The following is a 71,371-nucleotide window of genomic DNA, read 5'->3' as shown; positions in this document are numbered from 1 at the left end:
GAGGGACAGGGAAGGTAACTGCCTACCACAGTCTTCCTGACTGGAAAGCCTCTTGGCCTGTGAGGCTGTCTGTTGCAGTGTGTTCCAAAAACATAGAATATGTCCCCATCCCTCCCAGTTCTGTCCTGCCTAGGTTCTTTGGGGACCCAGGGTGAGGACGGCAATGGCAGGATGAGCCACGGCCCCAGGGTGTCCTGGGGAAGCTTGCCTTCTCTGCTCTTTCTTCTCTTGTGTTCGGGAGAAATCACATTTTACCTATGAACAGGGCCCAGGGAGGGTGTGATTTCGTTCTCAGGCTTCTCCAACCCCAAGGACCCTCTGGGCCAGCAGCCTAACCCTGCGTGGCAGGACATGAGTGGCATCCTGCTCACGCAGCCCTAGTCCAGGCAGCTCAGCCTGTTGGGGCCACTCGACACCCGGACTGTGAGGGGCCAGGGTGCTGGGGGTGGCGGGGCTGCTTTCCACGCTGACTTGGAGCCTCAGGAACCGTCCCTGTGCTCTTGGCCGGCGCCTGTGGGGTCAGAAAAGGCTGCTTTGTCCAGCCCTGGGAGGCTCCCGCTGCCTGGGACTGCTCTCGGATGAGACGAGTGGTCATTCACGTCGAGTGTCCGGGGAAGCCACGGGGTGGGTGGCCATGTTGTGATTAAAAATGTGAACAATTGCCAAAGGGCTGCGTTGTACTCAAATGGACTCAAATAAAGAGCTGAAGACGGCTCGAGGGTGGGGCAGGGAGGGGTGGGCGGCAGTGCTGGGCTGGCCCTGGGGGGATCCATGGGCTTCTAATGGCCTTTGTTCCTCTGGGCTGTTCATTGTGGGGGGAGGGGTTGTGCCCTCTGCAGGGGCAGCACCAGCACTCCTGGACCTCGACGCTGGGGGCGTGAGCCTCAGTGGGCTCTGGTGAGCCAGACAGACACGATCCACCTCCCGACTTCAGGCTCCCGTGGCCTTTTGTGTTTGCAGTTCCACCCTGACCTTGCCTTCGCTGAGGGTCTCGCGCACACACCCAAATGCTCCAGCAAATGTCACAGTGGTCAGTGCCAGTCAGGACCTGTGAGCCCAGCAGGTTGCCTCAGTGAGCAGAAGGCTCTCCCTGGGCCGTCTGACCAGGCCTAAGCTTCCCTTGCTGTCTCTGAGGCAGCTGTATTTGGGATTTACTGGGGCTCTTGCCATTATGCCCCCCAATTCTCTTTCCCTCTTGGTCAGTGCCCTGGAACCAGGCCCTAAGGGAGTCCAAGGACCATTCCCAAGGGGTCCTTCCCTGGTCCTTGGTGCCTGGGGTTCCAGGACCCACCTGCCATGGAGACCTCTGAGGGGAGGGCGCACAGGCTCTCTCCTTGCCTTTCTTTCTCCCCTTCTGCACACTTTGTTTGGAGCCTCTTGGTTGTCTTTGAGAGTCCAGCAGTGTCTGGTGAGGCACTTCCTGTACCCCCCTCCCCGCTCAGGTGCCCTTAGCTCAGCTCTCGTCTCCAGAGCTGCTCCCTGGCTGCCGTCACCCCTGCAGGTGTCAGGCACTCCACTGAGGTCTCAGCAGGGCTCAGTGTAAGTGCCCCTCAGGAGTGCTCGCATTTCCAGGGCTTGCGAGGGTTCTCGCACAGACCCTGGGCCTCGGGGTTGTATCAGTGGGCCCAGTGGCCATCCAGGGGCTCTGGTCCTAGCCCTAGTGGTGGGCAGTACCTCTGACCCCTAGTGGATGTAAAGATTTGGAGGATTCTGGTGACATCACACCCACCCTCTGAAGCCTGTGGGGCCGAGGACCAGTGATGCCTGGCAGGAGCCCCAGGAGCCTACGTGGCTTCCTTCTGATGCCTTTCTCAGGGCTCTTCTGGGAGCCCTTTCCACCTTCAGGACCTGTGGCGGCATTTGTCCCCAGCCCAGGAAACACACCCTATTCCCCCACAGAGCACAGTGGGGCCTGCCAGCCCATTTTCCAATCCAGCTTGTGACACATGCGTCCGAGGGGACTCCAGCCCACCTGAGGGGGTTGGTGCTGTGCCTTTAGAGGGAGAGGTTAAGGACAAGAGCTCAAGCGAGTCCCTGCATTTAGACGGCAGAGCCACTGCCGGGAGCAGCTGCAGTGGAGGCCCGGCAGCCTCCTCAGGAACTCAGCAGGCGTGGCTCCCCATCCAGGCCCACAGGCGTCTGATCCGTGAGGGTCCTCTTCTCTTTAAAAGGGGGAATTCTCCCACGGGCGTTTCTGCATAACCTTAGTTACACCAGAAGGTTCTGGAGTTAAGACTGTGGGATGTCTCACCAGAGCCAGTCACCCCTACCTAGTTATTTGGCAAAGAATGTTCCCCTTTTGTTGGTGGCGGATCTAGGCAGCCCTAGTTGCAGAATGTTCCTCCGAAGAGGGGGTCCCTGACCACTGGTGCTCAGGTGTCTTCTTTCTACTGCACACTGTGGGCCCAGACTGCTCAGGGGTGGGAGGCAGGGTCGTGTCCCCCTCAAGGGTGAGGGCTGCATTTCCAGCAGTTTGGCAGAGGTGGGGGCCCAAGTGGCTGCCTGCTGTGGGCATCCTCTTGGGAAGGGGCTGTGGGCCACAGGGCCTTTCTCTGTGAGCCCTCCCATGGGAGTCTGAGGGCAGCACCCAGAGCAGGCTGGCAGGCAGGGGACACTGCTGGGCAGGAGAGGCTGGTGGGGTCAAGCCTTTCCCAGGGGGTCCCAGGGAGGCTGTTGGTGCTGCCGCTCTGAAGCAGGTGTTCCCTGAGGAAAGGAGCCACGGGAGTCTTGCACAGGCAGTGGACACTGCTGGGCAGGAGAGGGCAGTGGGGGTCTGAGGCAGGGTGGGTGGTCCTGGGTGAGCTCTGGAACCCTGCAGCAGGTCCCAGCCCCACGCATCCTGCTGCCCGCACGCTGCCCACTCTGCGTGCTGTCTCTGGCTGCCCACCCCACTGTCAGTGCTGCTTGTCTGCAGGCTGTCACTCAGCAAGGCTCAGTCGTTTTGGTGCATCCAGCACCCACTGGGGGAGGGCAGCGTGTCAGCCAGCTGGGTAGTGCCCAGCATGCCCCAGACAGTGGCACCAGAGGATGCAGGGTAGGTAGGAGAGAGCCACAGGCTGTGAGGGGCCTTGGGAGCTGAAGGGCAGCTGGTTACCAGAGGCAACATGGTCAGCCCCACTGGCCAGGTCAGATCTCAGGAAGCGCCAGCAGTTACGGCGTAGACTGGGGACAGGACAAGGGAGCTGACAGGGCATTAGGAATGAGTTGCTGAGCATGTGCTTGGAGGAGCTCAAGAGTGAAGGTGATTCACACCTGAGAAAGCAGACACACACCCATCTTTCCATTCAGGGCACAACCACCTCCTGTCCGGGAAGGGGAACAAGAGAGCACACAGTTGCCGTTGTGGCTGTCTTTAAAACCACACCTGCCCCGGCTCACGGGCACGTGGCCCTGCTCACAGACTCCTGGCCCTGCTCACAGATACACTTTGCCTTGTTCACAGACATACCTGGCCCTACTCACAGGGACTCCTGTCTCTACTCACAGACACACCTGCTCCAGCTCACAGTCACCTGGCCCCATTGCAGGCATGTCATTAACATACATTTTCATTCCTCCTGGTTGGAGCAGTGTGTGCTGATGTCATGTGGCAATTGTGACTGCCACCTGTTGGGGTGTGTCCTAGGTTTTGCCTCAGGCTGTCAAGCCTTAAGCAGGTTTCCAGGAAGAGTCATTCTGAAATGCAGCCCAGTTTGTTCTGGAAGCAGGGCCCTGTCATGGCCCAGGGTTGGAGCATCTATAGCCTGTGAGGGGAGGGAGGATGGGCCCACCCCACTGGTGGGATAGTCCCTGGACACTTGAGGGGCAAGTGTCCCCAAGTTTGGATGAGGCCACCTGACCAGTGGCTTTTGTTTGACAATTTCTGGGCACCTGCCCTGCATCTCCAGCCACTGTAGTCTGTAATTCCCACTTTTGACTGCCCTGCCCTCTCCCAGCCCTCGTTTGAAAATGCAAGTCCAGGATCACAGTCCGTCTCCACAGCCAGTGTGAGTGCTTCACCAGTTTTCTCCCGACCCTCCAGGGCAGTGCCTGCCCTGCCTCAGGCAGGACCTGGCGGAGGCTAATGGCTCACATGGAACCGGATGTGCTCCCTCCACTCACCTGCTCCCCCTGCCTTCCCTGGTCCTGTTTGACACTGTGGGAGCCCAGAGCTGGTGAGGGCCTTGGCCCAGGCAGGGCGAGGGACACAGTTCTCATTCTCTTGCCCAAGGACCCCCGAGGCCAGCAGAAGGGTCTTAAGGGAGCCCAGCTCCCGGCTAGGAAGGCAGGTGCCAGCTCCCCGTCTGCCTGCCTCCCTGCCTCTCCATGCATTCCTCCTCCTCCTCCCTCTGTACCCTCCCCCGCAAGCATATACACATCTCAGAGTCAGGGGTCTTTCTAGGGAAGCAGATGGGAGAGGGTCAGGAGACAGACTAGGTTTTCACACGGAGTCAGAGGCCCTGGATCGTGACATGAATCAGAACTTTGCTCACTGGGGCTTTTCTGAGCTGCTGAAAATCCTTACACTGAGGGAGCAGGGACTGACTGCTGGGCATCCAGGCTGGAGTGACACCTGATCGTGCCTGATCAGTCTCCACTCCTCCCATATGCTAACCTGTGCCCTGTGTGGGGAATCTTGGCCAGCAAGGGATCGGCTCTCCTGGGGATGCAGGGCATACACCTGAGGGCACAGGGCACACACCTGGAGAAGCAGAGCACACACCTGGGGGGTGTAGAGGGCACGATTTACTGTGGAAACACAGTACATGTCTAAGAATACAGGCCACACCTCAGAGAATGCTGCATTTGGTGGGTTGGCATTTTGACTTCCTGGCATGCTCTTCCTCTAAGTGACTATTTCTTGTCATGGTGGAAAGAGGCTGGCACTGGTGGGCATAGGTATGGAAGGCCACCCTGGGGGCCCCACTGCACCCCCAGAAACCACGAGAGCAGGGAACCACAGCCTCCATTGGGGGAGAGAAGCCCGGTGGGTCAGAGGCTGGGGCTGGCCCTGGGAGGGAGGCCCCACGTGCCGGCTGTCATTGTTGTGCAGAGGGCCTCTCTGGGCACCTCTGCTGGAGCCCTCAGCCTCTGTTAAATTGAATGTATTGTTATTATATCCTCATGGGACTAGCACATGGATTTATTGGAGCAATTCAAACAACAGAAGCACGTGACGCCTCCCCTCAGCCCCAGCTGCCCGCAGTGTTCCTGGCAGTGCCGACCCATCTCTCTCATTCCCATTGTCTGTCTTCCCAGAGTGAGGTGCGTGATTTCTGCTATTCCATGTCCTTCTTCTCGCCACAATGAACAGTCATCTTAGAGATCTTCCTCTATGCGCACATGGGATCTAATCTGTTATTTTTGTTAAAAATATTTTATTATGATAATGCATGTTCATAGTAAAATAAAGTGGAAACCGGAACAGAGAGCTGTGTTCTGGGTCTTGTGGCTGCGTCACCTGTGCAGCTTCAAGGTCACAGACTGGTTGGCAAGGGCGGTGGGGCGGGGAGGGGATGCCCTGCTTCACCCACCTCGCACCTGGGTCATTACTCCAGGGCGCTTCTCTCTGCCATCACCTCGAACATCTCTGAGAACAGACTCTAAGTGAAAACCCATGAACACACCCAGAAGCCGCCCTGACACGGTGCTGACAGGAGAGGCCTGCCACTCCAGCCCACAGCTCCGGAAGGAAACGTTCAAGGTTGAAGCTACCAGCTGCCTGCTGGAGAGAGACCCCGGGCCAGCCGCCCCAGGGCTGAGTTTAGAGGGCTTCTGCTTGCAGGTCTCCTGTTCATCTTCCTGGACTCTTCCCGGCGTCCATGGCCCTGTCCGTCTGCTCTTCCCGAACTTTCTCCTTGGGTTCCCCTTCCAGGGCTGCCTGCGGACTCCGGGCCTCCTGCACCCTCTCCAAGGTTAGCTGAAGATTCCTGATCTACAACCTGCTTGAAAAGTGTGGCGGACCCACTGAGCTCATCTGCCTGCCCCCATCTTCAGCTCCTCGCCCCTCGGGGCCATGGTGTGTGTATAGAAGTCCTTGTTGGAAGGGTTTTTCATGACATTTAAAGCATGGTCCCTTTTCTCCTGGGGCCCAGGACAGCAGACAGAGACCAAATCAGCCTGACCGAATTTTCTCTGCTCTTTCCCCTTCCACCCACTCACCAACATGGGGGGTTTTCAGTCCCGTGGGATTCAGGGCAGCATGGGTGGAGATGCTGCATGCAGAGTAGCCCACATGCCAGTGCCTTTGTGTGGCTCTAGGCTCCCCTCATGCTTCCCCTCCAACCTGTCTAAATCGACACTAACTGCCATCTCACCCGCCTTAATTCCTCTCTGGTGCACCTCTTATTGCCGAAGCCATCCCATTTCCCTGTTTGTTTACTTGGTTTTTGCCTGTGTCCACTTGGAAGGTAAAGCCCACGACAACAGAACTTTTTCACGTCTTATTCAGTCCTTTACTTGGCTGTGGGGGCAGACCTCCCGGCAGCAAGGCTTGCTGTGGTTCCCCCAGAGTGCTCGTCAGCCCGACACTGAGAGGGGAGGAGCCCCACTTTGCTATAAAATAGTGCTTCTAGGAAATCTGCAAAACACAGCAAAGCACGAGAAGGATGACCCGTAGTTCCGACACCCTGGACAGCCCTCCCTGATAGCACTCAGGCGTTTTCCTCTCACAAGATGATGTTTCCTGGGCCGTGGAACCTGCACTGCGTTGGAAGCATCATAAGAGGTTTCCTTCTTCTTGACCAGGTTGAACAGACATGCACATTCTCCAAAATCGGCTCATGCTTCTAGTAATTTCTTAGCCGCTTTTCCTTCCTGGGCACTGAGGGCTGAAGAGATGCCATGTAAACACACTCAGCCGATCCTGGAACAAGATCCTGTTTCAGACAAAGAAATGGTGTCAGCAATAAACCTGAAAGCGATTCTGCCGACACCTGACTCCTCTTCGCCTTGGTGCTGGGTCCCTTGGAGAGAGAGCGCGCCCTGCCCCACACCTGCACCCTGCAGGAAGCCAGACCTGTGGAATCAATGCTCATTCTCACCCGGAGCCGGCTGTGCCCTGCCGCTGGGCGTCCAGGATGTCCCGTAGAAGCAGGTGTACCTTTTGCACAATCACAGAGGACAAGGACAGGGTGGGACCATGGCCCGTGAGGCCCTGAGAATGTTCAGTCCAATGATCGAGGGCATTTGACTTTTACTTGTTGGGAATTTGTAGGATCTTGGGTTCAGCAGGGCCATCAGGATCCCCCGTGATGCCAGGTCGCCCATTTTCCTCTGTGTAACCAGCATTGAGAGCGCAGATTTGAAGGGGATTTTCAGTACCCAGCAGAGTTGTGAGCAAGCTCAGTATTCATGGCACAGACTGTCACCTGGATTTCACGTTGTGTGCCAGGGGGTCCTGAGTTCTGTCCCCTCGTTGGGCCTCTGGCGGTGTCTGTTCTCAGCAAAGCAGAGACAGAGGTGAGCTCTAGGGCTGCACTGCTCTGGGAAGCTGCTTCTGAGGGACCCATGGGGGTCTGACCCTGGGGCTGTGCATCTCAGGGTCTCACCCTGGCCACCAGCAGAGAGGCAGGGGGAAGCTGTGTGGCTACAGACGTGGGGGAGGTGTTGGTGTTCTGTGCTCCTGAAACCTGACAGAGGCAGCACAGGCTCCTGGCTTCTGGGCCCCCAGGGACCCAGACCAACTCTGGGGATCAGGCACCTCACAGGGGCAGAGACTCACAGGCAGGCCGGGGCAGGCTCCCTGAGCTCGCCACATGGGGTCCCCAGTGGCGACCTCCCTCCAATGCATGTTGCGCCCTACCCTGCACCTGGGGCACAGCTGCAGTGAGCCCTCGGGTTCCTGGGCAGATGCCCCAGGGTCTCCCTCTCCCACTGGATCAAGGGCAGCAGGCTCAGCCCCGATGTGAGGATAACAGCTGATTCTGGATACCCTCCTCCCCAGGGATGGCATCATTCCCTGGACCCCTGGAGAAGTGTCTTCCTGGGGAGCCACCCAGCAGGTGTGGCCCAGGGAGGAGACTGTGCTGGATGAGTGACAGGGAGATGATAAGGCCCTGAGCCTGCAGGTGGCTGGGCTGGGTACACCACCCGTGGCCCCGCCATTGCTCATGGCTTTGACTACTTGGGTGGAGCCCTTAATCTACCAATAGCTGGCAGGGTGCTGGTGTGTGAGGGGCAGTGCCAAGTGCTGTGTGCAGCAGCGAGACAAATGCTCACCATCCTGCTGAGGCCATCTGGGCTAAGGTTCTACCCTCTCATGTCTGGGCTGGGCTCTGAGGGGCCCCAGGGGCCCTGTCACATCCTGGGTGCCTGCCAGCCTCCTGTCCTGTGAGCAGGCAGCTGGAAGGGCCGTGGGCAGCAGCCCTACAGAAACAGAATAACCCCCTTCTTCTCCCTTTCCTCTGCCAGAAACATGGCTGACAGCAAGGCCAAGCCTGCCAAGGCCGCCAACAAGACACCCCCCAAGTCCCCAGGGGACCCTGCAAAGGACAAGGCAGCTAAGAGGCTGTCACTGGAGTCAGAAGGTGCCAACGAGGGAGCAGCTGCCACGGCCCCAGAGCTTAGTGCCCTGGAGGAGGCCTTCCGGCGGTTTGCAGTACACGGGGACACCAGGGCCACTGGGAAGGAGATGCATGGCAAGAACTGGTCGAAATTGTGCAAGGACTGCCAGGTGATCGACGGGAAGAACGTGACCGTCACTGACGTGGACATTGTGTTCAGCAAAATCAAGTAAGTGCACAGGGGCTCTCTTGCCACAGAGTTGGCTTCCCGGAGGCCTGTGGTCAGCCAGGCCTCATGTCCAGGGTCCACTGGTGGGTTTGTGTTTTAAGGGGCTGTGAGATGGTGTGATGCTTCGAGATCCTTCCCTTCCTAGAATCGAATGACCAGGAATTGGAACCAGAATAGGCTGCCTTGGGGTGAGCAGGGAGTGGGGTGGGGCGGGGGATATACTGCCCTGCCCTCGGGAGTGTGGGGGGTCCCAGTGGCAGAATTCCTGGCCCACTGTGGGCTGAGTGTGACAGGCGGCACTGTGAAGCCTGTCCCTGAGGTGTGACCTGTGTCTGATCTGCCCCTGCCTGCTGCCCCTTTGCTTTGGGGAATGGTCACATGAAGACAACTGTGGAGGACACAGTTAGCACCTGTATCTTCACCTGTGACTTGGTGACCTTGGACGGTGCGCTCCTGTGCTCCCTGTGGGCGTGTGCACCCACACGTGTCTGCTCCTTGCACCTATGAAGACATGCTGCCGTGACTGTGGATGCATCCGTGAGCACATGCTCCTGCACATGGCCTTCCTCCTGGACTCTGGGAGCATGCCCAGGAGTGGTGACACGTACCCCTTCCCATTCAGCTGGGCATCTCTAAAGTGTGAGGACATTCTCCTGGCCTCCTCAACCCACAGCCACACATGAAATCCCCCAAGGCCACCAAATGTCCAGTCATCTCTGTCCAGGTCATGCTTGTTGCTGGGAGATGGCTTTATTTTGGCTCATTTCTGGACCATGTCCATTGTGGTCAATATGACCCCATAGTTGTGTGATACTGTGACCTTGCCATCTTTCATCTCAGGTGTCCCCGTGTCCTTTCTGTCAATGGCTTGGCTCCTCCCTCCATCTACCCGTCCTCCAAGCACAGAGGCAGTGTAGTTTTTTTCTTTGTGCCCCTAGAGCCTGGGCTTCATGTCACCGCTTTGCTTGTGGAAACAGTGTGGTGTGCCTCATCATAGTGTTGTCTTCCTGACTCCCCAGCTGGTCACACCATCCTGCCAGCCACCCACGGTGGACTGCTCTCCGGAGGTCGGCTCACTCCCACCCAGCGGGAGGTGGTCTGGCTGGGACAGGGTGGAGGTGGCCCCACAAGTGGTCCCTGGGGGTTGATCATCTGGACCTAGTCATGGGGCACAGGAGGCAGGCACTCGCCAGGTGGGAGGGACTCAGCCTTTCCAGTCTCACCTGAAGAGGTGGAACTGTTTCAGATTTATGACAGGCTGGAGCCCCATGACACAAGAGCACAGAACGCAGGCTCCTGGTAGACTCTGTCTCCTGTGCACTCATGCCTCCTCGAGGCCCCGGGTTAGAGTGGGATGTGGGGACAGGAGCTGAAGGAGGAGGTGGATGCAGATGAGGAGGAGCAGGAAGCAGGGTGCAGGTGAGGAGCAGGTGGGCACCAGTGGGGAGGAGGAAGAGGGAGTGGGCACAGGTGAGGAGGAGGAGCAGGAGTTGGAGTGGGGACTGGGACCAGGCCCAGTATGGTCCCTTCGATCCATTCCCTGGGCAGGTCCTCCAGGCCTTTAGAGCTGGCCTTTGTAACCCATGTGTGTCCAGGAAAGACAGAGAGTAGACACAGGAGCAAAGGTGCCCCAAGAGCCATGATTGTTGGGGAAGTGTTGCAGAAGGGCTGGGGGAGGCCAGATCCATGGTGTGTCCAGAGGCAGGTGGCCACACCCTCGGCACTGGCCCTGCGTGCAAAGTGTTGGCAGGTGGGAGCAATTTGTTTCCTTCCTCCTGGTTCCTTCCACAGTAAGTTGCCTTTAAGCTACTGCATGCAGGCATGCACAGCCATGGGTACACAGGAGCCCACAGCCCACACACAGCTACACAAACATGCCTACACACATGTATGCACATGTGCACAAACTCACCACACATGCACACATGCATGTGCACACAGCCTCGCAGTGGGGGACGTGGCAAGTGTGGTGGTGACTCATTCAGGACAGGTACCCTGGACAGGCCCGGAGACCCTGCATACAGGAGGCACGTGCCCCCTGGGGCCCACATGGCGGGTGCTGGCATCACAGGAGTGGGTACCAGAAAGGACCCCACTTGCTCCTCATGCCTGTCCTGGGAGGAAGGACATCAGCTGCTCAGACCTTTAGAGGCCCCAGCTCCCAGGTATTGGTGGGGTCCTCACCGCAGAGCCCAGGGGGCCCCCAGTGTCTCTGCCCCGGCTCACTGTAGGGAATGTGGAATGGGGGAACAGCTAGCTGCGGCTGCAGCCCAGTGAGGGGCTGTGGTCACTACACAGTGAAGACCAGCCTGCGGTGGCTGCAGGGGCCCCTTGCTTGGGTGGTTTGCTGGACACCACAGGGTGACAGTAGGAGGGATCCACACCCATGTCCCTGTGATGGGCCAGGTGGACAGTGCCCTGCGCAGGGTTGTAGGTCCTGCGGGACGGGCGTGGAACCTCAAAGTTGCTGAGTCGGTGGAGAAGAGCAGCGATTTCTGTTTGGGGGCGGTTGCCAGGGCTCCAGGCGGTGACGCCAGCCAGGGTATCTGCAGCCTTTGTTTAGATCCTGTCGCCATGGCAGTGCCTGTTTGTTTTGATGTTACTATGTGTTAAATTTTAAACAAATTTCTTGCAGCTCTATACCAACTCTTGACTGAAGACTATTGTTACCTAGACAAAGACTCCAGCATCCTCCTCGCCCCAAAGGACAGACAATAGACAGTCTGGAATATTAATTAATCAGGACTTCGTGTGCACAAGCAGGAGTGTCACCCAGATAGACCATTTAGGGGGCTGTGGACAGCAATGTCCCCCTGCCTGCATGTGTCTGCATGTGCGGGTCAGGCACTGAGCCCTGCCCTGCAGGGGAGAGGCCTGATAAAGGGGGCAGAGGAGGGCAGGGGTCGCTGTTGCAGCCTCTCGTGACCCACCACACACCTGTCTTGTGGGTGCTGCGAGCTCTCAGAGAAAACAGCCTGTCTTGTGACACCGGTGCAGGGAGACAGCTCGGCAGCCCTCATGTCGGGCCGCTGCGTCCCAGGTTAGGAGGGAGCAGATGGGTGGGGCTTCCTGTCACAGAAGACCTGGAACGCTGCTCTGTTCTTGCCACACATGCTCTGGTCACAGCCAGGACATGTGGGAATTGTCTGAAGCAGGGGTGCTGGAGCCAGGGGGGTGAGCTGCAGAAGCCCAGCACAGAAGCACGGGCCTGGAGCCCAGATGCCGTCCCGTGTCTGGCTGGCACCCCGAGCAGGCTGAGCCTGTAGTAGGAAACCCAGCAGAGGGCAGTGGTGGGGTGGGGGTGCCGTGGAGGGGCTGGGGGAGTGGGCAGAGCTCTGAGTGGGATGTGACGCCTGAGAAACACCACGCGTGTCACAGTGGGCGGCTGGGGCTGGTGGCAGTGTCTGCTCAGGGCCCCGAGGCTCCCCCAGCCCCACTTTGCTCCTGGGCCTGAGGGCTGACACTCACTCACTCCTTGGAGGAGAAGGCAGCCTGTGTTCCCTGAGCTGGGCCTTTCCTGACTTCAGCCCCTTCCTCCAGGGTGATAGTGAGGTTGGGGCATGAGAGAGAGCAAGAGAGAAAGGTACACCCACTCCCTGTCCTTTCTGCTTCACGTTGAGGGTCTTCCAGAGTCCGGGTGGCCATGGTGGGGAGCGCGTCTCTGTGGGGCCTTGTGATCACCAGTGGCAGTGCACCTAGGGGCCTCCGCCCCTCCCGGGCACCCCCAGCCCCATGTCTGTGCCATCCCAGCCCTGCACTGGGCAAACACAAAGTTAGAGTCAGGAAGAGTGTCAAGGGCAGCTTTTTTCTACTTCGGGGAAGTAACTGCATGTACGTGGGTGGGGTGGGGAGGAGTCACAGCTGCCCCTTCAGGCAGGTCATGGCCATCAGCAACCAGACCTGTGACTGAGTGGCTGTCAGCAAGTGTCATCCATTGCAGCCAGGTCTGCACTGCTGGCTCTGTGCTCACTGGGGCCCCGGTAGGCAGAGCTGTTCAGTGGAGTGGGTGCCCTGGGTAGGGGTGACAGTGAGTGTCTCCCAGGAGAGCCCTCTGCAAGCACAGCAAGAAACCGTCCAGGCAGGACTCCCCCAGAGGTGTGTCCCCACCAGACATGCTCCTTCAGGAGCCCCCCACATCCCCACTGACCCAGGGGATGATGGGAATGTCACCAAGGCTCCTAGTTCTCTAACCCTCATCAGTGCTTTCTAGATAGGTCACTGGGTCCCAGCTGCTGGTGGTCAGGGGAGCCTGGGAGAACTAGCACTTTCCCTGACACTCCTTCTTCTCCCCACAATCACCCCTGCCCACTCTCCTAGCCAGTGGGTCCAGTAGGCGGGGAGCCACCTCTCAGCAACAGGGTTCCGGGAATATGTAGTTTTCTCTGATTCACAAAGGTGCTGGCAAGGACGGGACTGGGAGTGGGGGGCGTAGGTCACAGTGGCCCATCCTAGGAGCCTTCGTGGTATTGGCCCTGAAGGCACACAGGTCTGGGTATGTCCTTGGAAGGCTAGGCTGGCCTCTGGTGTCCTTGGGTGACCTTCAGGAGCAGCTGGCCCAGCTGCCTCCCTGGCTGCCCTAACTTGGGCCTTGGAAGCCCAGGGGACGCAGGGGCCTTGTGTGAACAGTGACCCCGTCACTGCTGGGCTGGCCTTCCAGCAGAACAACGGCCTTCTGATCAGGGCACTGGTGGGGATGGGGTGGGGGACCTTGGTGTGGGGACACCGCCGTTGTGCGCACTCGAGAACAGGCTCAGTCTGTGTGGAGAGCAGCGTAATGCGATCATGTCTCCAGGGAAGGGCTGGCATTGTTACTCTAGAATTCGCCAGGGACTCTCTCTGCAGCAGGGAACCGGGTCCCCTGGGGAGACCCATCCATTGGTCACAATGGGGACACTGGGGGACACCTGGCTGGGCCAGGTGGAGTGGGCAAATCAGGACCCTAGGCCTGGGTGTGTCTACCCCAATCCAACTGTGCCCTTTGACAGGGGCCCCTGCGGGCCATCTCCCCACCCGTGGCCTGAGTGACTCACACTGGTGGTGCCTGGCGCCGCAGGGCCCAGAGAGGGCTGCATGTTCTGGTGGCCGCCGCTGGGCCGGCCATCAGGCCTGGTGTCCACACACCAGCCAGGGCAGGCAGTGAATAGGAGACAGGAGCGCCTGTGACAGCCCAGGACAAACAGGCCTCCTCTGGGGCCTGGAGGTTACCCACCCAGTAGGGTCGAGAGAAAAAAAGAGGCTGTGTTTACAACATTCCTGGCACCCCAGACTGAGGGCAACTGCCTAGAAAGGCCTCAGTGCCCGAAGACCCCGTGCGTTTGTGAGTGTCCCTCAGAGCCTCGAGGGACAGAAGCCACCACCAAACACTGGGTGTAATGAAGCCCTGGTCCAACGTATTACCCAGCCCCTGCCCTGTGGCCGTCAGCACAAATGCCTTTGGAACAGATGGCTCTGGACATGTCTGGAGGACCCTGCTCCCCACCTTCTTCCGAATGGCCTCCCAGAGGGCTGAGGTTGGGCACCCCAACTTCAGTTAAGGAGAGCTTTAATCAGCTCTCTCCTGCCTGGGACATGTCAGTCAGCATGTCCTGTGTCTTCGGGTGCATGTGCAACGTGTGAGGGAATCCCGTGCCTGCTGCGGATGTTCCTGGGTTTTGGCGACAACAAGCAGAACTGCGAGTAGAGCGGCAGGAGTTGTGAGCTCGAGTTTTCATTTCCCTTGAGTGAGAACCTAAATGTGGGGTCTCAGGGTCATGCTGTAGGTGTGGCCTTTAAGAAAACGCCCAGCTGCCTTCCACAGTGGACGCCACATTGTATCCCCACCGGCTGTGTCTGAGCCCCAGTGGTCCTGCGTCTGCCCAGCACTGGGGATGTCGTCTCGTTCGTCTGGCCACCCGGGCGGTCCTGTGGGAGGGCGGCGTCTCCCCGGGAACTGACAGCAGGCAGTCTCTCCACACGCTCAGCTGCCACCCACAGGTCTGCGGCAGTGTCTGCCTCAGATAGTCTTTCCAGGTCTTCACGTTGGATTTCTTCTTGTTGTTGTTTTAGTTCTTCACACACAGCGTTTCCAATACAGTCCTTTGTCAGACGTGTCTTGTGAGTCTTCTCTCCCAGTCTGTTGCTTGTCTTTGCATTATAGTGTTTTTCTGAAGAAAAGGGTTTAATAAATTTTAAAGTCCAAATCTTTTTTTTTAATGGGCTGTTTTCCGGTATCATTTCTAAGATGTCTTCGTCTAAGCGAAGGTCATAAATATTTTCCCTTAGGTTCTTTCAGAAGTTTTATGGTTTTATAATAAACTCAGGACTGGTCCACTTTGAGTTAACTATGGCGCAGACCGAAACCACCACTCCACCCGTGGGTGTCCGGTCGTCCCAGCCTGATCTGTTGCAAAGCGATCCTCGCTCCACTGAACAGCCTTTTGTTGAAAAGAGTTTTGTCATTTTGACCTGGGGAAGATCCGGTGAAAGTGGCAAAAATGTTTTTAGTTAAAATCACAAAGGCTGAAGAGCCAGGTGAGAGCCTGTTGGGACTGCCCGACGGACCTCCCTGGGGAACCCCGTGCTGTTACAAGACGCATCTGGGTGAAGCCCCCGCTCTGCCCTGTGGCCCACCGTCTGCTCCCCTGGCCGGGCACTGGTCTGGCCCCAGCAGCTTTTGGGCAGGGGGCCGCAGGGGTCCCAGGTGGCGGGCCTGGCGTGCAGGCTCTGGGCCCACCTCATCGGGTGTCCTGGGGAGGGGCCTCCCTCTTGTCCCTGTGTGGCAACCCCGAAACAGACCGCTTCTGGTGGCCCCAGAACCTCTTCCTCCTGGTTCAGATCTGATGGGCTTCTCACCCTAACTTTTCTTTCAAAGTCTTTCCCTGATGGGAGGCCACACACACATCCCATTTAGAACCAGACAACGGCTTTGTTTTAATGTCCAGTTGTTCGTAAAGGATGTGCTTCCTTTAAGCTTTTTTCCACGATTTATATTTGCTGCTGTTGCCGATGGTGACTGACTGTTGGGTGTAAACACTGCAGGGGAGGGGTGTGCTCTGTGTTTTAATGTCGGACTTGCCTTCTGGTGTGGGAGAGGCGGGGCGAGGTCTGCAGGCAAGGCTGGGGCCCCCAATGTCAGCAGGTTCCCAGGTAGTGCTGAGGTCCCCTGGCAGTGCTGGGGTCCCCAATGTCAGCCGGTGCCTGGGTCCCAGCCCAGCGAGGAGAGTGCCAGAGCCCTGAGTCCTTTCTCCCTGCAGAGGGAAGTCCTGCCGGACCATCACATTCGAGCAGTTCAAGGAGGCACTGGAGGAGCTCTCCAAGAAGAGATTCAAGGATAAGAGCAGCGAGGAGGCCATCCAAGAGGTGCACAGGCTCATCGAGGGCAAGTCCCCCATTATCTCGGGGGTGACGGTGAGTACAGAGGGTAGGCCAGCCCCTTGGGAAGCAGGGCCAAGCTCTAGGGAACTGATGGCAGTGGCCTAAAGATGGGGTGGGAGCCTTCATTCCCTGGGTGTGGGCTGACCCAGGCTACTTCTCCAGACTGAGAGCCCAACGTGGATTCCAGGAGCCTTTAGCATCCCCTATACATGGGCTTGGCCCCTTTGGTTGAAATCCCCCCTCTCCAGCTCCCCTTGCCACGCCATTCTTTCTCCTGTGGTTCAGCTGCAATTAACCCCTCACCCTGCTCTCTTGTAGAAAGCCATCTCCTCGCCCACCGTGTCTCGGCTCACAGACACAACCAAGTTCACAGGTTCCCACAAGGAGCGCTTCGACCCATCTGGCAGGGGCAAGGGCAAAGCCGGCCGTGTGGACCTGGTGGATGAGTCGGGCTACGTACCAGGCTACAAGCACGCGGGCACCTACGACCAGAAGGTGCAGGGGGGCAAGTAGCCAGTCCCCGGGGACAGGGCCTTCCTCTGTTTCTGGCCCCACATCACCTCACACTTCTTTACATTCCTGGGCTCACTGGGGCAGAACTCAAGACGCTGGGGTGGGGTGGCTGTGGGTAACTCCCAGGCCTCTCTCCTGCCTGGGGCCCCCAGCGTGCTCCTCTCCTACCCCAGGTGTGGCCCCTGAACTCACTGACCTTTGTCTAATGCACCTGCCTCGGCACATGTTGGATGGTCATTTCCAAAGTGTCTCCAGGACCAGATCACACAGGCCACCTGATTTGCAGGCGAAAGGAGTGTTTTAAAGGAGCAGGTGGCCCAGACCCTGTCAGAGGTGGTGCTAACCTCCTGACTGGCAGACCCTCCCAGGAGCCACGCGGGGAACACGCACTAACGCACTAACCAGCATCACCAGCGAGATGAGGCAAACCTCAAACAGGACCTAGCAGCATCTGCGAGGGCTCCATGCAGGTGTGCGACACACAAGTGCACGCTTGCATGTGTACACACACTCATGCACACACATACACACTCATGTACTCACGGGCACACATGCTCATGCACACCCATCTGCTCACGCACACACTTACACACGCCTATGGACTACGTCTGTGCTAAGGGCAGTCATGTAAGTGAAGGCTGGTGAATAAAAGAAAGTGAGCCGGGAAAGGAATGGTCCTCGGTAGGCCAAAGGAAAGTGATTTGAAGTGTGAAGTTACATGTTCTTAAAATGGAAACCAAGGATGGGTCATTTTATTTTGCTTTTTAAAGGAAAGAAGAAAAAGCGACTATGTTTATTTTCAGAACAGGGTAAGGAAGATTCAGAATATCCTGTTTCTGTGGCCTCACTCCTCTGTCCCTGCATCTCCTGGTTGCAAGACCCTGTTGGCCCCAAGGCCCCCCTGCAGGCAAGTGTGTGACAGGCCCCTTCTGCCTGTCCCCCTGAAATCAGGGCCTCGAGGCTGAAGGTCGACATGGCTACTTCCTCTCTGCTCACAGTGCAGCATAAATCTCTGCAGCTCTAGCCTCTGAAGTCAGTTCCCACATTTCTGGGCTCTCCCAACCCCAGAGTGTAGGAAACCTCACGACAAAAACCAGGCCAGGGAGGGTCCCACCCAAGGCCCATAGCATTTGCTTTCACAGCAGCCACAAGGTGACACTCCATTTGCATAGACACAGCCATAGCATGGTCTGTGACCTGGAGGGCCATGTGGTCCTAGAGCTGGTCCGTGGAAAAGCACATGACAGCCTGAGGAAAATGCCTCCTGGAACCAAGCTGCCACAGCCACTGTTTGCTCTGCAGTCCTTTCCTGGACACATGGCCTGGCCTAGCACAGACAGTTGAAACGTGGACCAGCACTGCTGTGGCACACTTGCTGGTCACCGCTGGGGCCAGGGAGGGCCCCCCACCACTGGCTGAGGGCCAGCGCTCCCAGCTGACACTGCCCCTCTGAAGCGACTGTGTCTCTACCAGGCCCCTCGCACACCGACCTCCCCTCACCACCCAGGGCAACCTCAATCCACAGATGGAGGTGACCTCTGCAGGCAGTCTCTTTCTGGGGTTCTGGGGGCTCACAGCATGTGGCATTAGAACATTGGAGACAAGGGAGCGCAGGCTCTGTCATTTTTAGGGCTAATCTCACCATTGTCTGGAAAGTTTCTAACTTAGGAATCCTAAGCTGCCAAGCTAGGCCACTTCAAGGGGAAACTGAGGACCAAGGACTGGGGCAAATGCCGACAGGATGCCAGACCCCCACCCCGTGCCTCCTTCTCCTCCACCAGGCTGGACCTTTGTGTGAAACCCAAAGGCAAGAGCAACCTGTGGGAAACACATCAGAAGACAACTGGACAAGTAAAGTGCTTCTTGACAAGCCAATCACAGCCCTAGTTCCAGCGCCCGTGGGGTTTTCACCAGTGCCACAGAACAGGGTTTCTCCCCGGACCTGGAGGCACTGCCGCGGAGCAATGCCCGCCACCAGGGCCTGTGGGTCCTTCAGTCTGAGGCTGCTTTTCTCCTGTTCATTGAAGAGCCCAGTCCCCACTATCCCAGACACTGGAATCCAGCAGAAGGTCAGCTACTACAGCACGCTGTAGTACAGCGTACATGCTGGCGAGGGCCAAGGAACAGGGTCCCCATGCTACAACCCACAGAGAAATGTCACCTGGGCCTGCCGTGGATGTGAGCCCTTCTCAGCCCCTCCTTGCCCGCTGGACCCTGGAGAGAGGTGCCCGACACCAGGACATGGTCTCCTATCCCACAGATTATCTTCAGGCAAGAACAGCCACCACACAAAGATTCCAACCCCAGTAGAGGGCATGACTGCCAGGAGCATGCTGGGAAAGTGGGGTCTAAGCAAAAGAAACAGGAGGAGTGCCCTGCCACGGCCCCCACAGTCAGCAGCTTCCTCCCATGGCGCCCACCCCTGAACTGGAGCTCCCCCATCTACCCACGAGGCAGGCCCCGGCCTGCGGAGCACCGATACCACCCACCTCAGGCTGGTGGAGGTGAGCTACTTGACAAGAAGAAAAAGGTGGAGCTACTTGTCCACTTCTGAGGAAAATTTCAAAATGCTCTGCTAGTCCTGATAGCAGGAGCTTCTCTTTGGGTTTTATGAATGAAATCAAATGCACATAGCTGCTCTCCCTTGGTGGCCCTCCCCGTCCCAGTCCAGCCGAGCTCATGGGAGACCGCCATGCCCTGGGCCCCACTCCCTCACACGCCAGGTTCAGGAGCCTGGTCCTGCTGGCCACAGAGGTTTTGCGGTGTCCCTGCATCCCCTGCCCATCCCCCAGCTTTGTCAGACATACACACAGGCCAGGACTCACCTCTGTCCACTCAAAGTATAGCTCTGAAGCTCCCCCTCCCCTTTCTGTCAGGGAGAAGGGGTAAAATTAAGTCATGAGGACTTAGGAGTCGCCATTCTGTCCATTTAAAATCATCTGGTGAATGCTTCATTGCATCTCTGTGTAGCCTCTGAACATCCATGAGCCTGGCCTCCAACTTCACTGCACAAAACACACACACATGCATGTCTGTCCCTTCATCGGGTGCTGAACATTGCGAACACGTAGGCAGAGTGTGTGTCTGTGCTGCATGTTTGTGTGCAACGCCTGTCAGCTCCTACTAACCATGGTTAAGTACAAATTAGACGTCTATCTGTGAACAAAAGAAACTGCACAGCAGGTGCCCCAGGAGGCAGGATGCGTTCTGAAGGGGACAGTGCTGATGGTGTCTGAACACCAGCAGGGAACAGTAGAAGGCGTGCGCTTGAAGATACCGATCATACCAGAACACTTATTTATTTCTATTTAATGCATCTAGGCAGTGGTCAGGAACAGAGTTAACTACCAAAATTGAAGTTCAAAATTACGTAAGTTTAAAGTATTATAGCAAGATATATATTTATACTGGAGTATTTTTACACCTTTAATATTCTTGGGCTTGAGTTCTGAGACAGATGAAAATTGGAGCAGGTGCCTCTGCAGGAGCACAGGCATTCCGCTGGCACCGCTAGCTGCCCATATGTGCTCTTGGCCTCCAAGTCCCAGTGGACGAGGTCCAGGAAGGCCACGTGGCCACCTGACCCTCTCAGTGGACAAAGCAACCTCGACAGCAGGCAGAGGCTCACCTTCCTGACACCCTGAGCCAGTACAATCGCCTGTTTCTGTGAATCAAGTTGTAATGGCACAGGCCACGCCCTGCTTATGTGCTGTCCCTGGCTGCTCTTGCAGCGACACTGGCTGTGGGGAGCTGACAGACCCCATGGCCCATGAAGCCTAAAATATTCACCATGTGGCCCTTGATGGGAGCTCTCGAGGGCCCACCTGGGACCATTTCGTCCTGGGTACTCATATACAAGCTGGCTACTTCCCTGTCCTGCAGCATACGCCACGCTGGGACACCCTGTTGTCACCTGTTCATAGTACAGGTTGGCAATTTAGTTGTACTGTGAAATTACCAATAGGCTAGAATGTTCATAAAACAATGACCCTGAGTAGTTTCCTTTCACTGATTTACCACTAAACGCTTTGTGCATCTGGTGGCTCAGGGGCCTGGCCTTCGTCAATGGGCACGTGGGGCGCGTGGCCAGCGTGGTGGTGTGCCAGACGGTGGTCGCTGTGCTGGAGATGCTTCGGTTAACTCTCTCTCCTCCTTTAGACTTTGAAAACGCAAACCAAGCCAAACAAAGGAAACCCACACAACTTAAAAAGAAACTTGAAAGGGATCATATACTACTAGTTTGTACTAAGTTTTTTCAGGAAAGGGAAATAAATTTATATATACATGCAATATATTTTTACACTGTCTCATTCATGTTAGAGAGTACTGAGTGTATCACTTTATCAGGGTGATGGGTACAGTGATGTCAATGTCATGGGTGTTCTGACTCGGAAAGTCTAAACTGCACTCAGTAGGGACGTCCGTGAGGCTGGGGGGCCTGCTCTCCCTCCGGTGGAGTGTGAGGCTCAGAGTCACCTGTCAGGTCATTGTCAAGGCCTGGCCTGTAAACCTTTAGTGAAACAGCTCATGTCTGTCTGCACATCGCTCCTCATGTGTTCGCTGTTATTAACATTGTGTGTCAAAAGTGATAAATAAAGTGTTAAACCGTGGATCTCTGGAGAGTGAGTACACTGTCTGGACCAGCAGTCACATGGGCAGGGCCGTGGGGGGAGTGCAGCACCACAGCTCCCGGGGCGGGGAGCCCCCAGCCCCCTCCTGAGAGCCTTCGCTTTTTCACTTAGACCAGCAGCCACTGAGGCTGGGTCCAGTTCTAGTGCAGCCCCGTCGGGGTCTAGGTCCAGGGGGACAAGACACAAACTACATTACGAACAACACAGCAACCCCAGCAGGGACGTTGTCATCAAATGATGGCCAATCTGAAACACTAGTCCAGAGAATAGTTTTCAAAAGTAAAATAGAGGCATTTTTAGACTGTCCCAAGGAAACTCCCACCAGTGGACAAGAACAGGAATTCTTAATGCGGAAGGAGAGTGATTGCAGAGGGCATGTCTGAGCTGTGAGGAAAGAAAGTGGAGCAATGAATAGTAAATAACTACCAATAACATAGGTAGCACAGGGTACACAGCGAGTATAAGTACTTTGTGTGGGTTAACAATACTTTGTTAAAATGACTGAAAAGCATCACGCGTGAGCCGGAGGGGTGTAGGGGAAGTTATGAGCTCATGGCTGCTGTATGGTACCAGAGGGACGAAAGGGCTGATTAAGCAAACATTAACATGTAGCAACAATACACCAGAAACAGTGCACAGCTTCCAACCTCGGAGAGGTGAAATGCTAAATGACAAAAAATCTAAAACAGCACCAGAGGCCAGTGAAAAAATGACAGAAGAAGTTGAGCAGCACAAAATGATACAGCGGACTTCAACTAAAATACATCAATTCTGTTGGTAAAGCAAGAGAAAGAAACACAGAATGGAAACATTGATAAAATAATATTTTTAAGCCAAATACATCATTAATTTCAGCATGGCTAAAAATAGAAAGGGAAAAGCAGAAAATGAAAAGAAAGAAGGAAATGAAGAACAAGGCTGGTTCTTTGACAGGACCAGTCAACTTGACAAACATCTGCTGGATTAATGAAGAGACTAAGTTCAAAAACCAGTGAGAGGGATGACCGAGGGCAGCGGAGTCGGGCCCGAGAAGCAGGTGCTGAGCAGTCAGCCTGTTACTGGGAGGGCGCAGGAGAAGGGAGCCCTCCAGGCCACGAGGCAGACTTGAGAAAGTCTTGCCAGCCCAGCAGGGTCTCTAGAGATGGTCTGTTGGGGACAGTACCTGCAGCAGGAGGGCCTGGCCCCAGTGCCCCATCTGCTGGGTCACAGGCTTGGGCCCACAGATGAAAGCTCGGGCAGAGCCTGAGGCCACAAGCAGCAGGTGGTCGTCTCTTACACGTACAGCAAGGTCTTACTTGCAGGGCCACAACTGCCCCTGCATTTCCACCATAGGGACACAACTTCAAATGCTGAAGCTATTAAAATGCTATTAAAAGACTGAGTGTTATGGCAAAAATTTTGAAAATTAAGCAACTGAGCAAATTCCTAGAGATGCTAATTTATGAAAACTAACTCAAGAAGAAATGGAAAGGCTGCACAGTCCTATGATTTAAGGTAAGAAACTACCAACCACAGTGGAAAACTCCCCAAATCTCAGGGGCTGCTCACAACAAAAGTTATTTCTCACTCCCAAGAAGTCCAACTGCGGTCAAGCAGAGGACTGCTTGTCCTTCTAATCAACAGAAGAGAAACAGGCTTCCTGATCTCATGACACAGCTAGCAAGGTCACCGAGGGACGGGAGTGGCCCACCACGCAACTACTTCATGCTTACTCTGGGCCACATACTGTCCTAGGACTTTATTTGTAATAAATCACTTAACCTCGCAACTTATAGGCAGCCAACAGTACTGCCCCATTTTACAAATGGGGAAATGGAGGAACAGAGGATTTACATAACTGCCCAAAGTGAGACATTGAGTAGTGTATGTGGAAATACAATCCTGAATAAAACATTAACAAACCAAATACAACTATATATCCATAAAGGAAAACCCATCATGACTAAACTGTGCTTATCTCGAAATTTAGGGTGATTTGTACATTAGCAGATTATTACAATTAACTATATTAACAAAAAAGGAGAAAAATCATATGGTTACCTCAGTAAAAGTTGCAGAAAGGTATCTGATAAAATTCATCTATTCATGATGAAAAATTCTTAGCAAATCCATAATAGGAAGGAACCTCTTTAACCTGATAAAGGCCGTCTACAAAGAAGACCTATCAAAGTTTAGTGATGAAATGGTGAAAGCTGACCTTTCACTTATTACTTTAGAACGAGACAAAGGAGCCCACTCTATTACCATGTCTAATCAGTATTGCACTAGAAATACTAGTCAGCACAGAAAGCTAATAGAAAACAAAAAGGAAAACGCAGAGTAAAAACCCAGAGTAAAGGAATGGAAAAGAAAACTAGAAAACCTGTTACTCATAGGAAACATGACTACGCATCTAGAAAAGCTAAAATAACTACAGGTAAATTATTAAAATTAAGAGTTTAACAAGATTGCTGGGTACAAAATATACAAAACTCAACTGTATTTCCATTTAATAGCAACAAGTAATTAGAAGAAGAAATCCATGCGAATTTTAAAAATATCTTTTAGAAATGTCATCACAAAATAAGAGGCACTGAGGAATAAATATAACAAATGACTCATAAAACCCCTATAGAGAAAATGATAAAACTATGATCAACTCAATATTACCTGTATGACAATTCTTTCCAGACCAAACAATGGAATCTCAAACAAGATCCCAACTTAACCAGCTAATTCTAAAATTTATAAAATGCAAAGGGCCAAAAACTGCCCTAACATCTTGTACTTCAGACAGAAGGTCAGACCATGCACACTGTGGGTGTGCCCAGCAGTGGATGGGGAAGCCCGTGGGGAGACCAGAGGCTCAGAGAAACACACCATTTCTGCCCAAGAAGGCTTGTCAGTGACGATGCTGGGTAATTGGACATGAGAACAGTGAAACTGTGTCTTTAACCTTCACAACATGCACAAAAATCAGTTCCAGGTAGACAAAACTATGAAGTCTTTTGGAAGGTAACACAGCAGGACAAACAGAGAACGACTTCTAAAAATTAGTAACTAAAATTATTGAAGCATAATAAAAAATACTGATAAATTGGACCATATCAAAGATTAAAGTTTCTCTTCATCAAAAGACACCATTATGAACTGAAAAGCCACAAACAAGCTATTAGCAAATGTAAACTGCAAAGCATAACTATCCAGAATTATAAGTAATTCCTGCAGATCAATAGTAAACAGACTATCCAATAGAAAAAAAGGGAAAAACCCTTCACGAAAAGGGAGTCCAGATAGCCGCTCAACATGCCGACAGGCGCTCGACGCCCTGGAGAACTGGGGAGGAGCAAATCAGAAGTGCAGGAGGCACCCTGCACACCTCTGGAGTGGAGATAGTAAAAACTTTGGGAATGCGTGCTGAAAACACGGAGCAGCAGAGATTCTCGGACACTACTAATGGGAGTATTGGTAGAACCACTTTGGAAACAATTTGAAATTATCTGCAGTAAAGCTATGAAGAGTATAGTTAAGGAGTTAAATGAAACACAAGCTCAGTGGGAAATAAAACCTTAAAAGATCAAAAAGAATTTTAGAACTAAAAAAATATTATTTCTGCAGTTAAAAATTCACTCTACAGGCTTAACGGCAGATAAGGCAGAAGATCTGAGAACTTTGCAACAGGGCGGCAGAACCGAGCCCACTAAAGCACCAAGAGAACACCAGTGGGAAAGGACCGTGTGCAGTGACCCGAGGAGACAAGACTGCGTGGCCTGACTCGTGTATAGCCAGAGTCCCAAGGGGAGAGGGACGGGGAGACAGATACCCGGTCAAATAAAAAATGTGAAGAAGCAGCAGCCAAAACTTTTCTAATTTTGATTAAAAAAAATATAAACTCACAGGTCCAAGAAGTCCAATAAAATCCTAACAGAGCATCATAAGTAACAGCATGGTGATTATTCTCTATAAACTTACTAAATCTTCTAAATAAACATGTTTAAATAAATTTTTATATTTATTTATTACTCTTTTTTACTCTAAAAAAATAAATTTGTAATTTTTTACTCTAAAAAAAGAGTAAAAATTACTCTTTTTTTAAAGGTTTTATTTATTTATTTTTAGAGAGAAGGTAAGGGAGGAAGAAAGAGAGGGAGAGAAACATCAATATGCGATTGCCTCTTATGTGGCCTCCACTAGGGACCTGGCCTGCAACCCAGGCATGTACCCTGCCTAGGACTCGAACCAGACCTTTGGTTTGCAGTCCATGCTCAATCCACTGAAGCCAGAGCCAATATTTCTTTTCTTTTAAAGATTTTATTCATTTATCTTTAGAGGGGAAGGGAGGGGAAGGGAAGGAGAGAGGGAAAGAAACATTAGTGTGGGGTTGCCTCTTATGTGTACCCCACTGGGGACCTGGCCTGTGCCCTGGATGTGCCCTGACTGGGAATCAAACCTGTGACCCCTTGCTTCACAGGTCTGTGCTCAATCCACTACGCTACACCAGCCAGGGCTCTAAATAAGTTTTTTAAATGATCTGATGACAGAAATCCTACCCCCACATAAAAACTACAGTTGGTATAACACATTTCCTGGCTATTGTACAGAAACTGGTGGTGTTGAACACAGCCGGGACCAGACAGGTGACTGGAAAGGACACCCAGAGCCTAGAGACCCCCCTCCTCTCAGGGGGACCCAGTGCCCCACTGACGTCCCCAGGATAGTCCTGGCAGGCACAGCTGCACACAGCATGCCTCAGAGGCCGGTTCTTTTTCCTCAATCAATTAAACATTGTTCTAAAAAATTATTTTACCAAAGAAGGTGGGTGTTCCATAGGATGAAGTTTTCAAACTAAAAGAAAAATCTAATTTTATTCCGTTATAACATAATTTTCAGAAATATACTTTAAGCAAAAGAGAGCCAGAGCTTGGGTAGATATTTTTACTGTAGGAAGTTAATATAAAACAACATTTTTAAAAAGGTTTCCCACACTATAAATGTTACTTTTATTAAATCCTGAACTTACTTGTTTCTACTCTAACCATGGTACATAGCTTATTGTATGAAAGAATTCAATGATAATTTATAAAGAGCCACTTTTTAGAACAATGTATTCATTTGTTAAATAAGAATTTTGTTACATAAGAAATTATTTTCTTTAATCACCATGCACAGTTCTTTTACATTAAGCAAAAAAACACTGAATTTCCTTTATCTTAAGATATTTGATGAAAAATTAATGATCTGTTTGTCTCAAAACATGTGAACGGCTTGGATTAATCCCGTCTTTTTAGAATGTTTTAGAAAACAGCTGTGGGCCCTGACTACGCCTCAGAACTCACAAGGTAACTGCAAACAGAAGAGACAACTCTCATCAACACGCACACCAGGTAAAGAACAAACGCGTGCACGCCTCACGACTAGGGAGGTCAGGTCTAGGAGCAGCTCCCGAGGCGGGCGCTGCTGAGCGGGAACAGGGCCATGGTCTTCTTGAGCTCCTTGTAGCTCCAGTGCAGCTGCTCCACCTCGGCCCTGTGCTGAGCCCGCACCTGGCCCAGCTCTTGCAGGAGGTGCTCGTTGGTGCTGACCAGGGAACTGGGGAGAGCACAGGGCAGCCATGTCCTGGCTCTGCTGCTGTCTTCTCCAGCAGCATCCTCCCTCACCTGGCCAAGCCTGCCTGTTGACCCCACAGGTTCCAGCCATGCCCAGACCTGCACACCTGCCCCCTCCTGCTCCCTCCTGGAGGCTGCCATCTGCCCTTTGCCTGCAGACTGGGTGGGGCTGTGTCTGACTCAACCCCTCAGCCGTCCTGCCAGCCCGCAGGCACTGCCTAGTGCCAGTAAAACGGATCCATGACTCAGCATGAAGAGATGGGTCCCTCCATGCCCCAGCCACGCACGGTTTATTGAGAAGGCTGTCAGAGTCTATTACCGGCAAACAATGTTCTAACTCTAGAAAAGACCCAAACACTGATTTTTAATTCCCAGTCAAATATAAAGGACATTCTTAAAAATTCTGACATTGTAACAGTACAACTGAAAAGTCCTGATTTTTAATAGTATTAACTATTTTTAATTATAGAGGGGATTTCAGAAAGAAAATGGTATTATATTTTGCCAAATTGCCCTGCTCAACCCAGTCAGCAATGACTCAAGCACATTTGTGTAATCATAAGAAATGGGCATAAGGAGGGCCATTTTCTCCACCAAAGTCCCCCCACTGCAAAACACAGGGGTACAGGTGGCAGCCCTGTTTGCCTGGACCACTGAAACAGCCACTGACCAGGTGGAGGCTCAGAGTGGACAAGTCCATGTGAACCCCACTCCATTGCACTTAGGGGCTCTGCACCCCTGCCTTGTCCACACTAACCCCATGGAGCTAACACCTTGTGACCTGGAACCTGTTGGGCTCTAGGGAGTGACCTTGTACGCCTGCCACCTCCCCTCACCGTGCCTGTGTCTCATTTCCCTTCCTTCTGCTCTCCCATCTAGTCTCAGCTCAGTCCTACCTCTCATGGGCCATCAGCCCACAACATCACTCATTGTCACTCACGTCCCCTCGTCTCTCCGTCACACCTCACAGAATACTGCCCCAGAAAGGGAATTGAGTTTTGTTAAGAAAGGGAAGCTCATGGAAGTGCCACGGCAGTGCAGCGACACACTTGGGCCCAGAATGCTGGACACCAGCAGCTCCTGCCCCTCCCCCACTCCCCTCCCCCGCCTCGTTCCTCCCCACCCAGCGCAGGCACCTGTGGCTCTCCTGCAGCATCTGCGTGAGCTCCTGGACCTTGTCGTAGTGCTCCAGGTGCTGCTTCAACTCCACAATCTCACCAGAGAGCCTCTTCACATTGGTCTGAAGCCCTGGAAAAGAAAATAAGCAGCATTATTTAGTGAAATTCATTTATACACTTGGAAAACTAAAAGAATTCTTGAATTTAAACTTGACCCAGGACACAAGAGGAAGAATATGCATGGAGCTCAGCAAAGGTCAATTTTTGTAAGCAACTCAAAGACAGGGGTGAACAAAAAGGGCCCCACCGTACACACCTGGGCGTTTGTACACCAGGCCCAGTTCTGGCTCCCTCCTTGGGGCTGAAGCTTAGGGAGTTTGCCTTGCGGCTATCCTCACAGAACCACACCCCTGCGTGAGGGGCAGGGGAGTGACAAAGGTGGGCCTGGTTCCAGGTAGGTGACCGCTCCTTTGGGCCTGTGTGTTGGCAGGAGAGGCCTGAGGGCATCTCTTCCACAGAGCAGTGAGCTCTGTCAAGGGGAGAGGCTGCTGCTTTGAGATGTGACTGGAAGTGGCTGGAAGCCCATGGTGGCCACAGGTCTCTGACGTGCCCTTTGGTCCCATATCCATCAGTGACAGAGGTTATATCTACATTCCATATGTTGTCTCTCTCTGGGTTTTCTTCTCAAGGGGCAGGGAGGAGGGGTCAAGAAATATACTATTTATTAGCTCCTAAATCCAAAACCAGGATGTAAATAACTCCACATGTAGACACGCCACTGCAAAACCACACAACCCCAGAGAAAACGGGAAAGCCAGCACGGGAAGGTAATAGGCAGAGGGATGCCGACACTGACAGCTGGCCCCTCTCACAACCACTGCCCTAGGGATGGAGGGGCCTCCTGCACTTAGATAAGAAACCCTACTCAGAATCTGTTGAGCTTCTGGTAAGAGGGCAGTGGTGGCGAGGGTCAGCACAAACCTCGCAGCAGTCGGCACCAACAGGAACTAGATGACAAGACCAGAGCACCACAGACCACATTGTAGCACCTGGCAAAAAGGGAGCCTCGAGACCCCAAATGTAAGACAGCCCCAGCCCTGCACGGTATCCACACGCGCAGGTGCCACACACAGCAGTGGGGCAGCTGACAGACCCGCAGTGGGGGCACCCCCAAGTGACCCGCTTTCATGGAAAACCCTTGTAGGCCACCCAGGGAACCAGGGCTGGCCCGAGGCAGGTTCAGCATCCTCTAATGAGGTGAACCCAAGGGAGTCCTGTGTGGTCTGAAGGGGCTGGAGCAACCCACGACCCCCTGAGGCAGACTTGCCTAGTCCCTTCTAGAATGGAGCCATTCTGCAGAGAAACAGCTGGTGAGGGGTCCAGGTCGAACGGGGAGGGGGGCAGGGGGACAGGACCAAAGGAGGCCACCATCTCTATCTGTGGAGTTAGAGGGCCTGCTCCTTCTAGAAATTCAGAACAGATTCCATGTGAAAGGACCAGTAGAGACATACCGAGGGCGAAGCCCACCCGAGTCGCTGGACGAGCACAGCAACAGCCCTTCAGACTAGGAAAGCCGCGCCCAGAACTGACCAAACCACAGCTGCTTCGGAATGAACTGCAGCCAGAACCAGAGGATGCCAGCAAGCAGACGGCTGAACTCAGGCAGGAACGCAAAATGAAAGCTGAACTGGAAGGAGCTCAAGAACAGTGAACGTGAAAATGACATCTCAAAAAAAAATAAAAAAGCAAAAACCAAGATAAACAAAAAACTCCCAGAAGGTACAAAGGGGAAAGTTTTTAAATTAAAAATTAAAAAAAGAAAAGATTGTAAACAACTCTTACTCAATAAACTAGCCCAGGAAAGACAACGGGCAAGGACAGACCAAGGCAACTCTCCGTGGCTGCGTTCACATGACGTAGGCCACAGTAAGTCCTTGAGACAGAGGCCATAGGCCAGGAAACATTTATGAAATGAAACCCTTCAGGAGACCCCATTTCTCCCAAGAAGGTTCCCATGGAAAACAGACACCACGGACACCCCTTCATCCTAAAGCCCAGGATCCGCACCTGAAATACCAAGAGTGTATGTTTGTAAAACAAAATACAGGGACTGGTGTGTGAATGTTTCATACGAGATGCACAGCAATTTGAACATTTCACCTAAAATGTCCTATGATGTGCTTGAGTGTGATAGTGTTATGTTACAGAAGGATGTGCTATGATTTTGTAATTTAAAAAAAGAGGGTGGAGGGTGTTATTTGTGCGGGACCCTGTGGCATCTGAGCGAACAGAGGGACACACGAACGTGACCCAGGTCTGGAAGGTGCAGTGCTTGGGGAGGAGGACCCCGCGCCTGCTGGGTACAGCCGAGGCTTGGCAGAAGGGCGACTGCCCCGCGCACGTCAAGGGCAGACAGGTGGGCACCACAGTTGGTGGCACCACAGCCCCAGGATGGTCCCTGAGCTCCCACGGAGCCAGAGGAACGGGGCCCACGGCGGAGGAGCCTCTGCCCCAGGCACAGGTCTCCTTCCACACACACCCAAGGGTGCCACGGACAAGTGTGCACACCACTCGTAGGCCAGGACAACTCACAGAGTGACCAGGATGTGGGCTCCTACACCCCTTTTATACTGTTTGCTGATTCTGAATTCTGTGCATAATTTAAAATGCCGTCTCTATGAATGTTTGAACACTCACATTTCCCCAGGTAGTGGTACCAAACAAACCACAAACTCACCGCTGATCTGTACATTTAACGCAGCTGAAGCCTCTGCATTTTTTACTTCCTTTTTCATGCTGGACAAAAGAGCCTTTAAACTACTATTTTCTTCCAGAGACTTGTCTAAATGTTGTCTCAAGTCATCCTAAGGACACAGAACAATACACTTAGAAAGGACAAATCAAATTCAGCAAAATGCAGACAGAAAATTAAATGAAACCCTCTTAAGTGACAACAGCTATTATTTTTCTTTTATATATCAGAACTGCTGATCTCCATGTGAAAAGCAGCCCAGTCATATGTCACTTAATGAGAAGACACATTCTGAGAAAGGCACTGTCAGGCGATCGTGTTGTTCTGCGGACACCTCAGAGGCAGGTACACAGACCTGGACGGCACAGACCACTGCACACCTAGGCCCCATGGGGTCGCCTGTTGCTCCCTGGCTACACGCCTGTGCTGCACGTTCCTGTACTGAGTAATGCAGGCAACCGTAACACTGGGTAAGTATTTGTGTATCTAAACACACCTAAACAAGGAATAAGTCCAGTGCAAACGCAAGAGATAACAATAAATGGTACGTGTATGTAGGACACTTACCATGAGCAGAGCCGTGGGACTGAAGTCACTGGGGAAGTCAGTGAGTGAGTGGTGAGTTCACGTGAAGGCCTAGGGCATCACTGTGCACTTATAAATTAGGTGATGCTGACTTATGAAAAATATTTTTTCTTCAACAATATATTAACCATAATTTACTATAATTGTACTCTATAAACTTTAATCATTTTTAACTTTTTCACTCTCTTGTAGTAACACTTCGCTTAAAACACAGATATACTGTACATTGTACAAGAATATGTTCTTTCTTTATATTCTTATTCTATAAGCTTTTCCCCAAATTTTTTAACTTTTTTGTTAAAAATGGAGACACACCAGGCCCACACAGGGTCAGATCACCAGTATCTGTTGCCCTCTGCGTCCTGTCCCACTGGAAGGTCTTCAGGGGCGGAACAGGCTCAGAGCCACCGTCTCCTGTGATAACCAGGCCTCCCCTAGACAATGTCTCCGGAAGGACCCGCCCGAGCCGCTTCAGGAGGACATGCCACTCTCTCCAGAAACATGTCATGGTTTGCCCAGTGTCTTTTTCTCACCACAATGTGCTTGTAGGAGACAATATGCCACCGCACTCCTCTCTATTAATGAAAAGCTCTTGGTGTTGAGGGCCATGTTTTCCAGCTGTTTGAGGAGCTTGCTGAGGTCCTCAAAAGCTTCTAAACCCTTCCCTGTGAATATTCCTGGGGGTTCTTCTTTTGCTTTTCCTGCATGTTCCTTTCTCTTGCCTCTTCTTTGGCTATGGGTCCTATTCCAACAACTCCTCGTTAGTTGGGTCCTTGGGCCGCCTCTAGGGCTCCTCAGTGTCCTCCTCTTCCACACCCGGGTTAAAGCTCTTTCCCACCTCAACCACAGCCTCGGTGATTTTCACAACCTTTGCACTACAATGTCAGGAAGGCCACGGCATCGCTAGACGATAGAAATTGTCCACCTCATTTTAATTGTATGGGATCACTGCCACGTGCATTCCGGTGCTGGCTGAAATGTCATTATGTGGCACATGACTGCTAACGTGTACAGGGAAGCACGACAGGGAAGATTCCCTGTCGGTGGGTGGGCCAGGCTGAGAGCTGTGCAGTGCCCTTCAGGGAGGACAGAGGGGGTAACCCGATTCACAAGGGGGACCAGTCTTCCCCTGTCCTCTAGAGAGGGGTGTGCTGGTGCAGGAGTCACAGGCCTGGTGCTGTTGGGAATGGATGTAGGGGCTGCTCGAGCCCTGTCCCTTCCAGGAAGCCCCATGGTTGCACAGCAAGAGCACAAGGCAGATCCCAGGCTTCTGTGGTCCGCCTGGGCAGGTAGTCTCCCTGCAGGAGCCCCATCACCTTCATGCTCCTTAATCTGTGAGCACACAGGGACCACCAGTCTCCTCTATCATAGGTGGGTGCTGTGGCATGGGCTCCTTTCTATTCTCAGAGAGTGAAGGGATCGCCCAGCTTGCTGATGAGACGTTAAGGAGGGAAAGGGGGACCAAGGCCACTGTCAGAGCAGGCAACACAGCAGCCTCTGCCTAAGGCTAAGTGCCTCCCAAGGGCCATGCTGGGCCCTGGGGCTCCTGGTGGCACAGGGGCCATCAAAGCTGCCTGCTGCCTGGAGCAGGGACCCAGCGGATCCCCACAATCTCACTCATCAGCCACAAAAGCCCAGCAGGCACACCCCCATCAAATGGGCGCTCCGAGCAACTTCCAGTGGGCAGTGAGTGTCTCCAGGTGACGGGAGCCCTTGCTACCAGGAAAATGCCGTGCTCATTCACTCCCACCCCACCCCCACCTGCTCACAGAGCCCCCTCACCTGGCCGTGCAGGAGTTTCTGGGCTGGCCAGTTACATCTGTCTCCCGAGGATGAGGATGCAGTGAGTTCCCAAAGGGCAGGGCTGGGCCCAGGCCCTGATGAGTCTCACCTGAGGTGCGTGCAGCCGGCAGGAGGGCTGACCACACTGACACTGCACAGCCCTTCTGCTTGGAGCCACGCCCAAGGGGCTCGGGCACAGGCCTCAGTCTCCAGTCTCCTGGGTGCCAGGACCTTGGGAAACACGATCACCAGTGCACACAACACAATCTACATAGGGAGCCACTACTGTCACACAGGGAATAAACCAGGTTTAGCAGTGGGACCTTCAGGAGTGACTTCTCCGTGGGAAGCAGCACCTGCCAGCCAAACCTAGCTTGTCTCTTCAAGCTCCTTGCTTCCTGGTGGGATGACCCACAGCAAGTCTCCTGACTACTCCACTGACCACTCCTCCACCCCTGGGCGGGGTCATGAGGGGGCGCTGAGTGGGGCTCTGGGGCTGCAGATGGCTCTGAATCACTGGCCCAGACAGGGGCTCCCAGCGGCCCCTGTCCCATGCCTCTCTGCTGGCCTGCACCACAGGTACAAAGCTGACACCCGAGGCCTAAACTCGGCAGTAGAAAAGGAAGGGATGCTACCTGCTTATCCGCGCCAAACCCCAAGTGCCATGGTCCTCTGTTTTCACACTGACAGGTTGTGCCATGTCCCAAGGGGTGGACTCTGTCCCACAGGAGCAGTGTTCTGCGTGGTGACGATGGACCAGGCGTGCAGGGCTCCAGCCCTTTCTGGGTGTGGGAGGCATTTGTGAGCCACATAATGTACACTGAGTTTAAACGCCAGAGCCTGCCAATATCCTTTCACTGTTTTTCATTGTTTCTAGAAGTGCAGATCTGGGTGGGATCTCTGAACGGCAGTTTCTCATAAAATAAAGACGATATCATATGTAACAGGCATTTTCAGATACTTGTCTCCCAGCAATCCTGTGACTAACGCCACTCTCATTTTACAAACGAGTGACCGACGCATAGGTGTAGCAGGCAGCGGCTGCGATGATGTCCCAGGGGTGCTCCCAGCCTCATGCAGTGGCCCCCTTGCCAGATGACCGACTCCTAATGAACACAATATGCAGAGGTGACAACACCTTGGAGAGGAGACTACAAGGATGGCCTTTCCCTGGCGCTCTGGCTCTCTGATGACCAGCCACGTCGTGAGGACTCCCACGGCCTCTGGAGAGCCCATGTGGCATGGAGCGGAGCCCAGGCCTGTGAGCGAGCCTGCAGAGGATACCCACCCATCAAGGCTACACAGCTGAGCACAGCCCTGATCCACAGCCTGGGCGCAACCTCATGGACCTGAGTCAGACACACCCAGCTCTGCTCTGCTGGGATCCCTGACCTGCAGAAGCTACAGTGTTTGTTGTTTTAAGGCGCTACACTTGGGGGGTAACTTATAATGCAGCAATAAGTAACTAACACGGAAAGGTTAAGTAACTTACTTAAACTGACCTGGCTGGTATCTCCACAGCATACCCTACAGCATGACATAGCCCATTAGCAGTGACTTTTTAAAAAGAGGGAACCTTCAGTGGTTTCCGTACAATAAAATGCAACCCCAATGACTAGTGAGGTAACACTGAATGCACGGTAGTCTTTTATTAGGTAAAAATTTGTATCCATTTAATGATTTGATATACACATAGTGAAGTCACTGCCACAGTCAAGCTGGCTAACGTATATTCTGCTATTATTTTTTGTAATGAGTGACCCTGCAATCTAGTCTTTTAGCAAACTTCCCAGTTTAATACAGTATTATCACCTATGTCTGTCAGCCCCATAGACTTGTTCGTTCTACACAAAGCAACTCTGCACCCCTGACCAGCATCACCCCATTTCCCCTACTCCCCACCTCCAGTAACTCTGTTCTACCCTTCTCTTCTACTAAAGTGTTTAATATTCCACGTGTAAGAGAGATTGTGCAGTCTGTTGTCCGACTCACTTAACTTTGAGGTCCACCCATGCTGTTGCAAAAGCAGAAGGATTTCCTTCTTTTCAAGACTGAATAATATTCCCTTGTAAACACATGTTCTTTGTCCACCAGCAGATGGACACAGGCTGCTTCCACATCTCAGCTACCATGAGAAACGTGGCAGTGAAAATGAGGGTGCAGATATCTCTTCGAGATACTGATTTTATTTCCTATGGATCTACCCCAAAGTGGGATTGCTGGACTGTAGACCAGCTCTGTTTTTAGTTTTCTGAGGAAACTCCATCCTGCTTTCCACAGCGGCCGTACCAGACTGCATTCCCACCAACAGTGCACTAGGGCTCCCTTGTCTCCACGTCCTCACCGCCACTTGTTATTTGTTGGTTTACTGGTGACAGCCATTCCAACAGGTGTGAGGCAATAGCTTGTTTTTTTTAAAAAAAATCTATTTCATTAATTATTCTATTACAGTTGTCCCATTTTCCCCCTTTCACCCCCCTCCACCTTGCACCCCCCACCTGCATTCCCCCCTTTAGTTCACATCCATGTGTCATACTTATAAGTTCTTTAGCTTCTACATTTCCCATATTATTCTTGCTCTCCCCCTATTTTCTACCTATCATCTATATGCTACTTATTCTCTGTACCTTTTCCCCCTCTCTCCCCCACCCACTCCCCCTATTTATAACCCTCCATGTGATCTCCATTTCTGTGGTTCTGTTGCTGTTCTAGTTGTTTGCTTGTTTTTGTTTTAGGTGTGGTTGTTAATGATTATGAGTTTGCTGCCATTTTGCTGTTCATATTTTTATCTTCTTTTTTCTTAGATAAATCACTTTAACATTTCATATAATAAAAGCTTGGTGATAATGAACCCCTTTAACTGGACCTTATCTGAGAAGCACTTTATCTGCCCTTCCATTCTAAATGAAAGCTTTACTGGATAGATCACTCTTGGATGTAGGCCCTTGCCTTTCATGACTTGGAATACTTCTTTCCAGCCCCTTCTTGCCTGTAAGGTCTCTTCTGAGAAATCAGCTGACAGTCTGATAAGAACTCCTTTGTAGGTCACTGTCGCCTTATCTCTCGCTGCTTCTAGGATTCTCTCCTTCATTTTAATCTTGGGTAATGTAATTATGATGTGCCTTGGTGTGTTCCTCTTTGGGTCAAACTTCTTTGGGACTCTCTGAGCTTCCTGGACTTCTTGGAAGTCTATTTCCTTTGCTAGACTGGGGAAGCTCTCCTTCATTATTTGTTCAAATAAGTTTTCCTCTCATTGCTCTTCCTCTTCTCCTTCTGGTACCCTTGTAATTCGGATGTTGGAACGTTTAAAGATGTCCTGGAGGTTCCTAAGCCTCTCCTCATTTTTCTGAATTCTTGTTTCTTCATTCTTTTCTGGTTGGATGTTTCTTTCTTCCTTTTGGTCCACTCCATTGATTTGAGTCCCAGTTTCCTTCCCATCACTATTGGTTCCCTGTACATTTTCCTTTATTTCACTTAGCATAGTTTTAATTTTTTCATCTAACTTGTGATCAGATTCAACCAATTCTGTGAGCATCCTGATTACCAGTGTTTTGAATTGTGCATCTGATAGGTTGGCTATCTCTTCATGGCTTAGTTGTACTTTTTCTGGAGCTTTGATCTGTTCCTGTTTGGGCCATTTTTTTTTTGTCTTGACATGCCTATTAGGTAGTAAGGGGTGGAGCCTTAGGTGTTCACCCAGCAGGGTAACCCACGTCACTGTGTTGTGATGCAGTATGTGGGGGCAGGGTCAGAGAGGGAATGATGGTGCTAACTTTGCTCTCTGCCAGATTTCAGTCACTTCCCCCGCTTCCTCCAGGCAAAGTGGGCCCTTCTGGTGCTGATTCCCAGGTGAGTGGTTTGTGTACATTCTAGGACCCTATGGGTCTCTCCAGTGAACTCTACTGTGAGGCTGGGAGTTCCTCCCGCTGCTGCCCCTATCCCCACAGGTGTTTTCACTCAGTGGTTTGAGGCTTTATATCCTGGCTCTGGGACCCTGGGTTGTGCGATACATCCAGCTCCCCAGTTGTTTCTCCCAGTTTATCTGTGCGCAAATGTGGGACTGCCCAGTCTGCAACCTGCCACTTCACCAGGTCTTCCCTCTGCCGCTTTGCCCACCAGCTGCCGCCTTGACTGCCCTGGCCCTCCAGCCACCACCTCACCCAGAGTCCTCTCCGCTGGGCTGCCCGTCTCTGCCCCTCCTGCTGGTATGGATGGATGTGTCTTCTTTAACTCCTCGGTTGTCGGACTTCCATACAGTTCAATTTTCTGTCAGTCCTGGTTGTTTTTTGTTTTTTAATTGTTTTTGGCCTTCTTTTGGTTGTGCAAGGAGGCAGTGTGTCTACCTACGCCTCCATCTTGGCTGGAAGTCTCTCGTTGTGGTTTTGATATGCATTTTTCCAATGCTTAGTGATGCTGAGCACCTTTCCGTGTACCTGTTGACCATTTGTATATCCTCTTTAGAAAAATGTCTATTTTTTCAATGAGGCTCTTTCCTTTTTTTTTGGTATGGAGCTGTATGAGTTCTTTCTGCATTCTGGATATTACTCCCTTATCAGACACATGGTTCACAAATATTTTCTCCTATTCTGCAGGCTTCCTTTGCATGTGGCCGACTGTTACATTCCTGTGCAGGAGCATTTTCCTCTGCTGCAGTCCCACTAGTTTCTTTTTGCCTCTGTTGCCTACGGTTTTAGTGTCATATCCAAAAAATCATTGCCAAGGCCATGTGAGAGTGGGAATCTTCGTCTTGTGCAACCTTAGAGGAAAAGCCTTTAGTGACCATGTTGGCTGTGGCTACATAAATAGCCTTCATATGCTGAGGAAATTTCCTTTCATACCTATTTTGTTGAGAGTTGGGTTTTTTTTTTAATGAATGAACATTGAACTTTGTCAAATGGTTTCTCTATAACTATTGCGACAATTGTGTGGTTTTTATCTCTCAATCTGTTAATGTGGTACATTAATTTGCATATGTTGAAACAGCTTTGAAGTCCAGGAGAAAAATCCCACTTGATCATGGTAGATAATCTTCTTGATGTAATGTAAAAATTTTCTGGGAGCTTTTTGATTACTGCTCAATCTCCTTATTTACAGTTTTTGGTCTGTTCAGGTTTTATTTCTTCTTCATACAATCTTGGTAGGTTGTATGTTTCTAGGAATTTATCCTTTTCTTCTAGGTTTCCAATATGTTCATATACAATCTTTCATATTAGTCCCTTGTGATTTTTTTTTATTTCTGAGGCATCCATTGTAATGTCTCTTCTTCCATTTCTGATTTTGAGCCTTCTCTTTTTTTCTTAGTTTAGCTAATGGTCTGTTGATTTTGTATAGTTTTTCTTAAAAACACCCAACTCAGTTTTGTGGATTTTTTTCTTTTGTTTTTCTATTCTCTTTATTTCTGCTCTGACCTTTAGTATTTTCTTCCTTCTGTCAACTATGGCTTTAGATTGTTGCTCTTTTTCTAGTTCCTTCAGGAGTAAATTTAAGTTGTTAATTTGACATCTTCGTTTTTTTCAATGCAGGCATTAATGTGTCTTATGGTGAGGTTACAAAGGACAAGGGCAGCCCTGACACCCAGGAGTCTTGGGCTCAGAAGCTGAGCCCAGCTGTGCTGGCTCTGGCTGCCCTTGGGAGCCACCTGGTGGTGGGAACTCCCTTAGGTCCAACTGGACACCTCAGGTCCTGTAGCTGGCTGGTGCAGGCAGGACAGGGGCAGGAACCCCAGGTTCACCCAGCTAACTGGAACCTTTCTCATTTGTGGTCTGGGGAGCCTAAGCCGGTGAACATGGGGCCACAAAAGCTCCACCTCAAGCCTGGCTTCATCTTCTCTGTCTCTCCCACTCACCCTCTCTCAGAGAAGGCAGCTGCTCAGGAGAGGCAGAGCTGGGAGAAGTGGCGATGCCTCCAACTTTTGCTGTGGGATCTGGGAGTGACACAAAGTCAGGCCGGAGTCCCCACAGGTGGGGACAGCCCGTGGGGAGGGTTTGTAATCCTGGAAAGGCCAGAGAGGAGCCCCAGTGCTGCAGCCTGACAGCAGCTAAAGGGAAGCACAGTCTCCTCTCATTCTGTGAAGTGAAAGCGATGTTTTCCCCGACTGAACAAAAGGAAATAGAAGGGGCGTGGCTCACCATCTCCTTCCGAGTGTTGTTGAGCTCTGACACCACTTCACTGATCTTCTCGCTGTACTGCTGCTGTTGTTGAAGAAGGTGATTTTGCAAAGATTTATTTTCCAGAGTCAAGTAGCTAATTTCTTCACTCAAAATTGTCGAATTGTCCTGAGTTGCTATAAAGTCTTGAACAGATGACAAAATATGTCTTGCCTGAGCTAGGAGTACAAATCAAGGATTATTATTGCATTTATGCTGAAAGGATGAAGTGTAAACAAAATAATATTCCATACATCTTGAATAACACACACTACATGGACAGGCACGGAGATTGGCAAAGGGACACGGCCACCACTGAAATGACCTTTGCTCCAGCTCTTCTACATTCCGTCAAGGATGGGAGGCAGAGAAGAGCAGAAGCAGTTTTACGCTAGAGAGAAGGTGTCCCTTAGGAGGCGGCTATGTCCTAGGTGGTTTGGCTGCACACGCTAGCCATGCAGCGCACTCTCTTAACAGCCCGACCGATTCTGTGCTGGCCTGGGACCCGCACGCCAGCACCACCTGGCACCTTCATGACTGGGAATAGCAGCCTTGTAGCCTACTGCTACCCTAACAGGAGAGGGTAGACTAATGGGGATGCTGATCCAGGGGTTCCAGCATCTTGGGGCACCCCGAGTGTAGGAGGAAATGCTGAGGGGCTGTAAGACTGAGCAGCTGAAGTGCTCAAGAGACCCTGGCAGCAGCTAAGGTAGGCAGCAGCAGCTCCACGCAGGACCCAGACTCCATCAGGAAGGAGAGGGCTAGCAAGTCCCTGCTCCTGCTGGGACACTGAACGCTGCAGCCCAGACTTTCCTGCACCCCAGGGGAGAGAGGTAGCCCCCGGAACATGCGGCATCCTGTTTTACACCATGACTTTGGGTGAAGGGTCCCCAGTGTGTTCCTGCACCCAGGTGCCAGGTGGAAGCAAACCAGAGTCCTCTCAGGAGAGGCCATCCCCCCAGACCTCATCAAAACCATGACAAATCCTGGGGTCTGCATGCAATCAAACTCTCAAAAGATTCAGAGAAGACAGCAACAGCTTTTTAGTCTCTCCAAATCCCCAAGTGAAAACAAAGCGATGAGAACCAAATAACTATGTATGGCACTTCCAACAAAACCAGGCAACGAGGTGTCTCCACAAACCCAAGCCAGCAGCTAAAAAAACAAAAGCCACACCTCAAGGGAGCCCCTGGCTGCTGTGAGGAACTCTGTCAGGATGCTCGCTCCCTGCAGCGCAGCAGCCGTTAGCAGCTGATGGGGAAGGTCCAGCAAGGTGCGGGGCCCAGAACGCAAGGGGAGAACAGATACCAGCTAACACAATGCTGCCTGAAGGATGGGTCCGCACGTGGCTGAGCCCATGAGCTGACTGTCCCTTCCTGACTCACCCAGAAACCTCTCGTTGCTGCGCAGGGACTTGCATCCATTCCAGTACCTGTCTACCAGGTCGAGGAGGGCATCCAGGAGCGTCACCTCCAGGGCGGCCTTCTTCCCAAGTGGCACAGCTGAGTGCAATTTGGGAGACACCTGCAGTGGCGACAAAACCATGACACTGGCTTCCAGTTCCTGAAACACAAGGCTTCTAACACCACACATTCATGTGCCCACCAGGCACCGTGCTGACAGCCTTGTCCCACGGACTCTGCCTGATGGGGCTGTTCACAAACCCACAGGGGATGACTCATGGGATTCACCTCCCCAGCCCCGAACGTGTGACCGTGGTGGGTCGGAAGACCTCAGTGCCCTGAGTGCCCACAGCAGTGGGTTAGGGGTGCCATCTCACAACAGGAGGAAAGGCTGAGGGAGGATGTAAGCAGCCTACACTACACGGCGTCATGCCATGTGTTGACACTGCCACACCACCACCAAACCCACAATCTCAGTTGCAGGGCTAAGGTTGTGGAAACACCCACAGGAGTGGCTGTTTTGGGTCTTCCTGACCAGTCCACAGTGTCTCCCGGGGAGGGGACACCCCTCAGAGCCAGTCCTGGCCTGCACAGTCATTGGTGCCCAGAATGCCCTGAACGTAATTACGTCACCTGTGCAGAAGAGGCTACAGGGCAGAACCGTCTAGGCTGCACCCAGTGCCTGTGCGGTCCTGACACAGTCAGCTGTCATTGGTACTCACTGCGATGCTCTCTCCTTTCCTCCCTTTAGAAAAATTATTTTACCAATTTGAAAGAATTACTGAAGAACGGGGGAATGGCTCATGCTTTCCCGCTCACTTTCCAAGTGGTCGGGGTAAACTTACTGTGAGTGAGGGTCTGTGGGGGGAGGCAGGGAGTAAAGGCTTACATCCACACAGGCCATGACCAGAGCTGGGGACATAGGACTGGTCCCAGGTCTGCAGGAATCAGTTCCAGGCAGAAGGTCAGTGAGAGCCCCGCCTTCACAGCCAGTGTTCTTCACTGTTAATTAACAGACAGAGGGACTTTCTACTGAAGAACTCTGAAGCAGCCAGTGAGACCAAGTGACAGGAGGCCCTGGGCCAGGGCAGGGAATGCTGCATCAGCTGGATGCCCCTCACCTTCCACCACCACCACATGCCATGCGAGCCCCCGAGCCCCAGGGAGCATGGAGGTGGGTGGTAGGTGTATCCTTGGCTCCCAGGGGCAAGCCCACCAAGGGAGCACTGCTCTGCCCAGGTTCACACCAGGGGTGGACAGCCTGTATCCTGTACCCAGTCTCACGGTAACACTGAAGCCTGGCTGCTGGCTCCCAAAACTGAGGCTGAGACCATCCCAGGGAGTTTTTGGCACAAACACCTCCATCAGAGGCTAAATCTGGACACTTGGCCAGGTGATAGGCATGGGTGACAGAGCCATGGTCCTCAGGGTGGACACAGTACAGTCACTCAAATTTCTGTCTTCCACCTGAGAAGCACAGGTAGTGCCCTCTCCAAGAGGATGGCCACTGTGAGGCCACAGCCCTGAGCCAAGGGGAGGAGGAGCCATGGGCAGTACCCCCCTTCCCCCAGCAAAGTCCCAGGCCCACAAGTGCACATGTCCTCTGGGCTCGGCTCTGTGCCAGGTGATGTCCACCCTTGGCGGACAGGAATGGCCTGCGCACATTCCCATCTCAAGCATATCCCTGCTTTCCTTCCTCCCCTCAACCAGCACAGTGAGAGTGGGAGACAGAACAAAGAACGGACGACAGCCGGGATCCCTGCAAAAGCAGACTCTGACCCAGGACCTGCAGCAACCAGCCGGGAAGCCCGCCCACCATGCCTGGATCCCAATGCATGGAAGAACGCTTCGCAAAACAAGGACAGGACAAACACCAAAGGAAAGTGCATTTAAGGGCTGTATTTGACTGGTGATCACAGCTGATGCTGAAAACAGAAGACACGGCGTTAGCAAACACAGCAGTGACTCGGCTGTGGCTTCCAGCCACCCTGCGCTCTCCACTCACCTCCCTGGCACCACTCGTGCTGTGGGGTCTCTGCTCTTCAGGCTCAGAGGCCTCCACATGAGAAAAGGTCCTCTCGCTCCTGCCCTCACTCCTGCCCTCGGAGCTGTTCTGTCTGCCCATACTCTCCTCCAGGCAGCTGAGACACTCCTGGTCTGCAGGTCCCTGGAATCTCCCACCAGGCATTCTTCGCTTTCTGTACTTTTCAGGAGCAGGCAAAGGATTTAACACCTTTTGTGTAGACAAAATTGACTTCTGAGAAGAGGACACTGAGTCCTCAGCATCTGTGGAGTCTGTGAGAGAGGGGAGAACATGGCCCTCGTTAGACTGAATTCTCTGGGCACAGCGACCAGTGCTGTTACTTAAAAAGGGTGTATAAGTGTATGCATGTGCAACACGTGGAAAATCCATCAGAGCCAAAAGACTGAGGTAATACCTTTAACAAATGAATCAACTAATTATTATGTTTTCTTGCCAAAATTATGCATAGCAAAGATGAGTCAAGTGAGTAAAAACTTAAAATTTGGAAATTAGAGGGGGCTTGACAATTTGTTCCCATAGGAGAGTCCATTAATGTTATCAGTACCTAGAACCAACCCTGCCTCCCCCAGGGGACACGGCACACATCTGCTGAGCGGCTTCCCCAGCGGTGCTACGGCACCTGGGCACTTTGGGCCCTGCTCATGTGGATCAGGGCCCTTAGAAGGCAGGCTGTCCCTGGTCCCTCAGGGCCTGTACCTCCCTGCTCTCCTCTTGAAGCCCCTCAGCCCTGAGTCCTGGGACCCTCCTCTACCTGAACTCTGAACACCCTGCCTGGTTTCCCACACCCCAGGCTGATGAGCCTCCTGAGGGTGTCCTCCCACCCAGGCCCCTCTGCACCTCCTCTACATTCCCATACTGCATTGACCTCTACATGTTCCCCAGGCTCACTACGAGCAGAGCCAAGCCTGGGACTCCCCAGCAGACCTGGGCATCCTGTGCTCATGACTGTAGTAAACAATGCCAGGCACCTGGCTGCTCAGAGCCGAGAGCACCTGGATGTGCTCCTCCCTCCCTCAGCTCTGTGTCCATCACCAAACTTCCCCACGTCCTTCTGCCTCTTAGTGGAACTCTTACTGTGTCCACAAACTGTTCCACCTGTTCTCCACGACCCCACAGGTCACTCCATGTCACACACCCCCGTCCCTGTCCCTGAGGACAGACGCAGACCATGCACTACTGCACCACCTCACCTTGACCTGTGACCTGTGTTCTTCTTTCTCCCCACTCTGGCCCCAAAGCCCAGTATGAGCCCACCCCACAAAAAGCTTGGCTGAGTCTGCCCATCAGGGACCAGCAGAGCAAGTCACACTGGGAGACACTCCACAAAAGTAGAGTCTGAATGCTTTAAAACCCTCAAGCACACAGAAGACAGAAAGATCGAGAAATCATTCCAGGTCACAGGAGAGAGATGAGCCACGACAATCAGACACACTGTGAGCATCTGGACAGGGTCCTGGACCGCAAAGGAAACAACGTTGCTGCAACATCAGGTGATGTGATTAGGCTCCATCTGTGGCAGAGTTCATTTCCTATTCTGGAAGGGAAATGCCATTCGGAAGAATGTCCTTGCTTAGAAAACCATGCTGGAATGCTTAGGAGTGCCAGGACACCCCACTCCAAGGTGCCAAAGAGAGTATGTGCACACGTACATAGGGACACATACATATGTATATACATAAGCACACAAGAACACACACACGTGTGTGTACCTATATCCATACACCCACATAAAGACACATGCACGTACACAGGGCGGGGGCAAAGGTACAATGGAGGAAACGTGGTCAGTGCCAACGTGGGGTTGCGGGATGAAGCAGATACGGAACTTCCTTGTTCTGCTGGTGCTGCCTTTCCATGTGCGCTCTGTCTGAGAACTCACAGGGACTACAGGTCAGAAGGAGGTCTAAACACTGAGCACAGGCACCTCTGTGAACAGAAGTGAAGTGATGACTTCTGGTGGTTGGCAGGTGGGAACAAGGGTCCTGCACACCCACGCCCACAGCATCATTATGATGTCTCAGGACACAGGGTAGGCATAACCAGGCCAGCAAAGCAGGGGACGTAGTGGGGAGTGTGTGACCTGGCCCCAGTACCGCACCCTGCAGCAGCCTACAACCCGCAATGTGAGCAGGTCACCGCCATAGCCCATCCCAACCCCAAAGGCCCCATGAACTCATCTGAAAAAGCCCCAAGAGGGGGCCTGGTTCACTCACATGGAAGGTTTCCTGACACTTCTGTCCCATATGCACACACAGCACCTCAGTTAACTTACTAAATATCCTCATCTCTAATTTTTAAAATATAGCTATTGCCATAACCCGGGCCCATGTAGTTACAAGAAAATGTGTGGTGAGAGAGAGGGAGAGGGAGAAAAAAGTCTGTGTGTGTGTGCGCGCGCATATGTGTGTGTGTGTGTGTGTAGAAAAACTGCAAAGTACTCACAGACTAGGAATTGAAATATGGACACACTCTAAATTACAGTGCACACGGTTCTTTCCTAAGGCATTTTAGAGAGTTCCACAAACAAAGAGAAGAGGAGCAACTTCATAGTGAACAGCAAACACGATGAAAAATATTTACTTGCTTAAGGAGTCAGGAGCAGCTGTAGGAGATTACCTGGGTGCCCGGGGAAGTGTGGGTGTGGCCTGAAGGAGCCACAGGCCTCCGGTGGGTCTCCCTGCGGTGGGAGCTCTCCACAGTGCTGGTTCTGAAGCCTCTTTTCTGGACAACACCCTCTGGAGCTGCCTTTTCTCTTCTCATAGCCCTTCTTTATGGAGTCGCCACACTGGTGCTGCACTGAGTGAGGGCTCCACAGGTATCTGGATTCTATTTTATTAAAGAGCGTGTAAAATGTTTTAGTTCACTAACAGTTACATTACATTCTAAGTGTGTCTGACAGTATATTATTTATCTGTTAAGTATATCAATTAAATAAGTAGGTCAATAATGCAATCGCCAAATGCACGGTGAGTCTAGCAGTCCTGCCAGCAAGGCTACCGGCACAGGACTGACACTGACCGACTCACTACACAGCTGAGGACTCAGGACAGTGTGGTGTCGGTACAGTCAGACCTGCTGACAGATAAGACAGAATCCAGAAACCAGAGAGGCTCGAGTCAACTGAATTAACCCACTTGCTAAGGTTATTAAGTGGCAAAAAAAGATGGTGTTTTCAACAATGGCACTAGCACAACTGGATATATGGGGGCGGGGGAGGGGACAGCCTGACCCATCCCCCACTGCGCTCACAAACCACTGAGAGTGAGCCACAGGCCTCAACAATGGGCCACAGGGTGCCTGCGCACCCACAGGGGAAAATCTTCATGAGCCAGGGGGCAAAGATTTTTTCACAGGGTGATAAAAAGCACAAATCATATAAAGAAAAAAACTTGATAAAGTGAATTTCATTGAAATTAAAACTTCTGCTTTTCAAAACACTGTTAAGAAAACAAAAGGCAAACAACAGAATCTGCAGCACAAGAGAAAACAAGAGAAAATCTGCAGCACTTACATTGGAGAAAGGGTTGTATTAAAGACCCAAAGAGACTTACAACTTTGACCAAGATGAGAAAGAGAGAGGAACAGACTTGAGCAGAAGCCTCACAGAAGAAGATATACAAATGGCCCATAAGTACACAAAACAGATTTTCATCACGGGTCTTCAGGAAAATCAAATTAAAACCGTAATAAAATACTAAAACTGACCCAGAAGAACAGCCAGAATAAAGAAGACTGACAACACCAAGAGTGGGCAAGGACACCCGAAGAGCAGCTGTCCTGCCAGCAGGTGAATCCTGGGATTTCAGCCCAAACGTACACCCCAACCTGCTGTCATCTTCATGAAAAGCTCTCAGAAACTCATAATGGAAGAAGAAACAGTGCTAAAGTTTACACACAAGTCCTAGTGGAAAACAGAGTCCCTGGCAAAGTGGTGGAGTTTGCGCATGCACCAGAGAGACTTCGCGATGACCTTGCTGGGTTGAAAGTTCTAACGTTGCAGCCTGGGTTCTAAGTGATCCCTAAAGCTAGTGAACACCCCCCATGGCTGATACAAATGTCAGTCCCACCACTCACAGGATGTGGGAGGAACTCCATCCAGCAGCATGCTCCTCCCATCCACCACAGACAGCAATATAGTGTCCTGGACACAATCTTGCTGCTCCAGCAGGACAGGGGGTGGCGTTCCCTCTAGTGGAAAACACCCCTAGTCCTTCTCTCAAATGGTTTTTATTGGGAATGGTATGTGTAGTGTACACAGCATATATGCATAGCTCATCCATCAGTGTCAAAAGGCTATGGTCAGACAAAAACAGGTCTTATCTACAGATAACAATCGAAGGAACACAGAGATCTGTCATAGGTCAGGGTCTGTTAGTCATGCTGACGCCAGAGGGTCTTTAAGAAGTGTTTCATGAGATAAGGAGTTTACTCCTTATGCCTTGAACTTAAACATCCAGTTTATGTCACCAGGGCTGTACAAAACAAAGCAGAGCAAGCTTCAAAGGATGCAATGTACATTTCAGGCCTGGTTCCCACGGGAACCCTTGGTGTTAGGGCCTAGTCACGCCTGCCACCTGCATTTTTACCTCGTTTCCCAGGGAGATGTACTACCCCCTTTCAGGGCTTGCTGTTGTGGGGCTGCAATCTCGGAAACTTACAGAGTGGTCCCCAATAACAGGATATGTTACCTTCTTGTCTACTTGCACATTTTACTTCCTCCCTATAATTGTAATTGATCTGAGGAAGAATACAATTTAAACCATCATACATTATGACTATACTCAACTTAAATATATAACGTTTTCTTCTATAATTCTATAATCCAAATTACTGATATTCACAAGTACATAAGACTTCATGAAGATTCTGTATTTAAGGGTAAGTTTTCTAAAAAGCACTGTTGTGCCCAGAGCAAGCTGGACCTTCGGGTGGAGCTGCAGCGTACCTTGGGAACTGTGGAAGTCCTCCTCTTGCTCCTTCTGGCTGGAACTTGTGCTCCTAGGAGGGTTGCTCAAGTCCCACTCACACTCGGCAATGAGGTTCAGGACAGCCTCGTCATCAGCATCCATGACCGAGCACTTCTTGGCAGAAGGGTCAGTGCACTTAGCTCTGGAGTGGTTCGGTCTGCAAGGAAAAGCCAGCTCAGTGCTGTCGCTCCAACGGGTACACGCCAGCCCGCACAGCCCCCGCGAGGGGAGAGGACTGCACTGCCAGCACAGCCACGGGGCTCTTGGGAGGAGCAGTCAGTGTAAGTGTGGCAAATGGCTCTTGTGACTCTACTGAAGTGAGGCGGAGGAGGGACTCAGCAGGCCAACCGGTGCGGGAAAGCAAGGGCCTGTGGTGGTGGCACACCACCCAGCATGCGCCGAACCCCACGAGGGATGGGGGTTTGTTCAAGAACGAAAGATCAGGAAGCTCCTCTTTTCCTAGCATGTCAGTGTAATACAATCAAGACATTTAAAGAACATGGTGTTCCAAATTTCTACTTTTGTAGATAGGAGTCTTAGGAGAGGACCTCCCTCCCAACGGTGACCCTCCACAAGAAGGTGAGCGCACACTCCAAGGAGACCTTATTTCCCAAAAGGCAGCTAAGAAATCACTCTTCAAAATAATCCCCAATTATACACTATGAATTGTATACTATGAATATTGATTTTATGACAACTGATCATAGTGTTTTCACTTTTCTACTTGATCAGGTCAATAATGTTCAGTATTTCCTACCACTGAAAGGTTTCCAGATCCCTGCAGAAAGCAGGGCACTTGAGTTCTCTTCCTGGGTCTGCCCACAGGAAACTAATACTTGGCACATTTCAGTCTCTTTGGGTCTCCACCGTCACTTCTGCATAATAATGAGGTTGCACCAGATCATGTCAGAGCCTTTGACCCCTCAACTCTGTGATAATGCAGTCTTGAGATTATCAAGGGCAGGGGCAGACTACAGAACATTGCTAAAAGAAATTTAAAAAGACATAAATAAATTGAAACACATCCCAAGTTCATGGATTGGAAGACATACATTGTTAAAAATCAATACTATCCAGAGTGATCTACAGAATCAGAGCAACCCTATCAAAATCCCAATGACGTTTTTGCAGAAATAGAAAAACCCATCCTGAAAATACACTTGGAATCTCAGGGGACTCCAAATAGCTAAAACAACCTTGAAAAAGAAGAGGAAGCACAGAACTAGATACAGGCATGGCAGAAATGCTAAAATGATCAGACCAGGATTTAAAACAGCTATGAGGAACAATGCTAAGGGCTCTAATGGAAAAAGTAGATACTACACAAGGACAGATGGGAAAGATGGAAATTCTAAGAAAGAATCAAAAAGACACACTACAGATCAAAACTGAGTAACAGAAATGAAGATAGCCTTTGATGGGCTGATCAGTAGACTGAACAGGAGAAATTAAGAACCCACAACCTTGTAATACACGGAACAATGCTCCTACCATCTGAGCCACACAGACCAGGGTTTATTTCTATCAATCTTAATTGATAGAAAGAATCTCTAAGCTTGACAATACAGAAAAAGGAACTTTCAAAACTGAAGAGCAAAGAGAAAAAAGACTGACCCCTCACCTCAGAATACTCAAGAACTGTGGGACACATAATGAGAAAATCAGACAGAGAAGAGAAAAGAAACTAGAAACTTAGAATTTGGTATTCTGCAAAATTATCCTTTAAAAATAGAGGAGAAACAAAGACTTTGTTAGGTAAACAAAAATTGAGGGAATGTGTCACCAGTAGATGTGCCTTGTAAGAAACGTTAGAAAATTTTTAGAGAGATGGAGAATAAGCCAGAAACTCAGACCTACATAAAGAAAGGAAGAGCATTGGAGAAGAAATTAGTGAAGGTAAAATAAAAACTTACTTTCCTTATCCTTTTTTAAATTTTTTAAATGTTTATTTATTTTGGAGAGAGAGGGAGGAAGAAGGACAGAGAGAGGGAAACGTCGATGTGAGAGAGAAGTATCAACTGGTTGCCTCCCATATGTGCCCTAACCAGGGTACTGAACCTGCAACCTAGGTGTCCTGACCAGGAATTGAACCCACAACCTTGTGGTATATGGGACAATGCTCCTACCCTCTGAGCCATGCAGGTCAGGGCTTATTTCTACCAATCTTAATCGATATAACAGTTTGTTTGAAACAAGAGCAACAATGTATTCAATTATGTAAGCCCATGAATGTACATATGTACCATGCGTATATGCATGCCTATATAAAATATATATGTGCCTGGCTGGTGTAGCTCAGTGGACCGAGCGCGGGCCTGTGAAGCAAAGGGTCACTGGTTCGATTCCCAGTCAGGGCACATGCCTGGGGTGCAGGCCGGGTCCCCAGTGGGGGACACACAAGAGGCAACCGCACATTGATGTTTCTCTCCTACTCTTTCTCCTTCCCGTCCCCTCTCTAAAAATAAATACATAAAATATTTAAAAAATAAAATAAAATATATATGCTTATGTATAAGGGAAATGAATGATAGCAACGATACAAAGGACAGGAGGGAGGAATTAGGAGCACTTAGAGTACGTACACTATCTGTGAAGTGGGGCAGCGTTACTTGAAGGTACACTTGGATCGGTTGTAAATGTATATTGCATATTCTAGGGTAACCACTAAAAAAGTGAAAATATAAGCATAATTGATATGCTAAGAAAGGAAAGAAATGGAATAATATAAAATCCTCATTAAAAACCACAGAAGAACAAAAGACAAGTATAGGAACAAGAACTATGAACAATGAGTGGAAAATACTGTAGATGTTAATCCAACTGTATCAGTAATCACTTTAAACATCAATGGTATAAGTACACCAATTAAAAGACCTAGATTGTTAGAATAAATAAAAAAACAGGACAGAGCCCTGGCTGGTGTAGCTCAGCGGATTGAGCGCAGGCCTGCGAACCAAACAACTGCAGTTCAATTCCCAGCCAGGGCTCATGCCTGGGTTGCAGGCCAGTTCCCAGCAGGGGATGCACGAGAAGCAACGATACATTGATATTTCTCTCCCTCTCTTCTTCCCTTCCCCTCTAAAGATAAATACATAAAATCTTAAAAAAAAAAAACCAAGACAGAGTTATACACTGTTTATAAGAAACACACTTTAACTATAAAGACCCATATGGATTAAAAGTAAAGGGACAGAGATAAATACACCAGGCTGACACTAATAAAAAGAAGGCTGAAGTAGTTATATTAATTTCAGACAGAGCACACTCCATGACAAGGGAAGTCATCAGGGATACAAGAGGGGGTTCACATAATGATAAGGAATCAATTCTCCAAGAAGATGTGACAATCCTTAATGTATATGCTCCTAACAACAGATCATCCCACTAAATGAGACAAAAACGGATAGAACTGCAATGAGAAAGAGATGAGTCCACTATCATAGTTGGAGACCTCAACACCCCTTGTCAGACAAGAACAGATCAGTAAGGACACGGCTGAACTCAGCAGCACCACCAATCAGCTGGATATAACCGACACCCATAGACTACTTCATCCACACAGGAGAGTACAGATTCCCAAGCTCACATGGAACACCTACCAAGACAGACCACACTCTGGGACATAAAACAGATGTTTACACATTTAAAGAATAGAAATTATATGATATCTGCTCTCCTTCTACATTAAACTAGTAATAATTAACAGAAATATAACTGGAAAATCCCCAAATACTTGAAGATTAAACAACACATTTCTAAATAACATATGGGTAAAAGATAAAGAATCTCAAGAGAAAGTTTAAAATATTTTGAACTGAACAAGAAAAAAAATACACCTTGTCAAATTTGTGGACTGCTGTGAAAGCAGTGCTTAGTTAGAGGGGAATTTATAGCATTAAATGCACATATCAAAAAATATCAATAACCCAATTTTCCCTTTTGTAAACTAGAAAAAGAAAAACAAATTAAATCCAAAGCAAGCAGAAGCAAAAAAATAACAAAAATTAGAGCAGAAATCAATGAAATTGAAATCAGGAAATCAACAGAGAAAAAAATCAACAAATCCAAAAGGTAGTTCTTTAAAAAGATCAATAAAATTGAAAACATCTATGCCAGGTTAACTAAAAAAAAAAAAAAGACACAACTTACTAACATCAGAAATAAAAGAGAAGTGGGGAAGGGGAGGGGAGGAATGGGGGAAAATATACAGGAATGAATAGCATAAATGGGAGATACAAAATAGACAGGGGGAGGTTAAGAATAGTATAGGTTGCCCTGGCTGGTGTAGCTCAGTGGATTGAGCACGGGCCTGTGAACCAGAGGATTGCGGTTCAATTCCCAGTCAGGGTACATGCCTGGGTTGCAGGCCAGTTCCCAGGAGGGGACACACAAGAGGCAACCATACACTGATGTTTCTCTCCCTCTCTCCTTCCCTTCCCCTCTAAAGATAAATAAAAATATTAAAAAAAAAAAAGAATAGTATAGGAAATATAGAAGCCAAAGAACTTAAATGTATGATCCACTGATATGAACTAAGGCGGGGGAATGTGGGTGGGAGAGGGTGTGCAGGGGAATTAAGGGGGGAAATGGGATAACCGTAATAGCATAATCAATAAAATAATACATTTATAAAAAAAAAGAAATGAAAGAGAAGACACCACTATAGATCCCATAAACATTAATATAAAGAAATACTATGAACAACTTTATGCCCACAAATTTCATAACCTAGATGAAATGGACCAATTCCTAGAAAGACACAATCTACCAAAACTCACATAAGGAGAAATGTATAATTTGAATAGACATTTATTTACTGAAGATATTAAATCAGTAATTAATAGTCTTCCAAACACCAGGTCCTGATGGGTTCATTGGTGAATTCTACCAAACACTTAAAAGAAAAAATTCTACCAATTCTCTACAATCTCTTGCAGAAGACAGAAGCAAAAAGAATACTTTCTTACTCATTCTGAAGCCAGCATTACCTAAAACCAGAGCCAGCAAAGATAACAGAAGAAAACTATATCTCTCATGAACACATACACAAAAATCCTCAACAAAATATTAACAAACTGATTCTAACAATGTATAAAAAGAGTCATACACCATGACCAAATGGGATTTTTCCCAGATATGCAAGGCTGGTTCAACATTTGGAAACTAATTAATTTGATGATTAATTCTATCATATCAACAGCCTAAAAAAGAAAAATTATGTGATATATCAATAGGTCAGAAAAAGCATTTGACAAAATCCAACCTCCATTCATGATAAAAATCATCAGAAAACTAGGAATAGAGGGGAACTTTTTCCATTTCATAAAAAAAATTATAAAAACCTATCACCAACATCACACTTGGTAGTGAGAAACAAGATACTTTTTGCTAAGATCAGGAACAGGGCAAGGGTGTCCCATCTCACCACTTCTTTTCAACTTCATACTGGAAGTCCTAGCTAATGCTATAAGACAAGAAAGTGATATAAAAGGTATATAGACTGGAAAGAAAAAAAATCAAATTGTCTTTGTTCACAGATGACATGATCATCTATTAAAAAACAATCCCAAAGAATCAACCAAACCAAACAAACCTCCTATAACTAGTAAGTGATTATACCAATGTTGCAAAATACAAGATATTATGTCACATTCTGTCCCCTCCAAAGAGATGCTGAAGTCTCAATACCCTATGCCTTATTGGAAAGAGAGTGTTTATTGATGTAATCACCATAAGGTAAGCTATTAGGCTCTAATCCAATATGAGAAGTATCCTTATAGAAAGGGGCAATTTAGAGACAGAAACAAATATGCAGAAAGGGAAAATTCCGTGAAAAGACAAGAGAGATGGCCATAGGAAGATACAGGATTCAGGAAGGCATCTGTAAGCCATGGACACCTAAGACTGCCAGCAAACTACCAGATGCTAGAAGAGTCATTAAATAGATTCTCCTTTACAGCCTCCTGAGAAAATCAACCCTGCTGAAACCCTGATTTCAGATTTCCATACTTAAGAACTGTGAGACAATATATTTCTATTATTTTAGCCACCTAGTTTGTGATACTTTGTCAACTCTAGGAAACTAGTAACTACATTAGTATGCAAAAGTCAAATGCTTTCTTAAATACCAGAAATGAGTAATAGGAGTTTGAAATTAAAAAACAGAACAGCATTAGCAAAAAAAAAAAAAGACATACTAAGGTATAAATCTAACAAAGTGTGTATAAAATCTACATGAGAAAAACTACCTCTAATAAAAATCAAAGAACTAAATGAATGGAGAGACGGAGCATGTTCACAGATAGGAAGGCTCAATACTGTCAAGATGTCCCTTCTTCCAACTTGATCTGTAGACTCTATGCAATCCCAATCAAAATCCCAGCAAGGTATTTTGGGGATATTAACAAACTGACTCTAAAGTTCATACAAAGAGGCAATTGACCTCAAATTGGCAACTCTGTGCTGAAGAAGAACAAAGTTGGAGCGCTGACCAGCTAACTCATAAACTCAGATGGAGGAAGGAGCTAGGAAGCTCTGTGAGGTGTCTCTTGTAAGAGCACCAGTCTCATTCATGAAGGGCCCACCTTTTATGACCTAATCACCGCCCAAAGGCCCTGTCTCCCAATACCATCATCTTTGGGATTAGGATTTCAACATATGGATTTGGGGTGGGGGAGGCACACACATTCAAACCATTGTACAGGGTACCAAGCACTTAGTTTGGTTTGAAATAGGGAAGTTAGGGAAAGGGGGGCTACAGGGGCGACATCTGAGGGAACAGGAGATCCCAAGGATTTTGAACTGATCTTCAGACATCTGAACAGAAGTTGGTAAAGTATAGGCTACAGATCAAATCTGGCCCACTGCCTATTTTATAAAACAAGGTTTTCTCAGAACACGGTTATTCCTTTAAGTATTGACTATGGCTGCTTTCACACACTACAGGCAGAACTGAGGAGCTGGGACAGCGATCATATGGTCTACAGAGCTGAAAATGTTCACTCCCCAGCCCTTTACAAAAAACCTGGCCAACCTGTACATTACAGGAATTTATAAATACACTAAGGCATATAATGCAAGAAAAAGAAAACTATTAAAAGCTTCAGACAAAACAAAACGGTGTACAAGAAGAAGTACATAACCCTAGCACATTAAGAGAAATGTAAACAGTTGATTGACTTTTGCCTTTAGAATCAACCCATACGCAAAGTAGAAGACTCTTTATAGCTTCAGAACAGTTAAATACTATCAACCCTGATGATCTAAAGTTAAACGTAAAGACGCAGATGGCAGGAATGGGGAGGCACCAATGGGCACACACTCCCACAGGCCCACCACAGCAGAGCCTGGAGCACGGCCACAGGCCACAGGCCACTGAGCAGAGCGTACAGGAGGGAGGGGCACAATCCCCGTATTGTCACCACGGCATGGAGAAGGGGTGACGGAGAAGGGGTGACGGGGAAGGGGTGACGGGAGCTGTCAGGTCCTGCTTTGAGTGTGCACACCCAGAAACAGCAATTAGTTTGTACTGTCTGCTGATGAGGAAGTAAGTTAAATGGAACCAGGAAGCAGAGACAATTACAGAAATGAGTGAAAGCGGCTGCTCTGAGGAGTGGGCCAGGCAGTGGGAGAGAAGACTGTTGTTTCCCCATATTCCGCATTATTCATTTTACATGTGTTACTTTAACAAACATTTTAATACTAAAAATAATTCATAGAAAAGTGGACCATGGAGAGAGACTCCATCCCACTGTCTCCTTGAGCCCCAGCTGGAATCCGGTATCTCTCCTTCCCTCTTTTTCTGCATGTCTGCCCTTTAAGTGATGATCGGTGCACAAAAACCTTTATATCTTTTAGTTAAACATAGCATGAACAGACAAGCCTGAGCATCTTCCTTCCACAAACACTGTGCGTGTTCATACCTTCCCACTCTGCAAACAGCTAGGAAGCTGTGTGTGGAGCCGAGTGATTCCTCAGAAGCGAAATGCAGCTGGGATGCTTTCCGCTCGCTCTCTCTCACGGGGCGGTCGTCTAGGGAGAAAACACCACTGAGAAACTGGCAAGCGACACCATGAAGCAGGCGCACCTCCTAGCATCCCGTCAATACCCTGCAGCACGCTACACATGACCAGGATTGCCGCCACTCGTTCTGGATCTTCTGTCCCCTCCGGACTGACCCCGCCACAGTGTCCTGCATTAGCGGTGAACAGACCCAATAAAGGAGGCTGGGCTTTGCTGGCTACATTCGGTTTCTCAGCGATGCTGAGAGCTGATTCCAAAAGAGCCACCCTGCTCCCCCAAGGCTCACACCTCAGACACCGCGTTGGAGGCAGGCTGCTGCTGCAGGAAAAGATGTGCACCTACAAGTTCCCACACAGGGCTCCCTTCTTTGTCTCCTTCCTCTTTTATCCTAACCCGAGGCTATATTTGGTTTTAGAGAGAGAGGAAGGGAGAAACACCAATTGAGAGAAAAACATCAATCGGATGCCTCCCGTACATGCCCCCACTGGGGACCAAACCACAACCCAGGTACATGCCCTGACCAGGGATCAAACCTGCAGCCTTCTGCTGTATGAGATGATGCTCCAACCAACTAAGCAACCTGGCCAGGGCTGGGCTTCCTTCTTTTAATGTACATTTTGGGTGCTGCGTGTGGTTCTCGAACCACACTGAACACACCTGAGGGTCTCCATGGGTAAGAATCCTGAACATGCTCGAGAAAAGACACCCTAGGCGTGTGTTTATGCCTAGCATTTGCGTCCCCAGATCCTCAAGCCTGGGAAATAAGAGGTAAATTTAAACTGTCCTCTGGTGCCCTGGGCCTCAAAGGCAGCTTCCTAGACTTCCCTCAGGAAATACTGAAGATGAGGTGATTCAAATGCTGAAAAGTTAGTGCTGTGGAACTTGCAACATATTTGAGCCCAGAATTAACATATAAATGGTGGTTAAGTTCCTAACCTGCCCTCCAAAGAGCATTTAACCTGTGGCAAAACCCAAAAGTACAAAATTACCATTAAGAAATGAGTAAATGAGTCACTGTCAAAGCAGAAAAACAAAGAAACTGTGAAAACCATCCTGAAATGCATCTGCAACTGGGGCTACTCCTTGAGACACAACTGCCTTCCTAATCCTGTTCCTGGCCTGTCCTCAGTGACCTCCCCACTCCTCTCCAAACCTTGAGACATGGCCTAGGCCCTCCTGGCCTCCAATCTTCCACGTTCCCCCACACATGGCACCTGCTCTCACGTTCCCCCAAACATGGCACCCTCTCTCACGTTCCCCCAAACATGGCACCTGCTCTCACGTTGCCCCACACATGGCACCTGCTCTCACGTTCCCCCAAACGTGGCACCTGCTCTCACGTTCCCCCACACATGGCACCTGCTCTCACGTTGCCCCACACATGGCACCTGCTCTCACATTCCCCCAAACATGGCACCTGCTCTCACGTTCCCCCACACATGGCACCTGCTCTCACGTTGCCCCACACATGGCACCTGCTCTCACGTTCCCCCACACATGGCACCTGCTCTCACGTTGCCCCACACGTGGCACCTGCTCTCACGTTGCCCCACACATGGCACCTGCTCTCACGTTCCCCCAAACATGGCACCTGCTCTCACGTTCCCCCACACATGGCACCTGCTTTCACGTTCCCCCAAACATGGCACCTGCTCTCACATTCCCCCAAACATGGCACCTGCTCTCACATTCCCCCAAACATGGCACCTGCTCTCACGTTGCCCACACGTGGCACCTGCTCTCACGTTGCCCCACACGTGGCACCTGCTCTCACGTTGCCCCACACGTGGCACCTGCTCTCACATTCCCCCAAACATGGCACCTGCTCTCACGTTGCCCCACACGTGGCACCTGCTCTCACGTTGCCCCACACGTGGCACCTGCTCTCACGTTGCCCCACACGTGGCACCTGCTCTCACGTTGCCCCACACGTGGCACCCTCTCTCACGATGTGGACACTCCTTGTGCTCACAACATACAGCCCTACTCATTGAGTCTTAACTTCACTTTGTTTTTTAAATCCTCACTCAAGGACATTTTTTTCATTGCTTTTTAGAAAGAAGGGAGAGGGAAACAGTGATGTGAGAGAGAAACATCAACTGATTCCCTTCCATACATGCCTGGACCATGAATCAAACCCACGAACTAGATTGTGTGCCCTGACAAGGAATCGAACCTGTGACCTTCAATTACAGGATAGTGTGCCAACCAAGCCACACACAGGCCAGGGCTGAGCCTCAACTCCACTTTTGAGTAAGTTCCAAACCCATTATTCTAAGAATATTTCTCTGGACTATTCCACTATAAATTCAAACTCGATATGGCTAAAACCAAATGCAAAACTCACTCTCCCCAAAACTACACTCTCTTCTTATTACCAAACAAAGTGGGATTTGGCCGCCTGCTGCCATACACAAGTATAACACAATAATTGGTGGGGAAGGAAAAAGGTTTTTATTAACAGGTTGCCTAATTTGGGGGAGCAACAGGCTCTCTTGCTCCAAGCCATTCTCTTCTGCAAAACACAGAAATCCCCTTGTTCCTTAAAAGACTGAAATCCAAACCCATGCCCAGAGATTCCTCCCACCCCCATTCTTATCTGTCCTTTTGGAGTCCAAGGCTGCTACGCCAAGAGATCTGCATCTCCCCAGCCCCAGGCTCTGTCTCTCTCTCTGGAGTGCACACTTGTGGGCTGGCATCTCCACTGCCCCACCATAGCCTCCTTCTTCTTCCTGGGTCAGGGCTCCTGCCAGCTCACTGCAGCTGGGTGTGTGAGGGGCTCCGTCCTGGGGGCCCAGGTGTCCAAGGCTGCTTGCAGTCCTGGGGCTGGAAAACATTCCTGTGCATCCATGCGCTGCTATCAGAGCCAGAGACTGGGAGCGGGGCCAAGTGGTGCGGGCTGCAGTGTCCAGCACGGGACTCAGCATCTGGGAGCTGGCTCCCAACAGTGTGAGGGGAATGTAAAAGCCGGCAAGTCTCTCTGCGCCCTCCATTTAAAACCTTTCCCCCCAAACCCTCCATGCTGTGGGAGTGTCCAAATCCCCAGACAACTCAAGCTAACGTCTACCAGGCACATCAGCCCGCAGAGTGTCTCTGCCCCTCTGCCTGCTGCCATGATCCAGAAGTGGAGAGGAGGGTTTCTAGCCATGTGCAGGGGCACAGTGTCTCTGCCCAGGGCGGGGCATTGCCACGCTCGCCTTCACGATGCATGTGTGTTGGGACCTTTTCAGTCGACACAGGCTCTGTGCAAGCTGTGTCACAAGCCACGTTAGTAATTTGCCCTTCCCTGGGGTGTGGAAGCCTGTCAGGCGGTTTCGGTTGTGATTTCAATCCCCCACCTTCAGCACTCCCGACCCCTCTTGGGCGTCCCTCCCCTCTGCCCAGTAATCCAGCCAGGCCAGATGTCTCTGTTACATCCCAGCTCTGCAGCATTCTTCCAGATCTCACAAGCCCCAGACCCACATGCATTGCCTGCTCTGCACCTGGACCCCACTTCTATTCCATAGGTCGCCCTTGACACCTCACTGCTGTTCTCCACACCCTTCCAGAGCCTTCAGTCATCCTCTTGGACCAAACGACGGAGCACCCGATCTTACTGCACAGTCTGCTAGAGCGAATGGGCCATGAGTTCTGCAATGGCTGTGACTTCCAATCACGTTACTTTTCGTGTCTGGAAATATCTTTCCCACGTGGAAAGACTTGCATAACCATTTTCTGTACAAACACTGTAAGATTGTGAACCTAAAACTCTTATGACAAAAGAAAAGTGATGACTTAAGATAAAAAATTTTCCATAAGGATTGTAATGCTTCTGAAAAGAGCCAAATTCAACTATTTATAAGTTGCTTAGAGTTAAAATTTAGAACAGAAGTACTTATTCCTCCCAAATATCTAAAAGTTAATAGAAAACCCTGACATTTAAGTAGGTTTGACACAACAGTATGCCTCTGGGGTCGGTCATTAAAACCCACAGCCCAGCCCTGCCCCCGGCCCAGGCAGTGGAGCAGGGAACGGAGGGTAAGCTGACACACACGTGCAGCTGAGATGAGCATAAATCCCCTCCCAGCAGTCTGCCTGCGGCTCAGTATTTACCGTGTCGACAGCGGCAGAACAATGCCTTCCCTGACAAATGCTGCCCTGATATGGGCCTCACTTTGGATTTATTAGGTCCGAACCCAGGAGATGGAGATCCCCCAAATATATCTCAGCCTTGCCAAGAAGTGAATGGCCTGCCGACTGAGGACATGCTGTGATCACTGGGGCACATGACGACACCCCTCAATCAGAGTTTCCTGCCCCACAGCACCAGCACTGACCACACCCTTCACATAGAAGGACTAATGGTATGAAGCCCCCAAGTTCTCCCTCCCCCAAGACCTGCATGGCCCATGGTCCTAGGTTTGTGCTCCAGCCCTTCCCCCTTGAAGTGCAATGTGAGGGGGCATTGGAAGTGCCACTGACCACACTGCTCACAGCAAAGACATCTCCTGGTAGGCGGGGGGACAGGTGGGAAGGCACCAATGTGGCTTCCCTGAGTCTGATCCTCCCAACTGGATGTGTCCAGTTGGCACTCTGCAAGCTCTGCCTGTGACCCTATCACAGAGATCCATTTCTTTTAGGGACATGGGTTACTAAGCCCAGGTGGTGGCTGTACCTGCCAACAGAACCACCTCTCTCTTACCCCTGCCACTTGTGGGAGGGTGTGGAACAATGATTTCTAGTCTCTATCTTTTCAGATGGGCGCAAACCCAGTAGTATCCAGCTGTTTAGCTGAACCTGAGATGATGGCCGGGGTCATGCACAGAAGCAGGGCACCAGAAGTTCAGAAACATGCCCCAAAATAGCCAGAAAGTGAAGCCGGAGTGAGACTGAGCAGTCCAGCCCATGCCTGTGCTCTTGGCCTCCCCAACAGTTATGTGTGGCCATGGGTTCCCTGTCACCTTCCCAGGCAGCTCTCTGAGAGGGCCCATCCTGTGACATAAGGACTCATGCGAAAACAGTAGAAAGCAACCTTCCTTTTCAGAAAAATCAGCAGTGCAATCTGTCTGATGCACCAAACACCAGTCAGGGCCCCACGGAGGAGGATGCGCCCACGCTGCGCCTACCGAGCTGCCTGAGCTTCGGGAGCATGTGCACAACGAAGAGGCGGTAATCAGACTCGTTCTTCACCACAGGGTTCAGGCGGAAGTCCACGTCCGTGAGCTCGGTCAAGCAATGGAGCCGCAGCACTTCTGCTAGTGAGGAAATGCAGTTGTAGTAGAGATTGAGACTCTCCAGTGCAGCCAGGTACTGAATACCCTGTTAACAGGACAAAATGCTAAATGAGTCCATGCTTTATAAACACAGAGTAAAACGGGCCACCAGTGCCAACTGACCAACTTCACAGATGCACTAGTAATGATGACACACAGTTTTACAGGCAGAGAACAAAGCTGAAATGTGTTCTTATCTACCAACTTCTGCCCTGCACACAGCGACAGTGTGACTGCTCAGCGAAGTTCACAACAGTTGTGACCACGGAGGACAGCATGCTCTCAGCATGGGCCAAGCTAAGTGATTTACACACCTTCACTCTGCTGTACATGACCCTACAGGGTAAGCCCTATCACTGTTCCCATTTCACAGGTGAGAAAACTCAGGCTCGCAGGGGCTGAGAGATGAGCCAGGACTGGGTGCAGCCTAGATTGAAACTCGCCTCTAACTCCGAGCCGACTCCTAACCCCAAAGTCAAGGGCGCTGAAACTATTATGTTCCTGAGCAGTGATGTCCTGCCTTTCAGGCCAGAACCCTTCTCCATAGAAGCCACTTGCCACCCTCACCTGGCTGACTTCTTACTCGTTCACTAGGACCAAGCCTCTGCTGGGTTAGGCAGACTGCAGCAAACCTGCACTTGTGGCCCAAGGTGACCCAGAGGCACACTACAGAGGTGCAGTGTGGAAAACAGATAAAGAAAAATACAGCTGACAGAGGGCTGGAAGAGTCAGGGGTGTGCACACAGTAATCTTCTGGGCTTAGTTTATTCCTTACAAGATACAGCCTTATCAGAGCACTACGACTTCTGGCTGTGGAAGCAGTTTCGAGGTATACGGTGACTCATAAGCAACCTGGCACACACAGTAAACACAAGAAAACAGCCCTGCACTTAAATCGCCGTCCGTGTGCAGTACCACAGGCAAAGTTACAAAACAGATTTCATTTTTAATTATAAATGTACTTTCCACTACTGCAGGTGATAGCGATAACTTCTCTTTTAAGAAATAAACCTAAAACTTACCTCTAGACTAACCAAGGAGTTACGTGAGAGATCTAAAGATTTTAGACCTGTTAAATTCATCAAAGAATTTCCTAGGTGAGTAATCTTTTCTTGGTAGGTTCCAGGGATAGATAATGATCGAAGTTCAGCTAGGAACAGAAAATTATGAGATATTAACCTTATTTTTAAAGTGAAAATAAATTGTCATAAAAGTGAGATATCATAATCTCAAGAATTGCATTTAAAATTGTAGCTCATGTTCACCTCCAAAACGCCTGGGAACCCAAGCCTGCTCCTTGCCCCCGCTGCCTCTCTGTCCAAATGTCCTGCTGCCTGGGCCCCTGCTTCCACTCCCGTGTTCACCCCACTACCTGTGCGGACTCCACGCAGGGGTCACCACGTAGCTGACCCGGCCACTTCATGCCCATTACACGTGAGAGCAAACTGTGTGCCCCATGTGCTGTGTGCACTGCATGGCATATCCAATAAGCATGCATTAAAGAAACATCACCACAAAAATAGGTTTCTGTAGTCAAAAAGACAATTGGGTCTAAATGCACCAATAGTCTCCCAGTGATACTTATGGTTTAAAACACGTTTTCATTAAAGGAACTGGTTTGCAGGTTTTCAGTCCTAGACAAGACAGTGTAGACACATTTCACACAAATTCTCCCAATTTGTCATCCTAAAAACCCGGGACAACCACACCCAAACACCAGACAACTTTGAAGGGTGGGGAATAGAAGGCCAGCGACCTAGGGACCTCAAAAAATAGTCAAAAGATCATACACCATGATGGGGTACACTGGGTAGCGTTTATTGGTAAGATGCAAGGTTGATATAAATCCGCAAGTTGACTAATATGATAAACCACATAAACAAAATGAGGATAAAAATCATATGATCATATCAATAGATGCAGAAAAAGCATTTGACAAAATCCAGCACTATGTATGACAAAAATCTCAGCAAAGTAAGAATAGAGAGAACATACCTCAAAATAATAAAACCCATATATGGCAAATCTACAGCTAACAAAATACTGTCTGGGGAAAAAACTAAGTGTTTCCCTTAGGATAGAGACAAGACAGGGATGCCCACTTTCACCACTCTTATTCAGCATAGTACTGCATGGAAGTCCCAGCCACAGCAATCAGAGAAGAAATAAAAGGCATTCAAACTGGAAAGGAAGAAGCAAAACTGTCATTATTTGCAGATAACATAATATTGTATACCAAGAACTCTAAAGATTCCACACATACAAAAACTACTAGAACTGATAAATGAATTCAGTAAAGTAGCAGGATAAAAAATAAATACTCAGAAATCTGTTACATTTTTTTACCCTCACCTAAGGATATGTTTATTGATTTTAGAAAGAGAGGGAGAGGGGAGGGGAGAGAGAGAAAAAGAGAAACAGTGATGTGAGGGAAAGACATCCATCAGTTACCTCCCATACAGCTAAGTATATACCCTGATGGGGATGAAACCCGCAACCGTTTGGTGTATGGGATGACACTCCAACCAACTGATCAACCTGGTCAGGACAATTGCATTTTTATACACCAATAATTCACTATCAGAAATGGAAACTAAAAAAAGCAATCACAATTACAAATGCATCAAAAACCAAAAAGTTGGAAGTATTATGCTACCTGGTATCAAACTATAGTATAAGGACATAGTAATCAAAACAGCATGGCGCTGGCATAACAAGCACATAGATTAATGGAACTGAAAAGAGAGCCCAGAAATAAACTCCTACCTATACGGTCAATTATTTTTTTGATTTTTTTATATATGGTCAATTATCATTTGACAAGGTAGACAAGAACATACAATGGTAGAACATACAATGTCTACAAGGTAGACAAGAACATACAAGAACATACAAGTCTGTTCAGTAAGTGGTGTTGAGAAAATTGGACAGATACAGGCAAAAAAATGAAACTAGACCACCTTCTTATACCATTTACAAGAATAAACTCAAAATGGATTAAAGACTCAAGGTAAGGCTCAACACCATAAAATTCTTAGAGTAAAATATAGGTGGTAAAATCTGGTATCTCTCTTCACGGTGCATTTTCTGCTGTATCCTCTTGGGCAAGAAATCAAAAGAAAAAATTGACAAATGGAACTACATCAAATTAAAATATTTTTACAAAGCAAAAGAAACCATCAATGAAGTGAAAAGACAACCTACTAAATGGGAGAACATACTCACCAATGATATATCCAATACGGGATTAATATCCAAAATTTATAAAGCTCTCATACAACTCAACGCAAAAAAAACACCCAAAAAGCCAAAACAATCCAATTTAAACAATGGGCAGAGGACCTGAGTAGACACTTCTCCAAAGAAGACATACAAATAGCCAACAGACATATGAAAAGATGCTCAACATCACTAATCATCAGAGAAATGCAAATTAAAGCCACAGTGAGATACCATCTCAAACCTGTCAGACTAGCTTTCATCAAAAATCAACAAACAAGTGCTGGTGAGGATGTGGATGAAAGGGAGCCCTTATGCACTGTTGGTGGAACACAGACTGGTGCAGCCACTGTAGAAAAGAGTACAGAAGATCCTCAAAGAATGAAACATAGAACTACCTTATGACCCAGTGATTCCACTCTGGGTATGTATCCAAAGAAACCCAAAACCCTGATTCGAAAGAATATATGCACCCCTATGGTCATTGCTGCGTTATTTACAATAGCCAAAACATGGAAGCAACCCAGGTGCCCATCAATAGACGAGTATTTAAAAAGCTGTGACACGCGCAAAGGTTGGCAAAAGTAGGTTTACAGTTGTAACATTCTCTTGAGTTAATAAAGCTATTGTAATAACCATAACCTGCAGGTGTCTTCCCATGTGAACTGTAAACCTACTTCTGCCCACCCCATATACATAGTAGAATATTACCCAGCCATAAAAAAGAATGAAATCTTAACATCTGTGACAGCGTGGATGGACCCAAAGATTATTATGCTAAGTGAAATAAGTCAGTCAAAGAAAGACAAACAAATACCACATGATTTCACTTGCATGTGGAAACTAAGGAACAAAATAAACAAACAAAATTGAAAGACTCATAGATACAGAGAACAGATTAACATTTGCCGGAGGGGAGGGATTTGAGGGACTGGGTATAAAAAGGTGAAGGGAATAAGTACAAATTGGCAGTTCCAAAACAGTCACAGGATATACAGTACAACATAGGCAATATAGTCAATAATAGCGTAATAACTAGGTATGGTGCCAGGTGGGTACTGGAAATATCCAGGGGAGCACTTTGTAGAGTATAAGATTATCTAACCACTGTGCTGTACACATAAAACTGATACAAAATAATACTGAATGTCAACTGTAATAAGAGAAAGAAAGAAAGAAAGAAAAGAAAAGCGTCAAGCAATGAACGCTCTGGGTTGATTTGGGTGTGTTTTTTTTTGGTCTCCTATACATCCCAATCTGAGTGCCAAAGAAGCTGTCAACTTAGAAGTGGCAGTGGAAACTGACCAAAAAATGCAACATCAGCCCCACTCCAGCCCAACACCAAGGAGGAAAAAATGCACCTGGTATACCTGGACTTGCACAGTGGCCCATACAGGAATCGTGAGAGTGGGCCGTGACTACTGTCCGGGCCTGGCTCTAATGAGGTGGCCTGCAGGCATCTGCAGAGGCCACGTGTGTGACAGGAACCTGCCTGGCTACCACCTCAGCAGCAGGGCAGTACCCAGTCGGTGCCAGTAATGACTAAGAGTTTAAACAGAAGGCAGTCTCACCACTTAACATCTGAAATGTTCATGACCCAACAAAAAATTACCAAGAACTAGTAACATCTCAATTTGAATGAGAGAAAACAATCAATACACAAGAACACTGAGATGACAGAAGTCAGAGTTATCTAACAAAAATTTTAAGACAACCATTATAAAAATAATTCGGTGAGCAATTGCAAATACCCCTAGAACAAATGAAAATATAAGAACCTGTGGCAAAGAAACACTATAAAAAAGAAATGAGAAATCTCAGAAATGAAAAATAGCTGAAACAAACAGAAATCACAGGAGTGGGTCAATAACAGAATAGAGATGACAGAGGAAAAAATTCAAAACGTAAATGCAAAGACAGACTGGCCAAAATTATTCTATCTAAGCAACAGAGAGAACATAGGCTTAACAGGCATTACCCATAGAGGAAAAATAACTCACATGGCAGAGAATTACTCTTCAGAAACCACAAAGGCCTGAAGAAGTGATATCATCACATTTTTCAAATGATAAAAGAAAAGCATTTTCAACCCAGAAATCTATGGCTAACAAAAACAGCCTCCAGGACTTCTGACAAAATATTCTCATATGCAGAATGGCTAAGGGAATGTGTCACCAAGACACCTACCCTAAGATAACTGCTCAAGAAAAAGTTCTTTGAACATAAAGATACAAGAGTGAAGAAAAAAATGAGAATAGGATAAACATGAGGTTAAATATGTTTCCTTCTGAATTAGTTAAAATGTTAGATGACTGTACTATCATTAATGTAGTTCTCAAAGTATATTTGAGTATATCCTGGGTACAGGAAATATTTAAAACAACTAAAATACAAAGGGGGGATGATAATGAAACCTAAGTGGCGATGAGGTTTCTCCATTTCACCTGAGCTGGTAAAATGTCCACATAAGTAGACTGTCATTTGTAATGCAACCACTAAAAAAGCTATACAAAGAGATATGCTCAAAAATATAAAAAATAAATCAAAAAGGAAAACTAAAAATATTCAAATGAATATTTGACAAGTGTCAAATATTTGACAAATATTTGACAATATTTGACACTTCACAAGAAGACAGGAAAAGGAAAACCAAACCAAAAACAAGGAGAACAAACAGAAAAAAATAACAAAATGACATACTTAAGCCCTACTATGTTGATAATTACATTAAGTGTAAATGGTCTAAATACACCACAAAAGACAGAGATTGATAATGTATTCAAATGAACGGAATACACACTGTCTAAAAAAAAAACTAATTTCAAATATAGTGACATAGGCAGGTTAAAAGATTAAAAGTAAATACATGGGGAAAGATATGCCCTGCAAACCTATCAAAGTAAAGCTGGAGTGGCTACACTAATAATATAACATAGATCTCTCAACAAAGAAAGTTATCAGGGTCAAGAGGAACACTACACATGATGCAAGAGTCACTCCAACAAGAAGACACAAAAATCCTAAATAGTATGTGACAAATAGTACAGCCTTAAAATACGTGGAGGGAGAAACATAATGTTCACAATTGTACTGCAATAGTTAGGTCCCCCACCTCATCCCCTCCCCCCTCCTACCCCCACGTCCCATGTCTTCCCCGAAAGGACGCCCTACCCAGCCCTCCACCCTGCACCCTCTCCTTTCCACCGCCCCCCTCCCCCACCCCCACTCCGGGTGCTCCCGCCCCGTCACTTCCCCGGCCTGTGAGCGTTCGGACCGGGATCCGTTCGGCCCATGTGCCGGCGCTTCTGGTCTGACCCCCTGGCGGGAAACTCGCACCCGCACCCAGGGTCTCCCGCCGCCTGCCGGCCGCCACGCACCTAAGTCGTGGTGAGGCGCCAGGCCGCTCTTCTCCCGGATCTTGTCCTCACACAGCACCAGCAACTGGCCCACTGGCGCCATGCTTTCAAACGGCAAGCTTCTAGCCCGCGCCTGCGCAGATTGGTAGTGGGGTGGCCGCACCTTGTAGGACTTAGGGAGGGGTCATGGTCAGGATGGGGGGGGGGCGGGCGGGGACTCCAAGTGGGCGGAGCCAGGAGCTGGGACCCGGCTGAAACAGCGGGGTGAGGACCCAAGGCAGTGAGGAAAATGACCAGGTCTGTCGGAGCGGGTAACCTGGGTGGTCCGGACCTCCGGCCGCAGGGTTGGGTTGAGTTGCCCCAGGACCTAGGGCGCTGGGCGACCCGGGCCTGCGCTTCCTACGCTGTCCCTGAGATGCCCTCGCTTCGTGGGGTCGGCGCCTTCCCCGGTAAAGATGCTTGCCTGGCTCACCTGGTGACCGGCTCCATGTGGAGACCAGTCCCACCTAGTGACCCGCCCCAAGGTGAGGACCCGGTTGCCCCCCAGCATTGTCCACGTCCTGGGCTATATTCCTGCACGTGGTGTCACAGTTTTCTCCAGCCATAGTCGGTAGCGGCACGTCCTCATCCGTCCCCATTCTCAACTTCCCGGCAATCTCTGGTGTCCGATCCTGCTGGTCAACTGCTGACCAGAAGGTTCGTTGCGTGTGTGTTCCTCTGGGTCCTTCGTGGGGAGTCATGAGGAGTCCTTAAGATCTACAGGACTGAGGGAACACCCCATTCCGGGTCTGAGTCTGCCACACCTAGCTGGTGCCCTGGGTGCCCCTCCGACCCTCTCCTGATGTGTGTGGGCACCCTGCTACCCCTTAACCCCAGATTTAACCAGCTGGTTAGTATCCTCCCCTGGCATGTCACAGCCCTGGTGGTGGAGGTACAAGTTGTGTTATGCAGTGTACCCCATCTCTGAGCTTCAAACCTGGCACACAGGCCTCCTCCTTAGGCACCTGTGCAGTCATTTATTGAGACCGTAGAACACTCAGGAATACTGGGTGAAGATTGTCCTGTAACACAATCTGTCCTGAGACTGTTCCTCAGTCCCCTTCGAACAAAACTGGAGGGTGTCCAGCACATCCCCAGCCAGCTTGTGGGTCACCACACCAGGTTTCTGCTGAGTGGAACTTTGTGCAGCCAGGAGACTTAGAAATAGTGAGCAAATATCCTTGCTTTTCAGAAGCAAACAAAGGCAGACAAAAGGCTTCTGTCGGTCATAACCCAAGACAAGTAGCTTGTCAGACACAACCCACACTACAAACACCAGCTGCTTCCTCCTGCCTGCGGTCACCTCGGGTCAGGTGGCTGGTCTTTGAGGCTGCTGTGGAGAACAGACCCTGCACGTGTCCTGTGGGACAGCACCACACAGGGTTTCTCATGTCACAGAGGTGCCAAAAAAACTTTGAAAATCATGTTTTCTGTTACTGAAGTATTGCATATTCATTGTAGAAGAGGTAAAAAAATGAGAAGAAAACAAAGGTTAAATATTTTACCACACAGAGATAACCAGTGTTAACATTTCCATGTGTGTCCTTCAGGGATGCCTTCCAAGCCAATGTGTATTTAACAGTGGCGAGATTATGCTGAGCATTCTCATGCATACACATTAGGTTCGCTAAAAAGTCCTTTTGTTTTTTCTGTACAATGCTCTAGTAGCGCTTAGCTGTCTTTAAGTTCATTTGAAACAGTTTTGTTAGACTGTATTATGACAGCTGTCATATCAGCATGCATTTAAAAAGAACATCAAAATTAGTGAATTTCTGTGTAGCCATTTTAATATTGAAGATGGAAGAAAATATACATTTTGGCATATTATGCTTTATTATTTCAAGAAAGTTAAAAACACAATTGAAAGTCAAAAAAAGATTTGTGTAGGGTTTGGAGAAGGTGCTATGACTGATTGAACGTGTCAAAAGTGGTTTGCAAAGTTTTGTGCTAGAGATTTCTCACTGGGCGATGCTCCATGGTTGGGTGGACCAGTTGGAGTTGACAGTGATCATATTGAGACATTAATTAACAACAATCAACACTATACTGCACAAGAGATAGCCGACATACTCAAAATATCCAAATCAATAAAGCTATCAGTGAAAATGAAAACCTTATCTCTTATTTTACAGAAAAAAACTAAACAAACTTTTTGACAATTTTTTTCTTTTTATGAACACTGTTACTAAATACTCTACAACATGATCATTAAACATCATTTTTAATGGTCACATTAGATTGTGAACTAAACCCATATTTTTTAACTGTTTCCTTTTTTCTGTGGAGACAGAACTAGTGGGACATTGTTTTGAAGTTCCTTTTGAGATGCCCTGGAGTGCGCCCAGAGTTGTAAAACGGGTTGGTTTCCCACCTTTCCCAAGGCTCCCGAGCTTATTTCAGGTCCTCAGAGCCAGAGTGGCTGAGGGGAACTTACACACCCCTGGAACATGTTTTAGCTACTCTGAATTGTCATCTCTGTGTCATGAGAAAGCCAGCACTGTTATTTTACCAGTGAGGAAACCACACAGTGGCCAACTGGGTGCGATCTGACTGAAAATCAAGGTAATGTTAGGGCACAGCCTCACCTGTGCTTCTGCACCAGGCCCACACAAGGCAGGGAGCTCCCGTGATCCTGAGTATGAACCACACTCCTCCATCTTTCGTGTCCAATGACAACTCACATGTGCACACATTCATGCAGTGACACCAATGCACGCTTTCAGGCAGGCTCTCAGCTATCCACCAATGCACACATACACACTTACACAAACTTCCAGGACAGCACACCACCAGTGCTGCAACTCTGTGGGTCTTTCCCAGCTGAATGGCTGGCACTGCCCTTGGTCACCTGTGGGGCACCATTGAACTGAAGTGCTCTGGGGTCTCACCCCCACCCTGGACGAAGTGGACACTGTGCTGATGCACCCTAAAGACTTATCCATGGGCCTGTAGCTGATGCTACTCCTGAGTCTCTAGGAGCCGAGGTGGGAGGCAGGAGAGGCCATCAGCCCAGGGAGCTGGCCCTCCCCACCCTCCCTTCCCCCCACCAGCGATTTCTCATGGGGAGCATCTGACCAAGGACAGCTTTGCAGTGGATATACTTCCTTCTTGTGTTCATTTCATTCTTAAATATTGAACCAAAGAGCCCTTTCTTTCCCTGTATTTCATTTATTTATTTATTTATTTATTTATTTATTTATTTATTTTTCCTTCCCTGTATTTCTAACACTAAAGATCAGTATTAATATTTGTGGCCTGTCAGTTTCATTTCTTTCAACTAACTTCTCTCCAAAGTGTGGAATGAGATGGGGAGAAAGGCCCTTTCTGAGGCTGCTTTTAGGCAAACACTCTCACGGGTGGGCTAGGGGCTCACAATAACATCTCAATATGTAACCAGTAATTTTAACACGGAACTCCAGTCCTGCTTCTTCTGTCTTGACAAGACAGGGTGTTGTGTGAGCTCTGTTGGCTCACGGGGCGGCTGCTGTGGCCAGGAGGGAGGCCAGGTCTGGAGGCTGCCATGTCCTTGTTTTACGTGGAAGCTCTTCTGCGCATGATTCATGCCTCATCTTGGGATGGCCAGAATTAGTGGTGTAAGGCCTCCACCTGCAGGCCCCACAGCTCTAGTGGCTTCCCCTCAGAGCTGGGGGCCCTGGCCCCTGGGGTTTCAGTAGTGCCCTGAGAGAGGGGGCACACACTCAGGCTGCAGATGGACCCTCATGGACCATCCATACAGTGGACATCAGGACACAGCAGCATCTGTGTGAAAGGGGATCAGAGCAGGAAGCATTAGGGGGGCTACCCTGTGGAGTGTGAGATGGGGAGGTTTCACCTGAGAGTGTAAAGGTTTTCTCTAGCTGAGGTATCAGTTAAGATGCAAGTAAAACCCAGC

The 71,371-nt window shown here is 49.6% G+C and overlaps 2 protein-coding genes across 3 annotated transcripts in view; one reads left to right on the top strand and one right to left on the bottom strand.

Annotated features, from left to right (window-relative positions):
- TPPP (tubulin polymerization promoting protein) overlaps window positions 1-21,190 on the top strand; it is a 30,546-nt gene extending 9,356 nt beyond the window's left edge. The window contains exons 1-4 of one of the 2 annotated variants that reach the window (XM_037062933.1): window positions 5,898-5,998; window positions 8,392-8,712; window positions 15,945-16,098; window positions 16,384-21,190. In XM_037062933.1, the coding sequence (XP_036918828.1) occupies window positions 8,396-8,712; window positions 15,945-16,098; window positions 16,384-16,578 (666 nt within the window). In that variant the 5' untranslated portion in view covers window positions 5,898-5,998; window positions 8,392-8,395 and the 3' untranslated portion in view covers window positions 16,579-21,190. Of the gene's footprint in view, window positions 1-5,897; window positions 5,999-8,391; window positions 8,713-15,944; window positions 16,099-16,383 lie in introns of those variants that run through there. The other variant, XM_037062932.1, reaches the window with a different exon arrangement.
- A 4,947-nt stretch (window positions 21,191-26,137) lies between these two features.
- CEP72 (centrosomal protein 72) lies at window positions 26,138-67,547 on the bottom strand. The gene is made up of 12 exons (XM_037062931.1): window positions 67,462-67,547; window positions 61,888-62,015; window positions 60,719-60,911; window positions 55,514-55,622; window positions 47,570-47,748; window positions 45,241-45,450; window positions 42,586-42,875; window positions 40,563-40,701; window positions 39,160-39,356; window positions 30,650-30,776; window positions 27,931-28,042; window positions 26,138-26,777 (listed from the first exon to the last, which is right to left on the bottom strand). Exons 1-12 carry the CDS (start codon window positions 67,541-67,543, stop codon window positions 26,618-26,620), a joined length of 1,926 nt encoding a protein of 641 aa, XP_036918826.1. The 5' UTR covers window positions 67,544-67,547; the 3' UTR covers window positions 26,138-26,617.
- Window positions 67,548-71,371: the final 3,824 nt, after the last annotated feature.

Source organism: Sturnira hondurensis, unplaced genomic scaffold (genome assembly GCF_014824575.4).
Source record: "Sturnira hondurensis isolate 20B ecotype Veracruz unplaced genomic scaffold, ASM1482457v3 Scaffold0014384, whole genome shotgun sequence".
In the NCBI taxonomy this organism is placed as follows: domain Eukaryota; kingdom Metazoa; phylum Chordata; class Mammalia; order Chiroptera; family Phyllostomidae; genus Sturnira; species Sturnira hondurensis.
The sequence above is the reverse complement of the archived record's forward strand: the minus strand, read 5'-3'. Positions and strand labels throughout refer to the sequence as shown.

Excerpts from the sequence above, each read along its gene's own strand:
- CEP72 (XM_037062931.1), bottom strand. The coding sequence starts at position 67,543 with ATGGCGCCAGTGGGCCAGTTGCTGGTGCTGTGTGAGGACAAGATCCGG. Across the intron at positions 62,016-67,461 it reads GGCGCCTCACCACGACTTAG|CTGAACTTCGATCATTATCT; the intron begins GTGCGTGGCGGC and ends TTCTGTTCCTAG. Across the intron at positions 60,912-61,887 it reads ACTCCTTGGTTAGTCTAGAG|GGTATTCAGTACCTGGCTGC; the intron begins GTAAGTTTTAGG and ends TCCTGTTAACAG.